Below are 57169 nucleotides of genomic sequence, written 5' to 3' on the forward strand. Positions count from 1 at the left end.
TTTTAATGATAGGATCCCTTTAAGAAAGGCTATTCTTCTCTTACCTTTTAGATGTCTTCTCTGCGCCGCCGATCGGTAGAAATCCCGTTTTTTTGTCCCCAATGCTGCACGAGAACTCTCCAGTGCCACCTCCATCTTCTTCAGGAACGGCCTCTTCACACGTCTTCTTCCGGCGCTGGCGGTCAAACTTCTAGGCCTCGGGCAGAACCGACTGCGCATGCCCGCCGGTCACAAAAAAATGGCCAGCAGGCCATTTTTCTTGTGGCTGCAGGCATGCGCAGTCGACTTGGAGAATACGTCTAAAGGCAGGAAAATTTACCAATCTGGGTGGACATTGTGGACCTTCCTTGCACCAAATGTACGCCCCAACCCCCGTTCTGTGCCTCACTTTCCACATTGTGTGCACATGGGCCTGGGTGGAGACATCTCGGCCTGACATTTCTTATCGCTTGTGCCAGTTTTCTGAGTTATAATGGAAATCTACTTCGGTTCCTTTACTGGTGCAGATCTGGATTTGAGCACTGGGACGTGCGGCTGACGTATGAGAAGGTCGGAGTCTTCATAAATCCCTCGTTCCCTGCACCAGGTGGGGCCTTTGTCAAGACTGGTGTATGACACGCTAGTCTCAATAAACCCGCCCCTGTGTGTTTACCTCCGGAGTACAATGACGTACCCTGCATAACGGGACATGAATGACTGGCAAAATGGATGTCACGGAGCAGCGAATGAGGCCTAGTCACATGACGTCCATTGGGCCTGTGCTGCATTAATCCGTATACAACAATGGTGTCTGTATGGTGAGACATTTACGGACCTATATAACGCTCACCACACTGTATACCGCTATATCCCGACCACCTCTATGGTAAGATAGACGTCTGAGGGCGCCATCCTTACCCTGAGAGAATAAAACCAGGCCTATAGGGCGACCAAAGCTTCAATAGTGAAGGAGTCTCAGGGCGACGCGGTCGCTGGTTAACCCTTTGTAATACAGCGAGGACCCTGCCATAAGGAACTGGAATATGGAGGTGTTTTGGGGATTATCAGACCACAGCAAGGATTAGAGGAGCAGAAACAAAAGTTACTAAAGGGACTCGTGCGGGCGCAGTCATGGCCGCCTCATGGGTTAGAACAGGGGAACTTGGAGACAAAAATAATCCAAAATAGATAATGGTGGGGTACAAGTAACACCCCTAAACCGTAATAACGCCCCGCAGATCTAGAACAGGAACACAACGGCCAGAGATAAGGAGCCGGGAATCTCTGGCACAGATATATTATATATATATGACATTCCCAGACTGACCAGACGTGACAACCCTGCTGGGAATAGTCACCTGGTTGTGCAAGTGGGAACCACATCAAGAGTGCGGGGGTTAATTAAAAGTGGGTGTGGCCTCTAAATCAACTCATTAAGTAAACGATCTCAGGCTAGAAATCTTGTCCTTCCACTGGGAAGAGAGGACGGTATAGCACTAAGGTGGAAGGTATGTGATGTGTATGGGCTACTACTACTACTAAGTACTACGACACAAATCCTCCGCGCCGACCACGAATACTACACCGCTTAGTACATGAGCTGAACCAATGGTGTCGTTTAAAGGGGGACTCTTACCGTCTGTGTAATGAAGATCATGTTATAGAACATTTTGCAGACCTATTGTTTTGCTGTTTGTCATGAAGGGTTGATCATCAGAGCGCGGTTTCCACCCGATCTAAAACTTTACCTCTTGCAGTACCACTTATGACCACTCTGTCTTTACCATAGACTTTAATACAACAGCGCCCCCCCACCTGTAGTGTATAGCTCCAAAGTATTTGCAGTACACAATGAGCGGGTTATTTTCTAAGATTTTGTAATGCAGTTGTTTGGAGCTCAGGTCCTTAAAGTCTGGGCATGCTGGGAGTTGTAGTTCTGCTGGTTAGATAGGAGTTGGGTTTAAACATTTCAATGGTGGATTTGCTTCAGTTTTGCTTTTATTTTTTTGGTTATAGATGGTTATTCCAGACCCAGAAGTGGAGGCCGGAGAGGACTCTGACAATGAGGTGAGGGGCTTATGTGTAGTAGTGTGTGTTTTTTTTTTTTTTTTTTTTTTTTTTTTTTTTTTTTTTGGTGGGGGGTGGGGTCACTATGAAGAAAAACTGTTAAGCAAAAAAAAAAGTCTGATACAATGTTAAAGTGGAACTCTCTGTGATTTGTGTCCTCTGGTCACGTGATGTAAATCTGATCTTTATCCATCCGGTTCTTTCCTCTTCTCTGGTCCTTGCCAGTGTCATGTGACCAGCGACCTCTTCACTGACTCCGCAGTTCCTCTCATCAAAGTTGGGCTACGCCCGGATTTGCTGTCCGTGTTTCCAAAAATTCAGGCCTGTTCTGGCAAATTTGGGCCAGCACATGTTCACTGGGGCCCAATTACAGACTTTTGCACCCAGGCGTATGCCTTATCTACATGGTGCAGATCTGTCCCCATAGGCTCCTGTTTAACCCCTTCCTGCTGCAGCCATTTTTGTTTTTGACTCTCCGCCTTCCAAACTCCATTTTTGTGGGACAAATTGTACTTTGTCATGTTACCATTTAATCTTGCATTTGACGTGCTGGGAAGCTGGAATATGGGGTGGAATTGAAGAAAAACTGCATTTATGACTTTCATAGGGTTTTGTTATGGTGTTAACATAATGCCGTCCCCTGGATTCTATGGCCCGCTCTGATTCCCGGGATACCAAACTTGTATAGTGTTAAACTTATGAGTGAGTCTTAAAAAAAAAAAATCCAAAACTTTGCAAAAATATTTCTTGGTGTTTCTGTATTCTGACATCATAACGTAATTTTTAGACCCCCTTTCCCCCCTTGCATTGTACAATTGCGGCACTTCTAATACGGGCTGCATAGTGCAGCTTGTAATAGAAATGAATTAAGGACAAGGCTGAGGCCCTTCAATTGGCTTCCAGCTGTCATGGCTATGGATCGACCGCCCCATTTTGGCGCCGCAGTCAGCTTTGTCCATGTGGGCACTGATCGCCGGCATTGCTGCAGGGTCTCTGCTGTATAATACAGTGGCCACCCGGCGGCTCTGACAGACATTCGGCTCCCATATTAAACACCCGACATCCGGTGTAATCTGGAATGCGTTAAGTGCATGTTCAGGTGGAGGGATTTTCCTCTGCCTCCATTTAGGGCTCCCCAAAAAAGGTGTGACCTTCCAGAAGTTATCAAGACTCCCGGGCCTGGAGACTGCTCCTGAATCTGCTCCTGTGTGGCCAGCAGATTTTGCAACGGCATCACATCCATAGTTGGTTTGTCTTCCACCAGAATTTCCGCCACGCTTCCCCTAAGGGCCATCCACGAATGTTGGTGCATGTTATGGGCCGTGCTATACACATACTCTGCATTGTAAACTGGTGATCGTGTCTATAGTCCTATGTATAGTAAGTCTTCCTTTCCACTCTTTCAGGTCTCTGTAGATAAAAGCCGCCATCATCGCCTGGGCCCTGATAACCTGGACGACACCCTAGAATATAACCCTGCACCCAGTGACCCTCCTGCACCTGTTGCTGAAGAAGATCAATCCCCAGCGGACTCCAAATAAATGGGGAGCTGTACTGACCCCTGAGCAAGGCCGGATCTGTAGACTCCAGGAGGCGATCGTGTTGGGGACGGCAATGACAAGAACCTATAATGTTTTATCTTAATATCTATCAATAAATTATTCCCTGATCACTTTCTGTCCGGGTCCTGCTTGTCCAATACTGGAGGGTCAGAGATGTTCTTATATATTCAATTTCAGGGGGTAATTGAGGGCAAAAAAAGTCCTCAAAAAGGATCTTACGAAGTAGAACTTGCATTTGCATATTCTATGGAGCTGCATCACACTGGACCTAATGGCGGGGACAACTGCAACTGGTTCATGTCTCGTAGGAGACGACATGTACGCCATAGGTGTGTTATGGAAAGATCTGGCTCGGTTTTGTTCAGGATGACGTCCCATCCGCAAGTGGGAATGTGCAGGGATATGCCAAGACCTCAAGGTGCCATTAGCTGGCTAGCAGTAGGGGGTGAGAATGTTGCCAATTATTTGTGTGCACTGCTGGGTGCAATGGTGCAAATCCAATGCTCTGGTCAGATAGGACGTGTCACGACATCAGCGTGTCCTACACGTGGGACTGCTCTGTGGAAACTGGGACAGATGGGGCTCCTTCTATGACATATGTATTGTGTAGGAAATGCAAAAAAAAAAAAAAACTGCCTAACAATGTACGAGAACATACATTTTCCTTATATGTATTGTGGTGCAGCTACAGTTTTATTTACAGTCCTGCACTACCACAACTTGCCACAAGGTGCTGATGGAGCAAAGAATACGGTAATGCAGAACCATCCATCCCGATCTTTCGTAGATCTCATCTGTCATGGTCTTTGATCTGGAAAGGGGAGACTTAAAATCAAACTCCTGGTTCAAATCTTTTTTTGTTTTGTTTTTTTCCAAAAAATAATTCCTGTAACTTTTCAAAAACTTCATATCAAACTAATGAAGGGTAAAAGTATCTTAAAGGGTGCATTCACAATAAGTATACGCTGAGCTGATTCTGAACGTAAAACACATTCAGAAACAGCGTGTACAAAGCAGGTCCCATTCATTTCAATGGGAGCCGGCATACGAGTGCTCCCCATTGAAGTGAATGGGCTGTTTTTTTTTTTTTTTTTTCTTCTTCTTCCCCCCTCTCCCCTGCGCGCGTATCACATTGAAACCAATAGGGAAAAAAGCAGCCCATTCATTTCAATGGGGAGTGCTTGTATGCCGGCTCCCATTGAAATGAATGTGATCTGCTTTGTACGCGCTGATTCTTAATGTGTTTTACGTTCAGAATCAGCTCAGCGTATACTTAGTGTGAATGCACCCAAAGGTTGTTTCATGACTATATCAATGACGGATCCATAGTACAGACCATCAATGTAACGCCAGGGTCACAGTAGGATCGCTCTCCGTTGTGGATCCAGAACACGTCCCCATCACACTGCTCCACCCCCTCCTGTACGGCTGATGAGGGTCTAGATTGGGACTGAGGACGACCTCCTGTCTGTTACAGATTAAACATTTACAAATGAGTCCCAGAGTTTATCTGATGCAAAGGCAGAAAACAGCGGTTACATGCAGAGTCTGGTGGACCCCAATGACTATAATGGGAAAGCTCACTCCATGTACCCTGCTACCATCTGGCCATGGCCTCTCTATACCCTGTTACCACCTGGCCACGCTCTCTATATGCCCTGCTACCATCTGGCCACGCTCTCTATATGCCCTGCTACCATCTGGCCACACTCTCTATATACCCTGCTACCATCTGGCCACGCTCTCTATATGCCCTGCTACCACCTGGCCACACACTCTATATACCCTGCTACCATCTGGCCACGCTCTCTATATACCCTGCTACCACCTGGCCACACACTCTATATACCCTGCTACCATCTGGCCACGCTCTCTATATGCCCTGCTACCACCTGGCCACACACTCTATATACCCTGCTACCATCTGGCCACACTCTCTATATACCCTGCTACCATCTGGCCACGTTCTCTATATGCCCTGCTACCATCTGGCCATGCTCTCTATATGCCCTGCTACCATCTGGCCATGGCCTCTCTATACCCTGTTACCTTCTGGCCACGCTCTCTATATGCCCTGCTACCACCTGGCCACGCTCTCTATATGCCCTGCTACCACCTGGCCACGCTCTCTATATGCCCTGCTACCACCTGGCCACACACTCTATATACCCTGCTACCATCTGGCCACGCTCACTATATGCCCTGCTACCACCTGGCCACACTCTCTATATACCCTGCTACCACCTGGCCACACTCTCTATATACCCTGCTACCATCTGGCCACACTCTCTATATGCCCTGCTACCATCTGGCCACGCTCACTATATGCCCTGCTACCACCTGGCCACACTCTCTATATACCCTGCTACCATCTGGCCACATTCTCTATATGCCCTGCTACCATCTGGCCACGTTCTCTATATGCCCTGCTACCACCTGGCCACGCTCTCTCTATGCCCTGTTACCTTCTGGCCACGTTCTCTATATGCCCTGCTACCATCTGGCCACGTTCTCTATATGCCCTGCTACCATCTGGCCACGCTCTCTATATGCCCTGCTACCATCTGGCCACGCTCTCTATATGCCCTGCTACCACCTGCCACGCTCTCTCTATACCCTGCTACCATCTGGCCACACTCTCTATATGCCCTGCTATCATCTGGCCACGCTCTCTATATACCCTGCTACCACCTGGCCACACTCTCTATATGCCCTGCTACCACCTGGCCACACTCTCTATATACCCTGCTACCACCTGGCCACACTCTCTATATGCCCTGCTACCACCTGGCCACACTCTCTATATTCCCTGCTACCATCTGGCCACGCTCTCTCTATGCCCTGTTACCTTCTGGCCACGCTCTCTCTATGCCCTGTTACCTTCTGGCCACGCTCTCTCTATATTCTCTTCCACCTTCTGGCCACGTTCAGTGTGTTTTAGAATACATATTTTTTCTATTATTTTTTTTTTTGCATGGGGCACATGTTAGATTCTCATGTTGACTTGTGTGAACTAGTTCTATGTACATTTCCAGAGGTGCAGGCTACACAGAGAACATGCTGTGCAGCCAGTATAGGATTTACCTCTCCGGAGCCTTTAGGCACTGAATGTTCTCTGGATCTCGTGGCCCCGGTAATATCCTGGCAGCGCTCCATGGATGCTTTATCTTGACATCTGCTCAGGTGTTCCAGGAACAAGCAGTCCTGGATTTACACTCCGCAACCCATGAGCAGAGACTACCTGGCCAAACTAGACCCCGTCCATCAGGCAGGTCACACCACGTGGCATAAATGCAGCATTTTACAGTCCCTGCCAAGTGGATTGGATTCTTGTGAGTCCCATCCACAGATGGAAGATAAAAATCTGCAGCAGAGAAGCTGTGTTTGCAAAAATGCCTGGGGTTTTTGAAAATCGCAGCATGTGAATTATACCTGCGGAAATACTGGCGGTTTCCATATAGGTATAGAGGCAAAAAATGCTGCAGAAAAAAACGTGACACTTCCGGCACAGGTTTTTCTGCAGCACTCTTTTGCTCTGGCATTGCATAATTGACATATACATACTATAACTGACTGTGAGACCGTCCGTGCTGTCCTGAGATGCTAAGACTGCTTGAAGCTGGTGAGCGAGTGACGACATCTTGTGATAAGTGTGAGCCGCGCCAGTGTAGTGAGCGGAGAGTCTGGTGTGAGCGGTCAGCCCGATGCCCAATGTGTGAGACTAGGAGAGAACTGGCCTGAGATGGGAGTGTGTCCAGGTCATAGCTTAAGGAGAAGTCATCAAAAATCCCCTCCATGGGACGATGACATAGGGCAGGACTCGTGTCTGGGTTACTCTTTGCAATTTTATTGCAACTGTATATTTTCGATGAGATACTGAATAGATTCTGACCATCCTCCAGAGAAGAGACCCCCCCCCCCTACCAGTGTAATAATAGGGCTGGGGTCCTTATCATGAACTGAACATACCATAAGATAGACACGCCGAAGAGGCAAACCCCCACCCCAATGTGATTCCAGTCTAAGATCGTCCCGGGATTGTCTCTGCCGATTTCACCGTTACACAGACGTTACTGCTGGGAATGACTACAAATGTGGCAGATCTGATCTGACCATATATGATGGGATATGGGGGGAAGCTGTATTTGGTTTCTTCTTGTTTTTGTTGCTTATTATAAATGTTTGATATGTTGCCATATAATTCTTATTTTATTGCTTCCCTGAATACATTTTCCAGATGACTCAGACCTAAATTTGCAGAATTTCTGACGTGACTTCGATGCTTGGTGTGTCATCGTACCCTGGTGTGGGATGCGGGATGGTGCAGAAGAGGCCTCGGCAGGGCTGCCGAAAATCAGCCTATGCACTAAGTACTCCAGTCATGTCGTCTACCAGTGCCCCGACTGATATCTATGGATATCTCTAGGGGCATCCCATCTGAGACCTTATACGGTGCAGGAACCATATACTGCATGCCATAGGATGGATAGATAAAGTTGCATATCTGGGACTCTTGTAGTGAAGTGAAGGCAACCTCAGGTGGGTGATTGTTCGTGGCCATATACTGTGTCCCTGCTCGAGGTACATTGAGTGTTATATACCTTTTACTGACCTCTGTATTATCGCTATAGAAGTTATGTAATTCAGTGTTGTGGCCAATGTGTTGGTTGCCATCTTTTCTTGACTGGTACAAGTGGCCCCCGGGAACTGTGTTTGTGTCGAGGTGTTGGACCACCGAAAACAATTCCAAACCCGAGCCACCTGAACCCCGAACACAACGATTCTTGAGAGATTCGCCATCAGAACATTCCAATGGACAGACCCACATGTACGTGCCAAGGCCTCTTCACCTTCTATCCCCTCCCTATAGTTGACGGTTTAGTATGTTTGAAAGTCCCATTTTTCAATTTCTACCCCTAAATCTGTGTGTAATCCACCGTCTATCATCATAGTTTGCATATAAATGGAGTTTCCGGCACTCTGTTCACACGCATAGACAGATATGACGGTGCCTCTTATCTTAATGGTGGTCCAACATTGGTCAAGCTTGTGTCACAACTGGCGTTTCCTGGTTGTGTTGCCTTTTGATAATGCACTGGCACTATGTTGGAGGATTCCCTATAGACATGCCCGTGTGACTTTATTTGGTGCCGGTCATTGGCTGGTCCGTGTTCTGGAACTCTTGGGAATTAGGTTGCACAATGATTCCAGACGAGTTGTGAGAGGAATGGACACCGATCCCAGGACATCGGCCAAGTTGTAAAGCAACTGGTGAGCAAGAGCCTGGGCACTACCTTGGTGGTTGGTGCAGAAACACATGGTTACCCCTGCAGTTCAGAGCCCTGCACAAGTTACTGACCTACAGCTCTGTGATAGTTGACTTTATACCAGACCTGCAGGACCATCTACAGAACCAAATGTGTGGCCATTCCTTGGTGACTTCGGGCTGGTGAAGGGGCAGTGTCTTCATGGTGGGTCCACAAGGGCCACGTTGAATTGGCACATGTTCTACAGTGGAAAGTAGAGATGGCATTGGCCATGTGAACTCCATAGTTGACGTCCCATCTTGCGCACCACTGACGCATGGATTACAGGCCAACCAATGCTCTGCGGCTGGGCCGCTCTTACGATCGAGAAAGTAAATTTGTCAGGATACCTGGGATGACTCTACCTGGTAATTGTATGTAAATCCCTGCAGGATAACACAGGTCTCTTCACAATGAGTAATACATCTGCTGGATATTGGGGTGGGGCTGTTTTGGGTGTTACCCTTATAATCCAATACATGTTCTCTCGGGCTGTGAAGATCCTCAGCATACAATGATCCGGTTTAGGTTAATGTCGCCTCCCAATTTTTTTTGCATTGTGACTCTTCCCTACTTAACTGGGATGTTTGAAAAACAAAAAAAAAAGACCTCCCAGACCTACGAAGATTGGTCAAGTCTCCTGATGTTTGGAAATCTCCCAGTATATACATCAGCAGAGTTGGTCCAGGCATGAGGACGTAGTCTAGGATATATACACCCTATATTAGTTGTAGGATATACGGTATATTCTAGTGGGGCTCGTTGTGTGCTCTATAGTGCGTTATGATCTGAGTGTGTTTGGGGTCTGAGCTGAGGACTTGAAAGTGCCATCAAATACAAGTGTCAGTGAATTCACGGATCTATTTCTGTTGTGCTATTATAGGTGCGGGGCTATTTATGAGCCTGTAGTTCAGTATTACTGACTGTCTCTCTATCGAGGGGGCTTTGTTGGGGGTAAAGAATGGAAAATTTGCAGTTCAAGGATCAGACAACTGTTATATAATATTGAATAGAATTCGTCATTTCCCTTCTTGTTTCCTCCTCTGTATTATGACAGTAGTTTTTATATCATGTTATGTTGGTATTCTCCCTATTATTACTATAGGCCCCATTGTGTGATATTAACCTTTCGTAGGACCAAACAAGGGAGGGACTGCACAATAGGCAATGGTCCTCCCTAGAATACAGTCCGAATCCACTGCTTTATATATGTCAGAACTATACAGCTATATAAGAGTATTATTTGGATACGTGGCTGGTATATATTGACTCCTCTAGATGAACACTGTACGGGATTGTAGGGTTATAGGTTGTACTGAATAGACTGATGTCGTCATCCAACCTCATCTACTATGCAACTATATGTTATACTATGTGGACAATGTATGGGAGTATTATTTAGACATTATATGGCGGTATTGTTCAGGAATTACATTGCAGAGCTATATGGTGGCATTACAGTCGGCGTAGTGTTTAGAAGAGTATTCCTTGGGAGTACGTAGACATGGGTGGCACTACTTACACAGAGGTATACATCTGCACGGGAGACAAAAAAACGCTAAATGTGGTGGTGCTCTAAGTCCAGAACAAAGTAGCATATGAAAAAATAAATAGAAGAATTTGCTTGGCACTCACCAACAGTAGCGTAAAAAGTTGAAACTTTATTGAAGAATGTCCATACAAAGTTTAAAAGCGGGAGGAGGCACGCTCAGCAACCGGGCGACAGCTGTTTCGTATACAAAATATACTTTTTCAAGCTCGTTGGTTTCTAAGAGCGTGCTACCTTCTATTTATACTAGTGAAATCACATACACGTCAATCACATTTGTCTTTTAACTCTTACATGTCTGTAACAGTTTTAAATACATAGAAGAACACCTCCATAATAAAAACATTTCTATGTGTGAACAAGACCCAAATTTTCAAAATTTAAACATTGAATAAAGTTGTTTACACTTTTAATAAACTTTTGAAAAACTTTGAATGTTCAGAAAAAGAGCTAAGGATCCATGGAAAAATATCCATAGAACCCTATAGTATCATATCAACCAATGAGGAGCCTGCCGACGATAGGCTCCTCCCCTTGGGGGTGTGTTTAACTAGTCGGACTTGATGGAGAACTGAAGCTTTTTTTTATTATAAACGAATGCCCATAGAATCCTGTGGGATTAAATCAACCAATAAGGAGCCGACGGCAGGCTCCACCCCTTAAGGGTGTATCTATATGGCCGGACCTGAAGGGAAACCAAAGCTTCTCTTACTATGGTCTTAATTCAACCAATGGGAGAGCTGCCGACAGATGGCCCCTCCTTTAGGGGTGTGTTCAAAAAGCCGGACCTGAAGGAAAACTTCACTTCTTTATTCTTATAGCTCTATGATGGAGACTCTATGCTTCATCTAACAACAACTGGCCAATAGGATTCCTGCCTACACTTCAAAGAAAAGCCGCCGACCAATAGGAATAAGAGCTACACCGTATATGAGTTCAAGAAGAATTTGTTTAAAGTCATGACCCTGAAGCTCCTCCTCTTTTCGAAAGGCACGGACCTGAATGAAGACTACTTTTTACATATGATCCAAAAAGAGACGCTGACACTAGGAAAAAATGATAACCAATCAAAAACGAGCCTACACATCAAAGTGAAGCCGCTGTCCAATCAGCGGTTCGCCTACTTTTTCTAACAGACTATATTCATACCTCCCAACCGTCCCGATTTCCGCGGGACAGTCACGATTTGGATGACATGTCCCGCGGTCCCGGTTGGAGGGAGGTATGTCCCGATTTCAACTCAGATCTGCGTCCAGAGGACGCAGATCTGAGTTGAACACATATGTGGCTGAAGCAAGGAGCTGACACAAGTCAGCTCCTCGCTTCGCCGCTGCCCACCTCTCTCCCTGACACATGCCGCTGAAGGAAGGAGCTGACACATGCGGCTGAAGCGAGGAGCAGACCTGTGTCAGCTCCTCGCTTCGCTGCTGCTGCCGGCTCCTGGCTTGTAGACGCGATGTGACACATGTGATGTGACACATCGCGTCTACAAGCCAGGAGCCGGCGGCAGCAGCGAAGCGAGGAGCTGACCTGTGTCAGCTCCTTCCTTCAGCCGCATGTGTCAGCGAGAGAGGCGCGCAGAGAGCGGCGAGGGAGCGGAGGAGAAGGTAAGTTTAATGTGGAGGTGGAACGTGAATCTGGGGGCAGATGAAGGAGAGGACGGCATGACAATGGGGGCAGAGATGTGGGGACATGAATCTGGGGGCAGAGATGGGGGACATGAATCTGGGGGCAGAGATGGGGGACATGAATCTGGGGGCAGAGATGGAGGGACATGAATCTGGGGCAAAGATGGAGGGGACATGAATCTGGGAGCAGAGATGGGGGGACATGAATCTGGGGGCAGAGATGTGGAGACATGAATCTGGGGGCAGAGATGGGGGACATGAATCTGGGGGCAGAGATGGAGGGACATGAAACTGGGGGCAGAGATGGGGGACATGAATCTGGGGGCAGAGATGGAGGGACATGAATCTGGGGGCAGAGATGGGGGACATGAATCTGGGGGCAGAGATGGAGGGACATGAATCTGGGGGCAAAGATGGAGGGACATGAATCTGGGGGCAGAGATGGAGGGACATGAATCTGGGGCAAAGATGGAGGGACATGAATCTGGGGGCAGAGATGGAGGGACATGAATCTGGGGCAAAGATGGAGGGGACATGAATCTGGGAGCAGAGATGGGGGGACATGAATCTGGGGGCAGAGATGGGGGACATGAATCTGGGGGCAGAGATGGAGGGGACATGAATCTGGGGGCAGAGATGGAGGGGACATGAATCTGGGGGCAGAGATGGAGGACATGAATCTGGGGGCAGAGATGGAAGGGGGACATGAAACTGGGGGCAGATGAAGGGTGTATATGAAACTGGGGGCGAGATAGAGGGGGGACATATAATGTACGGGTGACTGTAGGAGGATTATACTGTGTGCGGGCACATGAAAAATTAACGAGTGGGCGGAGCCAGCACAAAAGTGGGCGGGGCTAAATTTGCCGCGACGCGCTACGCACGCCGCACATTTTATCCCTCTTTCAGTTCTTCAAAAGTTGGGAGGTATGCTATAGTACCTATGTAAAAAAACTTTGAATGAATAATACTATAAACAAGGAAAACAGCAAAATTAATATGGAGTATAATAAAAGGTGCTAAAAAAACCAAAATATGTATTAATAAAGATTAGAGATGAGCGAACAGTGTTCTATCGAACACATGTTCGATCGGATATCAGGGTGTTCGCCATGTTCGAATCGAATCGAACACCGCGTGGTAAAGTGCGCCAAAATTCGATTCCCCTCCCACCTTCCCTGGCGCCTTTTTTGCACCAATAACAGCGCAGGGGAGGTGGGACAGGAACTACGACACTGGGGGCATTGAAAAAAATTGGAAAAAGTCATTGGCTGCCGAAATCAGGTGACCTCCATTTTAGACGAATAGTGGATTTCAAATCCGGGTCATATGAGAATGTGAACTTTGTGACTATGAGACAGGGATAGCTGTACAGGCAGGGATAGCTAGGGAGAACCTTTATTTAGGGGGGAATGTTATTAAAAATAACTTTTTGGGGCTCTATCAGGTGTGTAATTGTGATTTTTGTGAGATAAACTTTTTCCCATAGGGATGCATTGGCCAGCGCTGATTGGCCGAATTCCGTACTCTGGCCAATCAGTGCTGGCCAATGCATTCTATTAGCTTGATGAAGCAGAGTGTGCACAAGGGTTCAAGCGCACCCTCGGCTCTGATGTAGGAGAGCCGAGGGTGCACTTGAACCCTTGTGCACCCTCGGCTCTGCTACATCAGAGCCGAGGGTGCGCTTGAACCCTTGTGCACACTCTGCTTCATCAAGCTAATAGAATGCATTGGCCAGCGCTGATTGGCCAATGCATTCTATTAGCCCGATGAAGTAGAGCTGAATGTGTGTGCTAAGCACACACATTCAGCTCTACTTCATCGGGCTAATAGAATGCATTGGCCAGCGCTGATTGGCCAGAGTACGGAATTCGGCCAATCAGCGCTGGCTCTGCTGGAGGAGGCGGAGTCTAAGATCGCTCCACACCAGTCTCCATTCAGGTCCGACCTTAGACTCCGCCTCCTCCAGCAGAGCCAGCGCTGATTGGCCGAATTCCGTACTCTGGCCAATCAGCACTGGCTAATGCATTGTATTGGCTTGATGAAGCAGTGCTGAATGTGTGTGCTTAGCACACACATTCAGCTCTACTTCATCGGGCTAATAGAATGCATTGGCCAATCAGCGCTGGCCAATGCATTCTATTAGCGTGAACTGAGTTTGCACAGGGGTTCTAGTGCACCCTCGGCTCTGCTACATCAGATTGCTACATCTGATGTAGCAGTGCCGAGTGTGCATCAGATGTGTAGTTGAGCAAAACTGACTCAGCACTGCTAAGTCTGCATTCGCATAGGAATGCATTGGCCAGCCTTCGGCCAATCAGCGCTGGCTCTGCCGGAGGAGGCGGAGTCTAAGGTCGGACCTGAATGGAGACTGGTGTGGAGCGATCTTAGACTCCGCCTCCTCCAGCAGAGCCAGCGCTGATTGGTCGAGTTCTGTACTCTGGCCAATCAGCACTGGCCAATGCATTTCTATGGGGAAAAGTTAGCTTGCGAAAATCGCAAACTGACAGGGATTTCCATGAAATAAAGTGACTTTTATGCCCCCAGACATGCTTCCCCTGCTGTCCCAGTGTCATTCCAGGGTGTTGGTATCATTTCCTGGGGTGTCATAGTGGACTTGGTGACCCTCCAGACACGAATTTGGGTTTCCCCCTTAACGAGTTTATGTTCCCCATAGACTATAATGGGGTTCGAAACCCATTCGAACACTCGAACAGTGAGCGGCTGTTCGAATCGAATTTCGAACCTCGAACATTTTAGTGTTCGCTCATCTCTAATAAAGATAAGTTAACCACAAAAATAACTGCTATTGGAGAAATATAACGCAACCAATGTAAATACTTTTCTACAAAAAGATACTCATGTCTAGTTTATCATTCAAGCCTAACGGGCCCATAGCATTGGTGGCTATAATGATTCTCGCTTCTTGTTGCAATAAATATTTGCCTAAGTCACCTCCCTTGGGTGAAGGGTTTAATTTTAACAGACCCATAAATTTTAAACAACTAATATCACCTCCATGTATTAAATTTATATGTTCTATAAATCTTTGCGATCCCTTTTTCGTCTGTACTGATCTGAAATGTTCTCTAATCCTAACAAATAAATTTCTGATAGTTTTTCCAATATAAAAGAAGCCACAAGGGCAAATAATAGTGTAAACCACAAACTTGCTACGGCAATTAATAAACTGGATATACCATATCACGAGGTGCACGTATAGGTTATAGAGATGAGCAAATGACTCGGAAGGAGGAAGGTTTATTACAAATTTTCCAAAAATCTTTGGTTCGCCCAATATTTTTGGGATTCATCAGCCACAAATCATTTTTCCTGGTCTCCCTTGTGGTATCCACCACTCCCTTGTTGGTCCTCTTCTGGCCTCCTGGGTGTATACGGTATATACCTAGGACTAGTATACAGATATTCCCTCCATACGTCAGATCAGCTGTGGAATCCAATAACTTTTATGTGTAAGCTCCGCCAACCACTGCCTTGGGTCATACCATAGTGTTTACTGGGCGAGGCTGGTGAGGAGAAGACATCTGGGTGAGATGAGTCATCTGTCTGGAAGATTTATCTGAAATAGCAGACTCTGCCTTAGATTTCACAAATAGTCAATGACCCTTAAATCACTCCAAAAATGTGAATGTGTAAGATAGAATATGTAACGTTTGGCCTAGGATATATATGGCCGCACCCGGCTTAGGTATACGGCTACATCTTAGGGTCATGTGCTGGTCTTAAAATGTATCAAAGCTTTTGATTTTAGATACTTACTAACAAATTGTCTCCTTTCTGTGACATCCACTTCTGTCCTTGTTCGTTTCACTGGGGTATGAGTGCAAAGGGGAACTGGGAAAGGGGGGGGGGGCTTTATCCCCTTCCCAATATTATTGCTGCAGTTTGGTGTCATAGCAAGGTCCTTGCAGGCGGTCTATGGTATGATCCATCCCAATCTCCTCTGAGTAATCCACAAGCTTCAACGTGCCCGGCAGACAAAGGCAATGACGTGTCTTAAGATCTCCTCCGATGTTACTGCTCCGAGAGCCACGAAAATCGCGGCCTAGACTCTCCTGCTGGGTAATAAGGGATAAGTCACTACAATTACAGCATATGACTAGTCAGGACTCTGCCGTACCCCAGGGGACGCCGGATTAGCACGGTGAATGGATTTGCTATAACAAGCAGATTTAGGCATGAAATGACACGTCTCTGAGCCTATCCCACATGTCTATGGTCATTATTGCATGATGTGCTATGTAAAAGGGAGATGAACACTATTGTGCAAAAGTTTTAGGCAGATGCAGAAAAATGCCACAAAGTAAGAAAGCTTTCAGAAATAGAAGGGATGAAAATTTGTTTCCTAAATTCCATCAATATTTGGTGTGACTTTTGATAGGAGGGTCGGGGGCCGCTCTGGTTGTGCCATCCCTATGTTACTGGGGTGATGATAACCTTTACAGGACTCCTGTTCCCAAAGTAACTGCATTGTTGGCAAAACATGGGGCAGAGGATTGAGTCATAAATCATAGAAAGGGCGTGGAGGCGTCAAAATCCATCAGAGCCTTCTATCCTGGATGTTTTATCAACGTGCCCCCTTAACTGTATGTTTGCCGCTGAGGTCACTCCTCTACCCCAAGCTTATAGACCTGGCTGCCCGGACATATCTGACAACCCGTAGACTATACATAGGCGTATACATAGCGTATACTCAGCAGGGGTCATGTACTGACACCATACTCACTATACATAGGCTCACATTGGTGCAGTATCTCACATTTTGTTGATTTTGGATCCTATCAGCAAACAATCCGACGTCTTTTTTCCATCTTCCTTATGTTACGCTCCTTGTTTCCATGTTTATTTTGCTTTTCCTGACCTTCCATTGTGGGCACAACACCCGCAGAATACAAAACAGGGGTGTTGCTAGGATTACACGGGTACAGAAGCCAAAAAATAGAAAGAAATTCAGTCTGTGCATGTCGTAGAACCGCAGAGTAAATATAAATCTAATCTACACAAGAAGTAACGTAAGACGCCACATACCGTCTATTATCCTCCAATAATCCAGAGATGAAGCGTTACCAAACTTTAGAACAACTTCTGATTTTCTATCAGGATCTGTCACATTAATACGTCTTGTAACATCCTTTATAAATAGAGTTTGGCTCCTTTGTGTGAAATCCACTATATATATATATATATATATATATATATATATATATATATATACATACTAGCAGGAGGACGCGGCTTCGCACAGGTATATTTCATTTTTTGTTTGTGTAGTGGCCCCATAAGAATCGCCCAGTTTTGCACTGGTGTATGTTGTATGTGCATAAGCGTCATGTGATCATGTGAATCTCAGTTTGTATATCAGTGAAAAACCTGTGATTGGTTGTTATGGATACCTGGAGTAAAGCTGTGTGACTGTGACCATGTGATCAAATCAAATCAAATAAAAAAAAGCTTTATTGGCACGTCCAAATAGATATTTGGCATTGCCAAATAACAGTCTGTGGAGTCTCATCTTCCTCTTAGTTGGTGACCGCTATATGGGGGGGGGGGGTGTATTGGGATAAATATAACAGTCCGTGGAGTCTCATGTGTAACAGTGTCATCCACAGCGCCCTGCCCGTTTAAAGCTGATCTACAGCAGTGAAGAAAAATGGCTGGTTTGTTATGGCAACTTGGAGTAAAACTCTGATATGTGATAGTGTGTGCTGAGCTGTGTATCTAATCCCCTGATGTGTGATAGTGTGTGCTGAGCTGTGTATCTAATCTCCTGGTGTGATAGTGTGTGCTGAGCTGTGTAGCTAATCCTCTGATGTGTGATCATGTGTGCTGAGCTGTGTAGCTAATCCTCTGATGTGTGCTGGGCTGTGTATCTAATCCCCTGATGTGTGATAGTGTGTGCTGAGCTGTGTAGCTAATCCCCTGATGTGTGATAGTGTGTGCTGGGCTGTGTATCTAATCCCCTGGTGTGTGATAGTGTGTGCTGAGCTGTGTAGCTAATCCTCTGATATGTGACCATATGTGCTGAGCTGTGTAGCTAATCCCCTGATGTGTGCTGGGCTGTGTATCTAATCCCCTGATGTGTGATACTGTCTTCTGAGCTGTGTATCTAATCATCTGGTATGATGTACAAAGCCGGGTCCTCATATATATATATATATATATATATATATATATATATATATGAGTATTCATGTCACAAACGCTGCCAGAAAATCAAAAATTCTCTGAAAGTTTAGGTCTGCCTTATTTTATAGAAAATAATTCAGTTATTGTAATGAAAATTATTACATTAATGACAAACTAAAACACACGATTTCCCTGGTTCAGGACCGCGTATATTTTCGTGTAATTGTATATGCGGTTTTGAGGGTTAAAACCATTTTTTTCATTTGGGTTAGTCAAATAATTTTAGTTTTTTTCTTTCAGTGACTCAGAGGCATTTCCTTTTATATTTGTGGTTTATATCCATGGATTATGTATTTCATGATTTGCTTCTTTTAAAAAACCACTGTTGGATTTACAGTGCCTTGCAAAAGTATTCACACCCTTTGACCTTTTTCACATTTTGGCACCTTACAACTAAAGATGAGCGAATAGTATTCAATTGAATACCTCGCTCCTATAGGAATGTGTGTAAGTGGCCGAACACCGAGGGGTTAAGAGCAGTGAATATTTGATGTGCTTAACCCCTTGGTGTTCGGCCACTTACACGCATCCCTATGGGAGCGAGGTATTCGATTGGATACTACTCGCTCATCTCCACTTACAACCACAAATTTAAATGTATTTTATTGAGATTTTAAGTGATAACTAACGCAATGGAGCTGACAATTGTGAAGTGGAAGGAAAATGATAGAAGGTTTAATCAAATAAAAATCTGAAAAGTGTGATGGGCAAAAGTCTTCAGCCCCTTGTACTCTGATACCCCTACATACAATCCATTGCGCACAATTATCTTCAGGAGTCACTTAATGAGTTAATAGAGTCTGGCGGTGTGTAATGTAGTCTCAGTATAAATACACCTGTCCTGTTAAGGCCTCAGTGGTTTGTTAGAGAACACTAGTGAACAAACAGTATCATGAAGACCAAGGAACACACCAGACAGATCAGAGATAAAGTTGTGGAGAAGTGCAAAGTAGGATTAGATTATAAAAACATATGTATCCAAAAAGAGAAAAAGACATGACCTGCACATCCCAGTCTTATACATTGATCTAGTCCTTCTCAGCAGAGTCTACAATACTGAACATGAGGTTCTTAGTATACAGATTGACCAAGGTGTATAAGCCAAATAGCCCCTTCAAGGCGACCTCCTTATAGTGGATCCCTGTAAGATGAGCGGAGATGTGGAAGTCGCCCATCATGGTATGTGATATGTACCGATCGCTGAAACAATCCTGTGACAGGGTGTGGAAGAAGATTCGTGTAAAGACTAGTAGTTATTTAGTTGTTACAGTCAAGATGGAATTTCTCCTGTTTTCTTTTAACACACCCAATCCCCTCTGCGAAAGTTAAGACGTTTGGGGCAAGTTTCCATTTGTCTCAGTAACCTGCTCAGTAATGTTTTGGGGCATTTCTCTCCTCTCCATTAGCTCCTTCCTCCATCTTCTCTACCATAAGAAGGATCATGTTAAAGGACATTTTATTAAGAATTTACTTTCAGATTTGGTAAAGAAGTCAAAGTTTTCAGGTTTCAGAAGAACAACCTGGGAATTGTATCTGAGCAGAAGTATTAAGATGGAGAGAGAGCCTGAAATACCAGAGAGGTGTCACTTTATTCAGTTTTTGTAGTTTCTTAAAATTATAGCTATTACATGACATAGATAGGAATTCACACATAACCTATCTATCTGCAGGGCTGGGGTGATATGCTGGTGACAGTAACCTATCTATCTGCAGGGCTGGGGTGATATGCTGGTTGTGGTGACAGTAACCTATCTATCTGAAGGGCTGGGGTGATATGCTGGTTCTGGTGACAGTAACCTATCTATCTGCAGGGCTGGGGTGATATGCTGGTGACAGTAACCTATCTATCTGCAGGGCTGGGGTGATATGCTGGTTCTGGTGACAGTAACCTATCTATCTGCAGGGCTGGGGTGATATGCTGGATCTGGTGACAGTAACCTATCTATCTGCAGGGCTGGGGTGATATGCTGGTTGTGGTGACAGTAACCTATCTATCTGCAGGGCTGGGGTGATATGCTGGTTGTGGTGACAGTAACCTATCTATCTGCAGGGCTGGGGTGATATGCTGGTTCTGGTGACAGTAACCTATATATCTGCAGGACTGGGGTGATATGCTGGTTCTGGTGACAGTAACCTATCTATCTGCAGGGCTGGGGTGATATGCTGGTTCTGGTGACAGTAACCTATCTATCTGCAGTGCTGGGGTGATATGCTGGTTCTGGTGACAGTAACCTATATATCTGCAGGACTGGGGTGATATGCTGGTTCTGGTGACAGTAACCTATCTATCTGCAGGACTGGGGTGATATGCTGGTTCTGGTGACAGTAACCTATCTATCTGCAGGGCTGGGGTGATATGCTGGTTCTGGTGACAGTAACCTATCTATCTGCAGGGCTGGGGTGATATGCTGGTTCTGGTGACAGTAACCTATCTATCTGCAGGGCTGGGGTGATATGCTGGTTCTGGTGACAGTAACCTATCTATCTGCAGGACTGGGATGATATGCTGGTTCTGGTGACAGTAACCTATCTATCTGCAGGACTGGGGTGATATGCTGGTTCTGGTGACAGTAACCTATCTATCTGCAGGGCTGGGGTGATATGCTGGTACTGGTGACAGTAACCTATCTATCTGCAGGACTGGGGTGATATGCTGGGTATGGTGACAGTAACCTATCTATCTGCAGGGCTGGGGTGATATACTGGTTCCGGTTACAGTAACCTATCTATCTGCAGGACTGGGGTGATATGCTGGTTCTGGTGACAGTAACCTATCTATCTGCAGGGCTCGGGTGATATACTGGTTCTGGTGACAGTAACCTATCTATTTGCAGGGCTGGGGTGATAAGCTGGTTCTGGTGACAGTAACCTATCTATCTGCAGGGCTGGGGTGATATGCTGGTTCTGGTGACAGTAACCTATCTATCTGCAGGGCTCGGGTGATATACTGGTTCCGGTTACAGTAACCTATCTATCTGCAGGGCTCGGGTGATATACTGGTTCTGGTGACAGTAACCTATCTATCTGCAGGGCTGGGGTGATATACTGGTTCTGGTGACAGTAACCTATCTATCTGCAGGGCTGGGGTGGCCCCTGATTGGCCTCATGGATATGTGTGGCGAGGACGGCTGCTGGAACAAGCCCTAGGGCACCATTGGACCAGGTGTAAGGACCAGGGACAGGTGAGTGTGTGTGTGTGTGGGGGGGGGGGGGGGCGTCTTTTGATCGTCCACCTCAGGCAGCAGAAAGGCTAGGTTCACTGCTGCCTCTGTCACCAAGACAGGAAAAAGTTATGGAAGACAAATCCTTTATGTTTATAAATTGGCCTTTATTTAGCAAAAATGACGTTATAAAAATCTAAATATTACATGTACCCCAACTGGTCTAAATACAACGTCATATAAAGAATCAGCCCTCAAAGGGTTACACGGAGAGGAATATAAAAAGTTACAAGTTTTGGAAGGTGGAGATGGAAAATATGAAAAAGGTAGCTGAGCCTTAACAACGCCCAAACTACCCAGCGTCCTTATAGAGGTAACACCTGGAAAATCCCTTTAATTTGCACCAGCTCCATAACACTGAATACAGACCCCTCTAGTGCTCCGTCACCTCCTGTAAGGCTGTAATAATAAGAGGAATTCCCCTGTATCATAAGTGCTAGAAGACGTCGTGTTCAGATCTGCAGTAGGTTTCCAAATGTGGAAAATGTTATGTAAATTTTTATAATTACAAAAGGGCGGAGCTGTTATCTGGGACGTCCCTTCTCCTAAAACTGGGAGGCAGAGAAGTGGGGACCACAGAGAGAAGAGACAGACCCAGCAGCACAAGAGACTACCAGACAGCGCAGACATGAACAAGTGGATAGCTGTCACCTTCTTTACTATTCTGACCTGCCATTTGGGTAAATAGAAAGAAATATATGTGTGTGTACTGTGCTGTGTATACATGACATGGTGTAGTAGTATATATGAAGGAGATGACACTGCTGTGTACTGTGCTGTGTATACATGACATGGTGTAGTAGTATATATGAAGGAGATGACACTGCTGTGTACTGTGCTGTGTATACATGACATGGTGTAGTAGTGTATATGGAGGAGATGACACTGCTGTGTGTACTGTGCTGTGTATACATGACATGGTGTAGTAGTGTATATGGAGGAGATGACACTGCTGTGTACTGTGCTGTGTATACATGACATGGTGCAGTAGTGTATATGGAGGAGATGACACTGCTGTGTACTGTGCTGTGTATACATGACATGGTGCAGTAGTGTATATGGAGGAGATGACACTGCTGTGTACTGTGCTGTGTATACATGACATGGTGTAGTAGTGTATATGGAGGAGATGACACTGCTGTGTACTGTGCTGTGTATACATGACATGGCATAGTAGTGTATATGGAGGAGATGACACTGCTGTGTACTGTGCTGTGTATACATGACATGGTGTAGTAGTGTATATGGAAGAGATGACACTGCTGTGTACTGTGCTGTGTATACATGACATGGTGTAGTAGTGTATATGGAGGAGATGACACTGCTGTGCCTACTGTGCTGTGTATACATGACGTGGTGTAGTAGTGTATATGGAGGAGATGACACTGCTGTGTACTGTGCTGTGTATACATGACATGGTGCAGTAGTGTATATGGAGGAGATGACACTGCTGTGTACTGTGCTGTGTATACATGACATGGTGTAGTAGTATATATGGAGGAGATGACACTGCTGAGTACTGTGCTGTGTATACATGACATGGCGTAGTAGTGTATATGGAGGAGATGACACTGCTGTGTACTGTGCTGTGTATACATGACATGGTGTAGTAGTGTATATGGAAGAGATGACACTGCTGTGTACTGTGCTGTGTATACATGACATGGTGTAGTAGTGTATATGGAGGAGATGACACTGCTGTGTACTGTGCTGTGTATACATGACATGGTGTAGTAGTGTATATGGAAGAGATGACACTGCTGTGTACTGTGCTGTGTATACATGACATGGTGTAGTAGTGTATATGGAGGAGATGACACTGCTGTGTGTACTGTGCTGTGTATACATGACATGGTGTAGTAGTGTATATGGAGGAGATGACACTGCTGTGTGTACTGTGCTGTGTATACATGACATGGTGTAGTAGTGTATATGGAGGAGATGACACTGCTGTGTACTGTGCTGTGTATACATGACATGGTGTAGTAGTGTATATGGAGGAGATGACACTGCTGTGTACTGTGCTGTGTATACATGACATGGTGCAGTAGTGTATATGGAGGAGATGACACTGCTGTGTACTGTGCTGTGTATACATGACATGGTGTAGTAGTATATATGGAGGAGATGACACTGCTGTGTACTGTGCTGTGTATACATGACATGGTGTAGTAGTGTATATGGAGGAGATGACACTGCTGTGTACTGTGCTGTGTATACATGACATGGTGTAGTAGTGTATATGGAGGAGATGACACTGCTGTGTGTACTGTGCTGTGTATACATGACGTGGTGTAGTAGTATATATGGAGGAGATGACACTGCTGTGTACTGTGCTGTGTATACATGACATGGTGCAGTAGTGTATATGGAGGATATGACACTGCTGTGTACTGTGCTGTGTATACATGACATGGTGTAGTAGTGTATATGGAGGAGATGACACTGCTGTGTACTGTGCTGTGTATACATGACATGGCATAGTAGTGTATATGGAGGAGATGACACTGCTGTGTACTGTGCTGTGTATGCATGACATGGCATAGTAGTGTATATGGAAGAGATGACACTGCTGTGTACTGTGCTGTGTATACATGACATGGTGTAGTAGTGTATATGGAGGAGATGACACTGCTGTGTGTACTGTGCTGTGTATACATGACGTGGTGTAGTAGTGTATATGGAGGAGATGACACTGCTGTGTACTGTGCTGTGTATACATGACATGGTGCAGTAGTGTATATGGAGGAGATGACACTGCTGTGTACTGTGCTGTGTATACATGACATGGTGTAGTAGTATATATGGAGGAGATGACACTGCTGAGGACTGTGCTGTGTATACATGACATGGCGTAGTAGTGTATATGGAGGAGATGACACTGCTGTGTACTGTGCTGTGTATACATGACATGGTGTAGTAGTGTATATGGAAGAGATGACACTGCTGTGTACTGTGCTGTGTATACATGACATGGTGTAGTAGTGTATATGGAGGAGATGACACTGCTGTGTACTGTGCTGTGTATACATGACATGGTGTAGTAGTGTATATGGAGGAGATGACACTGCTGTGTACTGTGCTGTGTATACATGACATGGTGCAGTAGTGTATATGGAGGAGATGACACTGCTGTGTACTGTGCTGTGTATACATGACATGGTGCAGTAGTGTATATGGAGGAGATGACACTGCTGTGTACTGTGCTGTGTATACATGACATGGTGTAGTAGTGTATATGGAGGAGATGACACTGCTGTGTACTGTGCTGTGTATACATGACATGGCATAGTAGTGTATATGGAGGAGATGACACTGCTGTGTACTGTGCTGTGTATACATGACATGGTGTAGTAGTGTATATGGAAGAGATGACACTGCTGTGTACTGTGCTGTGTATACATGACATGGTGTAGTAGTGTATATGGAGGAGATGACACTGCTGTGCGTACTGTGCTGTGTATACATGACGTGGTGTAGTAGTGTATATGGAGGAGATGACACTGCTGTGTACTGTGCTGTGTATACATGACATGGTGCAGTAGTGTATATGGAGGAGATGACACTGCTGTGTACTGTGCTGTGTATACATGACATGGTGTAGTAGTATATATGGAGGAGATGACACTGCTGAGTACTGTGCTGTGTATACATGACATGGCGTAGTAGTGTATATGGAGGAGATGACACTGCTGTGTACTGTGCTGTGTATACATGACATGGTGTAGTAGTGTATATGGAAGAGATGACACTGCTGTGTACTGTGCTGTGTATACATGACATGGTGTAGTAGTGTATATGGAGGAGATGACACTGCTGTGTACTGTGCTGTGTATACATGACATGGTGTAGTAGTGTATATGGAAGAGATGACACTGCTGTGTACTGTGCTGTGTATACATGACATGGTGTAGTAGTGTATATGGAGGAGATGACACTGCTGTGTGTACTGTGCTGTGTATACATGACATGGTGTAGTAGTGTATATGGAGGAGATGACACTGCTGTGTGTACTGTGCTGTGTATACATGACATGGTGTAGTAGTGTATATGGAGGAGATGACACTGCTGTGTACTGTGCTGTGTATACATGACATGGTGCAGTAGTGTATATGGAGGAGATGACACTGCTGTGTACTGTGCTGTGTATACATGACATGGTGTAGTAGTATATATGGAGGAGATGACACTGCTGTGTACTGTGCTGTGTATACATGACATGGTGTAGTAGTGTATATGGAGGAGATGACACTGCTGTGTACTGTGCTGTGTATACATGACATGGTGTAGTAGTGTATATGGAGGAGATGACACTGCTGTGTGTACTGTGCTGTGTATACATGACGTGGTGTAGTAGTATATATGGAGGAGATGACACTGCTGTGTACTGTGCTGTGTATACATGACATGGTGCAGTAGTGTATATGGAGGATATGACACTGCTGTGTACTGTGCTGTGTATACATGACATGGTGTAGTAGTGTATATGGAGGAGATGACACTGCTGTGTACTGTGCTGTGTATACATGACATGGCATAGTAGTGTATATGGAGGAGATGACACTGCTGTGTACTGTGCTGTGTATGCATGACATGGCATAGTAGTGTATATGGAAGAGATGACACTGCTGTGTACTGTGCTGTGTATACATGACATGGTGTAGTAGTGTATATGGAGGAGATGACACTGCTGTGTGTACTGTGCTGTGTATACATGACGTGGTGTAGTAGTGTATATGGAGGAGATGACACTGCTGTGTACTGTGCTGTGTATACATGACATGGTGCAGTAGTGTATATGGAGGAGATGACACTGCTGTGTACTGTGCTGTGTATACATGACATGGTGTAGTAGTATATATGGAGGAGATGACACTGCTGAGGACTGTGCTGTGTATACATGACATGGCGTAGTAGTGTATATGGAGGAGATGACACTGCTGTGTACTGTGCTGTGTATACATGACATGGTGTAGTAGTGTATATGGAAGAGATGACACTGCTGTGTACTGTGCTGTGTATACATGACATGGTGTAGTAGTGTATATGGAGGAGATGACACTGCTGTGTACTGTGCTGTGTATACATGACATGGTGTAGTAGTGTATATGGAGGAGATGACACTGCTGTGTGTACTGTGCTGTGTATACATGACATGGTGTAGTAGTGTATATGGAGGAGATGACACTGCTGTGTGTACTGTGCTGTGTATACATGACATGGTGTAGTAGTGTATATGGAGGAGATGACACTGCTGTGTACTGTGCTGTGTATACATGACATGGTGCAGTAGTGTATATGGAGGAGATGACACTGCTGTGTACTGTGCTGTGTATACATGACATGGTGTAGTAGTATATATGGAGGAGATGACACTGCTGTGTACTGTGCTGTGTATACATGACATGGTGTAGTAGTGTATATGGAGGAGATGACACTGCTGTGTACTGTGCTGTGTATACATGACATGGTGTAGTAGTGTATATGGAGGAGATGACACTGCTGTGTGTACTGTGCTGTGTATACATGACGTGGTGTAGTAGTATATATGGAGGAGATGACACTGCTGTGTACTGTGCTGTGTATACATGACATGGTGTAGTAGTATATATGGAGGAGATGACACTGCTGTGTACTGTGCTGTGTATACATGACATGGTGTAGTAGTGTATATGGAGGAGATGACACTGCTGTGTACTGTGCTGTGTATACATGACATGGTGTAGTAGTTTATATGGAGGAGATGACACTGCTGTGTACTGTGCTGTGTATACATGACATGGTGTAGTAGTGTATATGGAGGAGATGACACTGCTGTGTACTGTGCTGTGTATACATGACATGGTGTAGTAGTGTATATGGAGGAGATGACACTGCTGTGTACTGTACTGTGTATACATGACATGGTGTAGTAGTGTATATGGAGGAGATGACACTGCTGTGTACTGTGCTGTGTATACATGACATGGTGTAGTAGTGTATATGGAGGAGATGACACTGCTGTGTACTGTGCTGTGTATACGGTTTGGTGTAGTAGTGTATATGGAGGGGATGACACTGCTGTGTACTGTGCTGTGTATACATGACATGGTGTAGTAGTGTATATGGAGGAGATGACACTGCTGTGTATTGTGCTGTGTATACATGACATGGTGTAGTAGTGTATATGGAGGAGATGACACTGCTGTGTACTGTGCTGTGTATACATGACATGGTGTAGTAGTGTATATGGAGGGGATGACACTGCTGTGTACTGTGCTGTGTATACATGACATGGTGTAGTAGTATATATGGAGGAGATGACACTGCTGTGTACTGTGCTGTGTATACATGACATGGTGTAGTAGTATATATGGAGGAGATGGCACTGCTGTGTACTGTGCTGTGTATACATGACATGGTGTAGTAGTATATATGGAGGAGATGACACTGCTGTGCACTGTGCTGTGTATACATGATATGGTGTAGTAGTGTATATGGAGGAGATGATACTGTTGTGCACTGTGCTGTGTGTACATGATATGGTGTAGTAGTGTATATGGAGGAGATGACACTGCTGTGTACTGTGCTGTGTATACATGACATGGTGTAGTAGTGTATATAGAGGAGATGACACTGCTGTGTACTGTGCTGTGTATACTGTGTGGTGTAGTAGTGTATATGGAGGGGATGACACTGCTGTGTACTGTGCTGTGTATACATGACATGGTGTAGTAGTGTATATGGAGGAGATGACACTGCTGTGTACTGTGCTGTGTATACATGACATGGTGTAGTAGTGTATATGGAGGAGATGACACTGCTGTGTACTGTGCTGTGTATACATGACATGGTGTAGTAGTGTATATGGAGGGGATGACACTGCTGTGTACTGTGCTGTGTATACATGACATGGTGTAGTAGTGTATATGGAGGAGATGACACTGCTGTGTACTGTGCTGTGTATACATGACATGGCGTAGTAGTATATATGGAGGAGATGACACTGCTGTTTACTGTGCTGTGTATACATGATATGGTGTAGTAGTGTATATGGAGGAGATGACACTGCTGTGTACTGTGCTGTGTATACATGACATGGTGTAGTAGTGTATATGGAGGAGATGACACTGCTGTGTACTGTGCTGTGTATACAAAACATGGTGTAGTAGTGTATATGGAGGAGATACCACTGCTGTGTGTACTGTGCTGTGTATACATGACATGGTGTAGTAGTGTATATGGAGGAGATGACACTGCTGTGTACTGTGCTGTGTATACATGACATGGTGTAGTAGTGTATATGGAGGAGATGACACTGCTGTGCACTGTGCTGTGTGTACATGATATGGTGTAGTAGTGTATATGGAGGAGATGACACTGCTGTGTACTGTGCTGTGTATACATGACATGGTGTAGTAGTGTATATGGAGGAGATGACACTGCTGTGTACTGTGCTGTGTATACATGACATGTTGTAGTAGTGTATATGGAGGAGATGACACTGCTGTGTACTGTGCTGTGTATACATGACATGGTGTAGTAGTGTATATGGAGGAGATGACACTGCTGTGTACTGTGCCATGTATACATGACATCGTGTAGTAGTGGATATGGAGGAGATGACACTGCTGTGTACTGTGCTGTGTATACATGACATGGTGTAGTAGTGTATATGGAGGAGATGACACTGCTGTGTACTGTGCTGTATATACATGACATGGTGTAGTAGTGTATATGGAGGAGATGACACTGCTGTGTACTGTGCTGTGTATACATGACATGGTGTAGTAGTGTATATGGAGGAGATGACACTGCTGTGTACTGTGCTGTATATACATGACATGGTGTAGTAGTGTATATGGAGGAGATGACACTGCTGTGTACTGTGCTGTGTATACATGACATGGTGTAGTAGTATATATGGAGGAGATGACACTGCTGTGTACTGTGCTGTGTATACATGACATGGTGTAGTAGTATATATGGAGGAGATGATACTGCTATGTACTGTGCTGTGTATACAAGACATGGTGTAGTAGTGTATATGGAGGGGATGACACTGCTGTGTACTGTGCTGTGTATACATGACATGGTGTAGTAGTGTATATGGAGGAGATGACACTTCTGTGTACTGTGCTGTGTATACATGACATGGCATAGTAGTGTATATGGAGGAGATGACACTGCTGTGTACTGTGCTGTGTATACATGACATGGTGTAGTAGTATATATGGAGGAGATGACACTGCTGTGTACTGTGCTGTGTATACATGACATGGTGTAGTAGTGTATATGGAGGAGATGACACTGCTGTGTACTGTGCTGTGTATACATGACATGGTGTAGTAGTTTATATGGAGGAGATGACACTGCTGTGTACTGTGCTGTGTATACATGACATGGTGTAGTAGTGTATATGGAGGAGATGACACTGCTGTGTACTGTGCTGTGTATACATGACATGGTGTAGTAGTGTATATGGAGGAGATGACACTGCTGTGTACTGTACTGTGTATACATGACATGGTGTAGTAGTGTATATGGAGGAGATGACACTGCTGTGTACTGTGCTGTGTATACATGACATGGTGTAGTAGTGTATATGGAGGAGATGACACTGCTGTGTACTGTGCTGTGTATACTGTTTGGTGTAGTAGTGTATATGGAGGGGATGACACTGCTGTGTACTGTGCTGTGTATACATGACATGTTGTAGTAGTGTATATGGAGGAGATGACACTGCTGTGTATTGTGCTGTGTATACATGACATGGTGTAGTAGTGTATATGGAGGAGATGACACTGCTGTGTACTGTGCTGTGTATACATGACATGGTGTAGTAGTGTATATGGAGGGGATGACACTGCTGTGTACTGTGCTGTGTATGCATGACATGGTGTAGTAGTATATATGGAGGAGATGACACTGCTGTGTACTGTGCTGTGTATACATGACATGGTGTAGTAGTATATATGGAGGAGATGGCACTGCTGTGTACTGTGCTGTGTATACATGACATGGTGTAGTAGTATATATGGAGGAGATGACACTGCTGTGCACTGTGCTGTGTATACATGATATGGTGTAGTAGTGTATATGGAGGAGATGATACTGTTGTGCACTGTGCTGTGTGTACATGATATGGTGTAGTAGTGTATATGGAGGAGATGACACTGCTGTGTACTGTGCTGTGTATACATGACATGGTGTAGTAGTTTATATAGAGGAGATGACACTGCTGTGTACTGTGCTGTGTATACTGTGTGGTGTAGTAGTGTATATGGAGGGGATGACACTGCTGTGTACTGTGCTGTGTATACATGACATGGTGTAGTAGTGTATATGGAGGAGATGACACTGCTGTGTACTGTGCTGTGTATACATGACATGGTGTAGTAGTGTATATGGAGGAGATGACACTGCTGTGTACTGTGCTGTGTATACATGACATGGTGTAGTAGTGTATATGGAGGGGATGACACTGCTGTGTACTGTGCTGTGTATACATGACATGGTGTAGTAGTGTATATGGAGGAGATGACACTGCTGTGTACTGTGCTGTGTATACATGACATGGCGTAGTAGTATATATGGAGGAGATGACACTGCTGTTTACTGTGCTGTGTATACATGATATGGTGTAGTAGTGTATATGGAGGAGATGACACTGCTGTGTACTGTGCTGTGTATACATGACATGGTGTAGTAGTGTATATGGAGGAGATGACACTGCTGTGTACTGTGCTGTGTATACAAAACATGGTGTAGTAGTGTATATGGAGGAGATACCACTGCTGTGTGTACTGTGCTGTGTATACATGACATGGTGTAGTAGTGTATATGGAGGAGATGACACTGCTGTGTACTGTGCTGTGTATACATGACATGGTGTAGTAGTGTATATGGAGGAGATGACACTGCTGTGCACTGTGCTGTGTGTACATGATATGGTGTAGTAGTGTATATGGAGGAGATGACACTGCTGTGTACTGTGCTGTGTATACATGACATGGTGTAGTAGTGTATATGGAGGAGATGACACTGCTGTGTACTGTGCTGTGTATACATGACATGTTGTAGTAGTGTATATGGAGGAGATGACACTGCTGTGTACTGTGCTGTGTATACATGACATGGTGTAGTAGTGTATATGGAGGAGATGACACTGCTGTGTACTGTGCCGTGTATACATGACATCGTGTAGTAGTGTATATGGAGGAGATGACACTGCTGTGTACTGTGCTGTGTATACATGACATGGTGTAGTAGTGTATATGGAGGAGATGACACTGCTGTGTACTGTGCTGTATATACATGACATGGTGTAGTAGTGTATATGGAGGAGATGACACTGCTGTGTACTGTGCTGTGTATACATGACATGGTGTAGTAGTGTATATGGAGGAGATGACACTGCTGTGTACTGTGCTGTATATACATGACATGGTGTAGTAGTATATATGGAGGAGATGACACTGCTGTGTACTGTGCTGTGTATACATGACATGGTGTAGTAGTATATGGAGGAGATGACACTGCTATGTACTGTGCTGTGTATACATGACATGGTGTAGTAGTGTATATGGAGGGGATGACACTGCTGTGTACTGTGCTGTGTATACATGACATGGTGTAGTAGTGTATATGGAGGAGATGACACTTCTGTGTACTGTGCTGTGTATACATGACATGGCATAGTAGTGTATATGGAGGAGATGACACTGCTGTGTACTGTGCTGTGTATACATGACATGGTGTAGTAGTATATATGGAGGAGATGACACTGCTGTGTACTGTGCTGTGTATACATGACATGGTGTAGTAGTGTATATGGAGGAGATGACACTGCTGTGTACTGTGCTGTGTATACATGACATGGTGTAGTAGTGTATATGGAGGAGATGACACTGCTGTGTACTGTGCTGTGTATACATGACATGGTGTAGTAGTGTATATGGAGGAGATGACACTGCTGTGTACTGTGCTGTGTATACATGACATGGTGCAGTAGTGTATATGGAGGAGATGACACTGCTGTGTACTGTGCTGTGTATACATGACATGGTGTAGTAGTATATATGGAGGAGATGACACTGCTGTGTACTGTGCTGTGTATACATGACATGGTGTAGTAGTGTATATGGAGGAGATGACACTGCTGTGTACTGTGCTGTGTATACATGACATGGTGTAGTAGTGTATATGGAGGAGATGACACTGCTGTGTGTACTGTGCTGTGTATACATGACGTGGTGTAGTAGTATATATGGAGGAGATGACACTGCTGTGTACTGTGCTGTGTATACATGACATGGTGTAGTAGTATATATGGAGGAGATGACACTGCTGTGTACTGTGCTGTGTATACATGACATGGTGTAGTAGTGTATATGGAGGAGATGACACTGCTGTGTACTGTGCTGTGTATACATGACATGGTGTAGTAGTTTATATGGAGGAGATGACACTGCTGTGTACTGTGCTGTGTATACATGACATGGTGTAGTAGTGTATATGGAGGAGATGACACTGCTGTGTACTGTGCTGTGTATACATGACATGGTGTAGTAGTGTATATGGAGGAGATGACACTGCTGTGTACTGTACTGTGTATACATGACATGGTGTAGTAGTGTATATGGAGGAGATGACACTGCTGTGTACTGTGCTGTGTATACATGACATGGTGTAGTAGTGTATATGGAGGAGATGACACTGCTGTGTACTGTGCTGTGTATACTGTTTGGTGTAGTAGTGTATATGGAGGGGATGACACTGCTGTGTACTGTGCTGTGTATACATGACATGGTGTAGTAGTGTATATGGAGGAGATGACACTGCTGTGTATTGTGCTGTGTATACATGACATGGTGTAGTAGTGTATATGGAGGAGATGACACTGCTGTGTACTGTGCTGTGTATACATGACATGGTGTAGTAGTGTATATGGAGGGGATGACACTGCTGTGTACTGTGCTGTGTATACATGACATGGTGTAGTAGTATATATGGAGGAGATGACACTGCTGTGTACTGTGCTGTGTATACATGACATGGTGTAGTAGTATATATGGAGGAGATGGCACTGCTGTGTACTGTGCTGTGTATACATGACATGGTGTAGTAGTATATATGGAGGAGATGACACTGCTGTGCACTGTGCTGTGTATACATGATATGGTGTAGTAGTGTATATGGAGGAGATGATACTGTTGTGCACTGTGCTGTGTGTACATGATATGGTGTAGTAGTGTATATGGAGGAGATGACACTGCTGTGTACTGTGCTGTGTATACATGACATGGTGTAGTAGTGTATATAGAGGAGATGACACTGCTGTGTACTGTGCTGTGTATACTGTGTGGTGTAGTAGTGTATATGGAGGGGATGACACTGCTGTGTACTGTGCTGTGTATACATGACATGGTGTAGTAGTGTATATGGAGGAGATGACACTGCTGTGTACTGTGCTGTGTATACATGACATGGTGTAGTAGTGTATATGGAGGAGATGACACTGCTGTGTACTGTGCTGTGTATACATGACATGGTGTAGTAGTGTATATGGAGGGGATGACACTGCTGTGTACTGTGCTGTGTATACATGACATGGTGTAGTAGTATATATGGAGGAGATGACACTGCTGTGTACTGTGCTGTGTATACATGACATGGTGTAGTAGTGTATATGGAGGAGATGACACTGCTGTGTACTGTGCTGTGTATACATGACATGGTGTAGTAGTGTATATGGAGGAGATGACACTGCTGTGTGTACTGTGCTGTGTATACATGACGTGGTGTAGTAGTATATATGGAGGAGATGACACTGCTGTGTACTGTGCTGTGTATACATGACATGGTGTAGTAGTATATATGGAGGAGATGACACTGCTGTGTACTGTGCTGTGTATACATGACATGGTGTAGTAGTGTATATGGAGGAGATGACACTGCTGTGTACTGTGCTGTGTATACATGACATGGTGTAGTAGTTTAAATGGAGGAGATGACACTGCTGTGTACTGTGCTGTGTATACATGACATGGTGTAGTAGTGTATATGGAGGAGATGACACTGCTGTGTACTGTGCTGTGTATACATGACATGGTGTAGTAGTGTATATGGAGGAGATGACACTGCTGTGTACTGTACTGTGTATACATGACATGGTGTAGTAGTGTATATGGAGGAGATGACACTGCTGTGTACTGTGCTGTGTATACATGACATGGTGTAGTAGTGTATATGGAGGAGATGACACTGCTGTGTATTGTGCTGTGTATACATGACATGGTGTAGTAGTGTATATGGAGGAGATGACACTGCTGTGTACTGTGCTGTGTATACATGACATGGTGTAGTAGTGTATATGGAGGGGATGACACTGCTGTGTACTGTGCTGTGTATACATGACATGGTGTAGTAGTATATATGGAGGAGATGACACTGCTGTGTACTGTGCTGTGTATACATGACATGGTGTAGTAGTATATATGGAGGAGATGGCACTGCTGTGTACTGTGCTGTGTATACATGACATGGTGTAGTAGTATATATGGAGGAGATGACACTGCTGTGCACTGTGCTGTGTATACATGATATGGTGTAGTAGTGTATATGGAGGAGATGATACTGTTGTGCACTGTGCTGTGTGTACATGATATGGTGTAGTAGTGTATATGGAGGAGATGACACTGCTGTGTACTGTGCTGTGTATACATGACATGGTGTAGTAGTGTATATAGAGGAGATGACACTGCTGTGTACTGTGCTGTGTATACTGTGTGGTGTAGTAGTGTATATGGAGGGGATGACACTGCTGTGTACTGTGCTGTGTATACATGACATGGTGTAGTAGTGTATATGGAGGAGATGACACTGCTGTGTACTGTGCTGTGTATACATGACATGGTGTAGTAGTGTATATGGAGGAGATGACACTGCTGTGTACTGTGCTGTGTATACATGACATGGTGTAGTAGTGTATATGGAGGGGATGACACTGCTGTGTACTGTGCTGTGTATACATGACATGGTGTAGTAGTATATATGGAGGAGATGACACTGCTGTGTACTGTGCTGTGTATACATGACATGGTGTAGTAGTGTATATGGAGGAGATGACACTGCTGTGTACTGTGCTGTGTATACATGACATGGTGTAGTAGTGTATATGGAGGAGATGACACTGCTGTGTGTACTGTGCTGTGTATACATGACGTGGTGTAGTAGTATATATGGAGGAGATGACACTGCTGTGTACTGTGCTGTGTATACATGACATGGTGTAGTAGTATATATGGAGGAGATGACACTGCTGTGTACTGTGCTGTGTATACATGACATGGTGTAGTAGTGTATATGGAGGAGATGACACTGCTGTGTACTGTGCTGTGTATACATGACATGGTGTAGTAGTTTAAATGGAGGAGATGACACTGCTGTGTACTGTGCTGTGTATACATGACATGGTGTAGTAGTGTATATGGAGGAGATGACACTGCTGTGTACTGTGCTGTGTATACATGACATGGTGTAGTAGTGTATATGGAGGAGATGACACTGCTGTGTACTGTACTGTGTATACATGACATGGTGTAGTAGTGTATATGGAGGAGATGACACTGCTGTGTACTGTGCTGTGTATACATGACATGGTGTAGTAGTGTATATGGAGGAGATGACACTGCTGTGTATTGTGCTGTGTATACATGACATGGTGTAGTAGTGTATATGGAGGAGATGACACTGCTGTGTACTGTGCTGTGTATACATGACATGGTGTAGTAGTGTATATGGAGGAGATGACACTGCTGTGTACTGTGCTGTGTATACATGACATGGTGTAGTAGTGTATATGGAGGAGATGACACTGCTGTGTACTGTACTGTGTATACATGACATGGTGTAGTAGTGTATATGGAGGAGATGACACTGCTGTGTACTGTGCTGTGTATACATGACATGTTGTAGTAGTGTATATGGAGGAGATGACACTGCTGTGTACTGTGCTGTGTATACATGACATGGTGTAGTAGTGTATATGGAGGAGATGACACTGCTGTGTACTGTGCCGTGTATACATGACATCGTGTAGTAGTGTATATGGAGGAGATGACACTGCTGTGTACTGTGCTGTGTATACATGACATGGTGTAGTAGTATATATGGAGGAGATGACACTGCTGTGTACTGTGCTGTGTATACATGACATGGTGTAGTAGTGTATATGGAGGGGATGACACTGCTGTGTACTGTGCTGTGTATACATGACATGGTGTAGTAGTATATATGGAGGAGATGACACTGCTGTGTACTGTGCTGTGTATACATGACATGGTGTAGTAGTGTATATGGAGGAGATGACACTGCTGTGTACTGTGCTGTGTATACATGACATGGTGTAGTAGTGTATATGGAGGAGATGACACTGCTGTGTGTACTGTGCTGTGTATACATGACGTGGTGTAGTAGTATATATGGAGGAGATGACACTGCTGTGTACTGTGCTGTGTATACATGACATGGTGTAGTAGTATATATGGAGGAGATGACACTGCTGTGTACTGTGCTGTGTATACATGACATGGTGTAGTAGTGTATATGGAGGAGATGACACTGCTGTGTACTGTGCTGTGTATACATGACATGGTGTAGTAGTTTAAATGGAGGAGATGACACTGCTGTGTACTGTGCTGTGTATACATGACATGGTGTAGTAGTGTATATGGAGGAGATGACACTGCTGTGTACTGTGCTGTGTATACATGACATGGTGTAGTAGTGTATATGGAGGAGATGACACTGCTGTGTACTGTACTGTGTATACATGACATGGTGTAGTAGTGTATATGGAGGAGATGACACTGCTGTGTACTGTGCTGTGTATACATGACATGGTGTAGTAGTGTATATGGAGGAGATGACACTGCTGTGTATTGTGCTGTGTATACATGACATGGTGTAGTAGTGTATATGGAGGAGATGACACTGCTGTGTACTGTGCTGTGTATACATGACATGGTGTAGTAGTGTATATGGAGGAGATGACACTGCTGTGTACTGTGCTGTGTATACATGACATGGTGTAGTAGTGTATATGGAGGAGATGACACTGCTGTGTACTGTACTGTGTATACATGACATGGTGTAGTAGTGTATATGGAGGAGATGACACTGCTGTGTACTGTGCTGTGTATACATGACATGTTGTAGTAGTGTATATGGAGGAGATGACACTGCTGTGTACTGTGCTGTGTATACATGACATGGTGTAGTAGTGTATATGGAGGAGATGACACTGCTGTGTACTGTGCCGTGTATACATGACATCGTGTAGTAGTGTATATGGAGGAGATGACACTGCTGTGTACTGTGCTGTGTATACATGACATGGTGTAGTAGTATATATGGAGGAGATGACACTGCTGTGTACTGTGCTGTGTATACATGACATGGTGTAGTAGTGTATATGGAGGAGATGACACTGCTGTGTACTGTGCTGTGTATACATGACATGGTGTAGTAGTGTATATGGAGGAGATGACACTGCTGTGTGTACTGTGCTGTGTATACATGACGTGGTGTAGTAGTATATATGGAGGAGATGACACTGCTGTGTACTGTGCTGTGTATACATGACATGGTGTAGTAGTATATATGGAGGAGATGACACTGCTGTGTACTGTGCTGTGTATACATGACATGGTGTAGTAGTGTATATGGAGGAGATGACACTGCTGTGTACTGTGCTGTGTATACATGACATGGTGTAGTAGTTTAAATGGAGGAGATGACACTGCTGTGTACTGTGCTGTGTATACATGACATGGTGTAGTAGTGTATATGGAGGAGATGACACTGCTGTGTACTGTGCTGTGTATACATGACATGGTGTAGTAGTGTATATGGAGGAGATGACACTGCTGTGTACTGTACTGTGTATACATGACATGGTGTAGTAGTGTATATGGAGGAGATGACACTGCTGTGTACTGTGCTGTGTATACATGACATGGTGTAGTAGTGTATATGGAGGAGATGACACTGCTGTGTATTGTGCTGTGTATACATGACATGGTGTAGTAGTGTATATGGAGGAGATGACACTGCTGTGTACTGTGCTGTGTATACATGACATGGTGTAGTAGTGTATATGGAGGGGATGACACTGCTGTGTACTGTGCTGTGTATACATGACATGGTGTAGTAGTATATATGGAGGAGATGACACTGCTGTGTACTGTGCTGTGTATACATGACATGGTGTAGTAGTATATATGGAGGAGATGGCACAGCTGTGTACTGTGCTGTGTATACATGACATGGTGTAGTAGTATATATGGAGGAGATGACACTGCTGTGCACTGTGCTGTGTATACATGATATGGTGTAGTAGTGTATATGGAGGAGATGATACTGTTGTGCACTGTGCTGTGTGTACATGATATGGTGTAGTAGTGTATATGGAGGAGATGACACTGCTGTGTACTGTGCTGTGTATACATGACATGGTGTAGTAGTGTATATAGAGGAGATGACACTGCTGTGTACTGTGCTGTGTATACTGTGTGGTGTAGTAGTGTATATGGAGGGGATGACACTGCTGTGTACTGTGCTGTGTATACATGACATGGTGTAGTAGTGTATATGGAGGAGATGACACTGCTGTGTACTGTGCTGTGTATACATGACATGGTGTAGTAGTGTATATGGAGGAGATGACACTGCTGTGTACTGTGCTGTGTATACATGACATGGTGTAGTAGTGTATATGGAGGAGATGACACTGCTGTGTACTGTGCTGTGTATACATGACATGGTGTAGTAGTATATATGGAGGAGATGACACTGCTGTTTACTGTGCTGTGTATACATGATATGGTGTAGTAGTGTATATGGAGGAGATGACACTGCTGTGTACTGTGCTGTGTATACATGACATGGTGTAGTAGTGTATATGGAGGAGATGACACTGCTGTGTACTGTGCTGTGTATACAAAACATGGTGTAGTAGTGTATATGGAGGAGATACCACTGCTGTGTGTACTGTGCTGTGTATACATGACATGGTGTAGTAGTGTATATGGAGGAGATGACACTGCTGTGTACTGTGCTGTGTATACATGACATGGTGTAGTAGTGTATATGGAGGAGATGACACTGCTGTGCACTGTGCTGTGTGTACATGATATGGTGTAGTAGTGTATATGGAGGAGATGACACTGCTGTGTACTGTGCTGTGTATACATGACATGGTGTAGTAGTGTATATGGAGGAGATGACACTGCTGTGTACTGTGCTGTGTATACATGACATGGTGTAGTAGTGTATATGGAGGAGATGACACTGCTGTGTACTGTGCTGTGTATACATGACATGGTGTAGTAGTGTATATGGAGGAGATGACACTGCTGTGTACTGTGCCGTGTATACATGACATCGTGTAGTAGTGTATATGGAGGAGATGACACTGCTGTGTACTGTGCTGTGTATACATGACATGGTGTAGTAGTGTATATGGAGGAGATGACACTGCTGTTTACTGTGCTGTATATACATGACATGGTGTAGTAGTGTATATGGAGGAGATGACACTGCTGTGTACTGTGCTGTGTATACATGACATGGTGTAGTAGTGTATATGGAGGAGATGACACTGCTGTGTACTGTGCTGTATATACATGACATGGTGTAGTAGTGTATATGGAGGAGATGACACTGCTGTGTACTGTGCTGTGTATACATGACTTGGTGTAGTAGTATATATGGAGGAGATGACACTGCTGTGTACTGTGCTGTGTATACATGACATGGTGTAGTAGTATATATGGAGGAGATGACACTGCTATGTACTGTGCGGTGTATACATGACATGGTGTAGTAGTGTATATGGAGGGGATGACACTGCTGTGTACTGTGCTGTGTATACATGACATGGTGTAGTAGTGTATATGGAGGAGATGACACTGCTGTGTACTGTGCTGTGTATACATGACATGGTGTAGTAGTGTATATGGAGGAGATGACACTTCTGTGTACTGTGCTGTGTATACATGACATGGCATAGTAGTGTATATGGAGGAGATGACACTGCTGTGTACTGTGCTGTGTATACATGACATGGTGTAGTAGTATATATGGAGGAGATGACACTGCTGTGTACTGTGCTGTGTATACATGACATGGTGTAGTAGTATATATGGAGGAGATGACAGTGCTGTGTACTGTGCTGTGTATACATGACATGGTGTAGTAGTGTATATGGAGGAGATGACACTGCTGTGTACTGTGCTGTGTATACATGACATGGTGTAGTAGTGTATATGGAGGAGATGACACTGCTGTGTACTGTGCTGTGTATACATGACATGGTGTAGTAGTGTATATGGAGGAGATGACACTTCTGTGTACTGTGCTGTGTATACATGACATGGCATAGTAGTGTATATGGAGGAGATGACACTGCTGTGTACTGTGCTGTGTATACATGACATGGTGTAGTAGTATATATGGAGGAGATGACACTGCCGTGTACTGTGCTGTGTATACATGACATGGTGTAGTAGTATATATGGAGGAGATGACACTGCTGTGTACTGTGCTGTATATACATGACATGGTGTAGTAGTGTATATGGAGGAGATGACACTGCTGTGTACTGTGCTGTGTATACATGACATGGTGTAGTAGTGTATATGGAGGAGATGACACTGCTGTGTACTGTGCTGTGTATACATGACATGGTGTAGTAGTGTATATGGAGGAGATGACACTTCTGTGTACTGTGCTGTGTATACATGACATGGCATAGTAGTGTATATGGAGGAGATGACACTGCTGTGTACTGTGCTGTGTATACATGACATGGTGTAGTAGTATATATGGAGGAGATGACACTGCTGTGTACTGTGCTGTGTATACATGACATGGTGTAGTAGTATATATGGAGGAGATGGCACTGCTGTGTACTGTGCTGTGTATACATGACATGGTGCAGTAGTATATATGGAGGAGATGACACTGCTGTGCACTGTGCTGTGTATACATGATATGGTGTAGTAGTGTATATGGAGGAGATGATACTGTTGTGCACTGTGCTGTGTGTACATGATATGGTGTAGTAGTGTATATGGAGGAGATGACACTGCTGTGTACTGTGCTGTGTATACATGACATGGTGTAGTAGTGTATATAGAGGAGATGACACTGCTGTGTACTGTGCTGTGTATACTGTGTGGTGTAGTAGTGTATATGGAGGAGATGACACTGCTGTGTACTGTGCTGTGTATACATGACATGGTGTAGTAGTGTATATGGAGGAGATGACACTGCTGTGTACTGTGCTGTGTATACATGACATGGTGTAGTAGTGTATATGGAGGGGATGACACTGCTGTGTACTGTGCTGTGTATACATGACATGGTGTAGTAGTGTATATGGAGGAGATGACACTGCTGTGTACTGTGCTGTGTATACATGACATGGTGTAGTAGTGTATATGGAGGAGATGACACTGCTGTGTGTACTGTGCTGTGTATACATGACGTGGTGTAGTAGTATATATGGAGGAGATGACACTGCTGTGTACTGTGCTGTGTATACATGACATGGTGTAGTAGTATATATGGAGGAGATGACACTGCTGTGTACTGTGCTGTGTATACATGACATGGTGTAGTAGTGTATATGGAGGAGATGACACTGCTGTGTACTGTGCTGTGCATACATGACATGGTGTAGTAGTTTATATGGAGGAGATTACACTGCTGTGTACTGTGCTGTGTATACATGACATGGTGTAGTAGTGTATATGGAGGAGATGACACTGCTGTGTACTGTGCTGTGTATACATGACATGGTGTAGTAGTGTATATGGAGGAGATGACACTGCTGTGTACTGTACTGTGTATACATGACATGGTGTAGTAGTGTATATGGAGGAGATGACACTGCTGTGTACTGTGCTGTGTATACATGATATGGTGTAGTAGTGTATATGGAGGAGATGACACTGCTGTGTACTGTGCTGTGTATACTGTTTGGTGTAGTAGTGTATATGGAGGGGATGACACTGCTGTGTACTGTGCTGTGTATACATGACATGGTGTAGTAGTGTATATGGAGGAGATGACACTGCTGTGTATTGTGCTGTGTATACATGACATGGTGTAGTAGTGTATATGGAGGAGATGACACTGCTGTGTACTGTGCTGTGTATACATGACATGGTGTAGTAGTGTATATGGAGGGGATGACACTGCTGTGTACTGTGCTGTGTATACATGACATGGTGTAGTAGTATATATGGAGGAGATGACACTGCTGTGTACTGTGCTGTGTATACATGACATGGTGTAGTAGTATATATGGAGGAGATGGCACTGCTGTGTACTGTGCTGTGTATACATGACATGGTGTAGTAGTATATATGGAGGAGATGACACTGCTGTGCACTGTGCTGTGTATACATGATATGGTGTAGTAGTGTATATGGAGGAGATGATACTGTTGTGCACTGTGCTGTGTGTACATGATATGGTGTAGTAGTGTATATGGAGGAGATGACACTGCTGTGTACTGTGCTGTGTATACTGTGTGGTGTAGTAGTGTATATGGAGGGGATGACACTGCTGTGTACTGTGCTGTGTATACATGACATGGTGTAGTAGTGTATATGGAGGAGATGACACTGCTGTGTACTGTGCTGTGTATACATGACATGGTGTAGTAGTGTATATGGAGGAGATGACACTGCTGTGTACTGTGCTGTGTATACATGACATGGTGTAGTAGTGTATATGGAGGGGATGACACTGCTTTGTACTGTGCTGTGTATACATGACATGGTGTAGTAGTGTATATGGAGGAGATGACACTGCTGTGTACTGTGCTGTGTATACATGACATGGTGTAGTAGTATATATGGAGGAGATGACACTGCTGTTTACTGTGCTGTGTATACATGATATGGTGTAGTAGTGTATATGGAGGAGATGACACTGCTGTGTACTGTGCTGTGTATACATGACATGGTGTAGTAGTGTATATGGAGGAGATGAAACTGCTGTGTACTGTGCTGTGTATACTGTTTGGTGTAGTAGTGTATATGGAGGGGATGACACTGCTGTGTACTGTGCTGTGTATACATGACATGGTGTAGTAGTGTATATGGAGGAGATGACACTGCTGTGTATTGTGCTGTGTATACATGACATGGTGTAGTAGTGTATATGGAGGAGATGACACTGCTGTGTACTGTGCTGTGTATACATGACATGGTGTAGTAGTGTATATGGAGGGGATGACACTGCTGTGTACTGTGCTGTGTATACATGACATGGTGTAGTAGTATATATGGAGGAGATGACACTGCTGTGTACTGTGCTGTGTATACATGACATGGTGTAGTAGTATATATGGAGGAGATGGCACTGCTGTGTACTGTGCTGTGTATACATGACATGGTGTAGTAGTATATATGGAGGAGATGACACTGCTGTGCACTGTGCTGTGTATACATGATATGGTGTAGTAGTGTATATGGAGGAGATGATACTGTTGTGCACTGTGCTGTGTGTACATGATATGGTGTAGTAGTGTATATGGAGGAGATGACACTGCTGTGTACTGTGCTGTGTATACATGACATGGTGTAGTAGTGTATATAGAGGAGATGACACTGCTGTGTACTGTGCTGTGTATACTGTGTGGTGTAGTAGTGTATATGGAGGGGATGACACTGCTGTGTACTGTGCTGTGTATACATGACATGGTGTAGTAGTGTATATGGAGGAGATGACACTGCTGTGTACTGTGCTGTGTATACATGACATGGTGTAGTAGTGTATATGGAGGAGATGACACTGCTGTGTACTGTGCTGTGTATACATGACATGGTGTAGTAGTGTATATGGAGGGGATGACACTGCTGTGTACTGTGCTGTGTATACATGACATGGTGTAGTAGTGTATATGGAGGAGATGACACTGCTGTGTACTGTGCTGTGTATACATGACATGGTGTAGTAGTATATATGGAGGAGATGACACTGCTGTTTACTGTGCTGTGTATACATGATATGGTGTAGTAGTGTATATGGAGGAGATGACACTGCTGTGTACTGTGCTGTGTATACATGACATGGTGTAGTAGTGTATATGGAGGAGATGACACTGCTGTGTACTGTGCTGTGTATACAAAACATGGTGTAGTAGTGTATATGGAGGAGATACCACTGCTGTGTGTACTGTGCTGTGTATACATGACATGGTGTAGTAGTGTATATGGAGGAGATGACACTGCTGTGTACTGTGCTGTGTATACATGACATGGTGTAGTAGTGTATATGGAGGAGATGACACTGCTGTGCACTGTGCTGTGTGTACATGATATGGTGTAGTAGTGTATATGGAGGAGATGACACTGCTGTGTACTGTGCTGTGTATACATGACATGGTGTAGTAGTGTATATGGAGGAGATGACACTGCTGTGTACTGTGCTGTATATACATGACATGGTGTAGTAGTGTATATGGAGGAGATGACACTGCTGTGTACTGTGCTGTGTATACATGACATGGTGTAGTAGTGTATATGGAGGAGATGACACTGCTGTGTACTGTGCTGTATATACATGACATGGTGTAGTAGTGTATATGGAGGAGATGACACTGCTGTGTACTGTGCTGTGTATACATGACATGGTGTAGTAGTATATATGGAGGAGATGACACTGCTGTGTACTGTGCTGTGTATACATGACATGGTGTAGTAGTATATATGGAGGAGATGACACTGCTATGTACTGTGCTGTGTATACATGACATGGTGTAGTAGTGTATATGGAGGGGATGACACTGCTGTGTACTGTGCTGTGTATACATGACATGGTGTAGTAGTGTATATGGAGGAGATGACACTGCTGTGTACTGTGCTGTATATACATGACATGGTGTAGTAGTGTATATGGAGGGGATGACACTGCTGTGTACTGTGCTGTGTATACATGACATGGTGTAGTAGTGTATATGGAGGAGATGACACTTCTGTGTACTGTGCTGTGTATACATGACATGGCATAGTAGTGTATATGGAGGAGATGACACTGCTGTGTACTGTGCTGTGTATACATGACATGGTGTAGTAGTATATATGGAGGAGATGACACTGCTGTGTACTGTGCTGTGTATACATGACATGGTGTAGTAGTATATATGGAGGAGATGACAGTGCTGTGTACTGTGCTGTGTATACATGACATGGTGTAGTAGTGTATATGGAGGAGATGACACTGCTGTGTACTGTGCTGTGTATACATGACATGGTGTAGTAGTGTATATGGAGGAGATGACACTGCTGTGTACTGTGCTGTGTATACATGACATGGTGTAGTAGTGTATATGGAGGAGATGACACTTCTGTGTACTGTGCTGTGTATACATGACATGGCATAGTAGTGTATATGGAGGAGATGACACTGCTGTGTACTGTGCTGTGTATACATGACATGGTGTAGTAGTATATATGGAGGAGATGACACTGCCGTTTACTGTGCTGTGTATACATGACATGGTGTAGTAGTATATATGGAGGAGATGACACTGCTGTGTACTGTGCTGTATATACATGACATGGTGTAGTAGTGTATATGGAGGAGATGACACTGCTGTGTACTGTGCTGTGTATACATGACATGGTGTAGTAGTGTATATGGAGGAGATGACACTGCTGTGTACTGTGCTGTGTATACATGACATGGTGTAGTAGTGTATATGGAGGAGATGACACTTCTGTGTACTGTGCTGTGTATACATGACATGGCATAGTAGTGTATATGGAGGAGATGACACTGCTGTGTACTGTGCTGTGTATACATGACATGGTGTAGTAGTATATATGGAGGAGATGACACTGCTGTGTACTGTGCTGTGTATACATGACATGGTGTAGTAGTGTATATGGAGGAGATGACACTGCTGTGTACTGTGCTGTGTATACATGACATGGTGTAGTAGTGTATATGGAGGAGATGACACTGCTGTGTACTGTGCTGTGTATACATGACATGGTGTAGTAGTATATATGGAGGAGATGACAGTGCTGTGTACTGTGCTGTGTATACATGACATGGTGTAGTAGTGTATATGGAGGAGATGACACTGCTGTGTACTGTGCTGTGTATACATGACATGGTGTAGTAGTGTATATGGAGGAGATGACACTTCTGTGTACTGTGCTGTGTATACATGACATGGCATAGTAGTGTATATGGAGGAGATGACACTGCTGTGTACTGTGCTGTGTATACATGACATGGTGTAGTAGTATATATGGAGGAGATGACACTGCCGTGTACTGTGCTGTGTATACATGACATGGTGTAGTAGTATATATGGAGGAGATGACACTGCTGTGTACTGTGCTGTATATACATGACATGGTGTAGTAGTGTATATGGAGGAGATGACACTGCTGTGTACTGTGCTGTGTATACATGACATGGTGTAGTAGTGTATATGGAGGAGATGACACTGCTGTGTACTGTGCTGTGTATACATGACATGGTGTAGTAGTGTATATGGAGGAGATGACACTTCTGTGTACTGTGCTGTGTATACATGACATGGCATAGTAGTGTATATGGAGGAGATGACACTGCTGTGTACTGTGCTGTGTATACATGACATGGTGTAGTAGTATATATGGAGGAGATGACACTGCTGTGTACTGTGCTGTGTATACATGACATGGTGTAGTAGTGTATATGGAGGAGATGACACTGCTGTGTACTGTGCTGTGTATACATGACATGGTGTAGTAGTGTATATGGAGGAGATGACACTGCTGTGTACTGTGCTGTGTATACATGACATGGTGTAGTAGTGTATATGGAGGAGATGACACTGCTGTGTACTGTGCTGTGTATACATGACATGGTGTAGTAGTGTATATGGAGGAGATGACACTGCTGTGTACTGTGCTGTGTATACATGACATGGTGTAGTAGTGTATATGGAGGAGATGACACTTCTGTGTACTGTGCTGTGTATACATGACATGGTGTAGTAGTGTATATGGAGGAGATGACACTGCTGTGTACTGTGCTGTGTATACATGACATGGTGTAGTAGTGTATATGGAGGAGATGACACTGCTGTGTACTGTGCTGTGTATACATGACATGGTGTAGTAGTGTATATGGAGGAGATGACACTGCTGTGTACTGTGCTGTGTATACATGACATGGAGTAGTAGTGTATATGGAGGAGATGACACTGCTGTGTACTGTGCTGTGTATACATGACATGGTGTAGTAGTGTATATGGAGGAGATGACACTTCTGTGTACTGTGCTGTGTATACATGACATGGCATAGTAGTGTATATGGAGGAGATGACACTGCTGTGTACTGTGCTGTGTATACATGACATGGTGTAGTAGTATATATGGAGGAGATGACACTGCCGTGTACTGTGCTGTGTATACATGACATGGTGTAGTAGTATATATGGAGGAGATGACACTGCTGTGTACTGTGCTGTATATACATGACATGGTGTAGTAGTGTATATGGAGGAGATGACACTGCTGTGTACTGTGCTGTGTATACATGACATGGTGTAGTAGTGTATATGGAGGAGATGACACTGCTGTGTACTGTGCTGTGTATACATGACATGGTGTAGTAGTGTATATGGAGGAGATGACACTTCTGTGTACTGTGCTGTGTATACATGACATGGCATAGTAGTGTATATGGAGGAGATGACACTGCTGTGTACTGTGCTGTGTATACATGACATGGTGTAGTAGTATATATGGAGGAGATGACACTGCTGTGTACTGTGCTGTGTATACATGACATGGTGTAGTAGTGTATATGGAGGAGATGACACTGCTGTGTACTGTGCTGTGTATACATGACATGGTGTAGTAGTGTATATGGAGGAGATGACACTGCTGTGTACTGTGCTGTGTATACATGACATGGTGTAGTAGTGTATATGGAGGAGATGACACTGCTGTGTACTGTGCTGTGTATACATGACATGGTGTAGTAGTGTATATGGAGGAGATGACACTGCTGTGTACTGTGCTGTGTATACATGACATGGTGTAGTAGTGTATATGGAGGAGATGACACTTCTGTGTACTGTGCTGTGTTGCAATGACATGGTGTAGTAGTGTATATGGAGGAGATGACACTGCTGTGTACTGTGCTGTGTATACATGACATGGTGTAGTAGTGTATACGGAGGAGATGACACTGCTGTGTGTACTGTGCTGTGTATACATGACATGGGGTAGTAGTGTATATGGAGGAGATGACACTGCTGTGTACTGTGCTGTGTATACATGACATGGTGTAGTAGTGTATATGGAGGAGATGACACTGCTGTGTGTATTGTGTTCTGTATATGAATAGATTAGTGTTTGTTGGTGTTTTCTGTTACTCATGGCGTCTTTCCTCCACTAGGTGGCGCTCTAAGATGCTACGTCTGTGATTATGGAACTTGTACTTTTCCTCCTAAAAATGTAACTTGTAAAGAAAATGAAGTTTGTATGACAGAGAAAGCGAATACAGGTAAAGGACTATTCTTCTCTTCATATCTAGTAGTGTTGGAGGACATATACAGCGGCTTGCAGAAGTATTCATACCCATTGAACTTTTTCACATTTTGTCACTTTACAACCACAAACTTCGATTGGATGGAGCGTCTTTGAACTGCAGTTTTTATGTTTTGCCTCAGATGCTCAATGGGATTTAGGTCTGGACTGTGACTGGGCCATTGTAGCACATGAATATTCTTTTATATAGTCCGTTGCACTGGAGCTCGGGCTGTAGGTTTAGGGTCCTTGTCTTGCTGGGAATTGAACCTTGCTTGGTAGGTTTGCAGTTGTAGGATACTTTTTCCATTTTTGCATGCTAGATTGAACAGGGCTCCATGGGATGCTGAAAGCGTGGGATATGTTTTTATAACCTGACCCTGCTTTAAACTTCTCCATATCTTTATCTCTGACCTGTCTGGTGAGTTCCTTGGTCTTCATGATGCTGTTTGGTCACTACTATTCTCTAACAAACCACTGAGGCCTTCACAGCACCGATGTGTTAATACTGAGACTACATTACACACCGCCGGACTCTATTAACTCATTAAGTGACTTCTGAAGGCAATTGTGCGCACTGTATTTTATTTAGGGGTATCGGAGTACAGGGGGCTGAAGACTTCTGCACATCACACTTTTCAGATTTTTTTTTAATGCAACCCCATATAATTTTTTTTTTCCATTTCACAATTATCAGCTCCTTTGTGTTGGTTATTATTGAAAATCTCCATACAATATGTTTAAGTTGGGGTGTCTTCCCTGGCGGTCTTATACACACAAGGGGTGTTTGTCACTTTTGATTCCCTGGTCTCCTCCCATGAGCTTCCGAGGCACCAATTCTTTAGATTCCTTGAGATTCGGCACGCCCTTTCCTCATTGCCATATCAGAGTACCCGCTTATTGGTGTGCTACGATCCCAGGGCCCAGGGGGCCTTATTTCAGTTCTTTATGATCCTTTGATTCATGTGACGGTATCTCTCTCCGAAGCCCTGACATTGATGAGATGGCGTGCTAATATTCCAGAACGGACAGAGGAGACGTTTCAAGAAGTTTTAGAATCTCCTCTCTACGTCTCAGATTTTTATTCTACACCAATGCTATGTGACTCCAGTTTGGTTACACCGGAAGGGTCGGCTACCTGGCCCTAATGGTCTTCGGTGTTCGGGCCCCCGTGCGGACTTTTGGCACCTGCTGCCCGGTTATTCCGGCCTTTTGGAAGGGGGTGGTAGACCTCCTGATGGATGTCCTGCACCGTCCTGTCCCGTTTTCTCCTGAAGTGTGCCTGTTTGGTGTGTTGGAGGAGGAATTGTGGCAGCACCACGTCCACATCTTCCTTCGGGAATGCTTGTTTTATGCGAGGGAAGCCATGGCTTTGCGGTGGATGGCCCCTCCATCCCCATCCGTTCCCCAATGGCGAAAACTGGTTAACGCGGTTCTCCTGTTTAATCAGATTATATATAAAGGCAGAGGCTGTCCCCAGAAATTTTATAAAGTTTGGGGTGCCTGGTGTGACTCCCTCATAACACAATACTCTGCCCCTTCAATGCGTTCGGCTATTGATGCCTTCAATCCGTAAGGGGTGGTCCGTGCCGGTGGGTTCACGGCTTCCCTCCCGTCATGATAATGTTTCCTTTTCTCTGTATAATATGTCACGGAACGTACGGAGAGGGTGCAGGGACGGGAGGAGAGGATGATGTGGCTTATCTTTCTTCGTTTGTGTTTTCTTTACGTCTGACTTGTCCTTCCATTCTGTTCTCGTCATATGTATTATTTGCTTTGTTCTACACTCTTCAATAAAACGAGTTTAAAAAAAAAATAATTATATTTAAGTTTGTGGTTGTAAAGTGACAAAAAGTGATAAAGTCTAAGGGGTGTGAATACTTTTGCAAGGCACTGTATGTAATGATGAGTCCTCCAGTAACGGCCGGATTTATTGGGTTGCTGTGAGTCCTTCAGTCCTCTGGATCGCTGTGTTAGGTTGTGAGTGGCTGAATATGGCGATGGTCATGATCTAACACAGGGGGAGGGGAAACTTCCAGTGTGTATTAGGGTGTAATAAGTCACTATGGGGTTACAGGGCACATCGGTAAAGAGCCGCCCGATACTGCGACCAACATCAGCAGAAAGATCAGGATGGGGAAAGCGGAAAATTATTTAGGTTTCCCTAATACACAGGGATAATAATAGTGATGTTCCAATAGTGAGATAATGCACATCGTGATGTCACCACAGTGAGATAATAAAGATAGTGATGTCACTAAAGTGGGACAATAAACAAACTATCCTATTACAACAGTGGGATAATACACAGAGTGATGTCACCATTGTGGGATATTGCAGTTTTATGGCAGAAAAGTGAGACGATGCATTATCCTACTACTATGACATCATTATCCCACTGCTATGACATCACTGTGTGCACTTTACTCTGTAAAGTAGTCTCTGATATCCTAAGATATAGTATAAAGTGAAGATGGGCAAACCTCACAAGATTCGTTTCACCGAATTTTCGCAGGTTCGTCCATCTGTTTTGTTTCAGACCGAACTTGCTCTGCACAATCCAGGAGTGATATTATTATACTCGACGATCTCTTCAGACCCCAGAATATAATAAGTGGAGGCCCAGGGAGGTGCGGACACATAATAGAAACTAGTACTCCTCTTCTCTTGACCCTTCAGAGGTCTGAAAAGGACCCAAGGGAGCGAATGATGGCCCAAACGGGCCCAAGAGAGGTGATGGAGAAGAGTATTAGAGGGGTTTGTGAACCAAAAACGTTGAGAAAATTTTGATTGAATCCAACTCGTCTATAGTATCTAGTGTGGCCTAAGAAAAGGAAGGTGTAGACCTTCGTGTCAGGGAGGAGGTCACCTACGTATGGCCCTTGTTCAGTAGTGACGCCATTACTCCGGGCTGCAGAGTAGACTTATAAGACTATAACTAGACTACACGACCATAGCTGGGCCTTCTCTCTATCGGCCCCATGTCAAACACTGAACTATAGTATAAGCCATTGGTGGAAGGTTGTCCATGGGTTGGTGGAAGACTTGGCCATGTCTGGTCAACTTTCTCTTACGTCCTCTTTAATTGTTTGGGTTTTCTCTTTGCCTCCTCAGGTAAATTATACTTGAAGAAGAAGTCTTGTTCACTACTCACAAACTGTGATCAAGATTCGGAGATCACATACATTGGCATAAAAGTGACAACAACTCCTTCATGCTGTTTTACCGACCTCTGCAATTCAGCCGGCGTTCCCTCGGTGTCCATTCTAACCGCCATTGCTATCGTCATCTCGTTGTGGATGGCCACACTCTGAGGGATTCCCCATATGTCATGGCTGCCTGGGGCCTACTGTATATGCCTGGTTTCTTTTGCACATTACTATAATCTGTTCGCTAGTATTTGAGGTGCGCTTGTTACCTGCTCACGGTAGAGTTGACGTTGGTCCTTTGTTGGCCCTTCAATGTCACCATTGATCAGTGGATTAGTAGATCTGTTTGTAAAGTGACTTTCCTCGCTGTGAGCAGGTCGTTTCTAAGCTAGAATTTGATTTGTGTGTGATATATATACATATACTATTTTTTACACTATTGACGTGTACCTCCAGAAAAAAGCTATATCTTCACAGTGCTCTCAGTTCCTCGTGGGCGGGGCCTTTCCCTTCAATGCTTAGTTCTTTGTGCCGCAAATCTTTTCTTCTTTGTAACTTCCTGAAAGTAACTTCCCATATTCCACCATGTTATTGATAATGTGATGCTACAGCCCGGTCCTAGCTCAATCCCTCCTCCTCTCTGCCCTATTGTCTATTAGACTCAGTGCCGATGCTGCTGTAATCCCAGGATTTAGGTAACAAATCCCATCTCCAGGATTACAGCTTGTCACTCCCTGGGTGGGAATAATGTTCAGGTTATGTCGGCCATACTTCTATATCTCGATCTCCTTCTGTGACTTTCTTGGCAAGGAGGAAGTAAAGTTCTGCAGTAACTGAAGCCGACTCCTCCACCGCCCCCGAATGACCCGCACGGAGTCCCCCACTATAATTCCAGATTCATACACTGACGATACTAAGAGGCTTCTATGTACATGACTCGGATTTAAGGATTATGTTTTTTGCTCCATTTTTTTTTAATCATTTTTTATGTAAAATCTTGCTTTCCTGTAAAATAAAGAACAATTGTAATATTTGGTAATTTGTGATTTTCTGGTGGAATTTTTTGGTATCATCTGTAGAGGTGAGTGAGTAGTAGATGATCGAATATCGAATAACATTATAGTCTATGGAAAAAAATAGGAATGTTGTTCCGGTTTCCATTGAAACCAAAGTTCGACACATTGTATCCTCCAAGTTCCGGAAGTAGCAGGACGAGGAGCACGAGGAGGTTTTTGCATTGAATTCAATGGAATTTTCCCGCGTGGTATTCGACTGATTCGAGTATCCGATCGAATACTACTCGCCCATCTCTAATCATCTGTATTTTATGGTTAAGAAACAATATACTGTATTTCTACTTTTCTCCCAAGGTTTATTATACAATTAGGAATCCAACTAGATTAGACGTGAAGAACATGAGTCCCGAAACTCTCTTCTGGGTGATACATAATAGGCCAAGATTGGTAAAGGTAACTTGGGCTTTCTGCAGGATTATAACTTATTGCAGCATGATATCGCAACAAAGTCAAAGGGACCAAGGTCAGGACCGCGCTTCACCAGGTTGGGTTATAGGACTTCTTTATTCATAGTTCAGCACGACGCGTTTCGGGCACAATTTGCCTTTTCTCAAGTGCAATGAAACTGTAACAAAGCAGTACATACATACAGAGACACATCTCCGTCTTCTATAGAACAATGTTCATTTACAATAGATACTGTGTGTCCATTAGTAGAAGGTGGAAGGTGGTGAAAACCATTCGTTACATGCTATGTGGTCAATATAAGTTACTTCTAGAAAGGTTGCCCAGAAGAGATACAGATAATGCCAGAATATCAATGGGGTGTTTGCACCTAAATCAAAATCCCTTGGCGTATTGGTAATTAGTTCCATATGACAAAACTCTTTCTCAAGTGCAATGAAGAGGTAATAAAACAAAAACACATCCCAATCATTTATACAGCAATATCCATTCACAAAAGGTACTAGGAGTCCAGTGTCGGACTGGGGTGTCTAGGGCCCACCAGTGGAATTGATTCTAGGGACCCTGCAGACCAGTGATACCAACACAGAGTGGCTGCAGGTAATACTATCTCGGGAGCCATACTGCTCACCCGCCATACGATTTGCAACAACACACTACCTAAACCTACTGCTACACTCTGTATAGGTGTTACCATTACCTGTAGCCACACTGTCCTGGAAGAGCTGATCTGCAGAGGTCCTGGCTGTTGTATCATCACAGATGTAATATTGACGGCCTATCCTAAGGACAGACCATCAATATTACAAAGATGGATCAATCCTTTAAAGATTTGTCCAGGAATTGGAGCAACTTATCTGCCTGGCGGGAGGTGTAAAATAAAAAATAAATAAATAGCGCCTTCACCTGTCCCCATTGCTCCATTGTCCGCCGCCAGTGTCCGTTTAGTCTCGTGCCGGCACCTTCTTGCTGGGAGTCCTGCACCTCATGGGACCGCTGAGACCAATTAGATACAGGATTTCCAGAAATGAGGCCATGAGACCGAACAGACACAGGCGGGGACAATGGGGGGCTGGGGACAAAAACTCAAAGACAAAAACTGTGGAAAAAATACAATGAGATTCACTGCAATTTTTTTCCCACAACGTTTTTTAGCTGTTGCTCCTAATTCTTAAAGAAGGCCTATCACCATCTGGGGCACATGAGGTTTAATACACCGCTAGAAAGGCAACAGTGCACTGAATTCGGCGCACTATCAGCTTTCTCGTTCTGTGCTCCCAGTGAAGAGGAGGGGGGCCGAGTGAGAGGGAACAAGTGTGGAAGGTACAAAGTAAGATGCACAGCAGGAAGCTAAAACCTGGAAACAAATGCAGAGAATGCAGCAGCAACCAGAGAAACCCAGAAATCACACTAAACATGGCTAAAGGGGTATGGGTGCACCTATTAACCCATCACTAGCACTAACACACCTTTCTAAAAAAAAAAAACAACAAACAAACAAAGATTTTCAGCCCGGAGAACCCCTTTAATGCTGTAATAGTTTGGTGCATTGATATGGCAGGGACTAAATACCAGCGGCAGAAGTTACTAGCCCATATCAACCCCTCATATGCTGTGATCAATATCAATAACAGCATGTGGGTGGTTGGGGTGGGGATATATCTTATTAGTTAACCCCCCCTCCTCTTTGCTACAGTTCACACAGGTTTCCGAGGGATAGCCATGTCAGCCAGGAGGGCAAATCCACGATCTCCGAGCTGCCATTCCCAGATGTGTAATACACCTTAGACTAATACACATAGACAATAATATACCGTATACTGTATTACAGAAGAGTTACAGAATATTATACAGGGGATCGAGTGATCGCAGAATTCATTAAATGTAAAAAATTTGTAAAAAAAAATTAAAATTAAAAACATTCCAAGTTCAAAAAGAATGTAAGAAAATGAATAAACATATTAGATATCTCCATGTGTCTGAGTGTATATAGATCTGATCTATCCAAACATGTCATTTATCCCATATATATACAGTCCTATGAAAAAGTTTGGGCACCCCTATTAATCTTAATCATTTTTAGTTCTAAATATTTTGGTGTTTGCAGCAGCCATTTCAGTTTGATATATCTAATAACTGATGGACACAGTAATATTTCAGGATTGAAATGAGGTTTATTGTACTAACAGAAAATGTGCAATATGCATTAAACCAAAATTTGACCGGTGCAAAAGTATGGGCACCCTTATCATTTTATTGATTTGAATTCCCCTAACTACTTTTTACTGACTTACTGAAGCACAAAATTGGTTTTGTAACCTCACTGAGCTTTGAACTTCATAGCCAGGTGTATCCAATCATGAGAAAAGGTATTTAAGGTGGCCAATTGCAAGTTGATCTCCTATTTGAATCTCCTCTGAAGAGTGGCATCATGGGCTACTCAAAACAACTCTCAAATGATCTGAAAACAAAGATTGTTCAACATAGTTGTTCAGGGGAAGGATACAAAAAGCTGTCTCAGAGATTTAACCTGTCAGTTTCCACTGTGAGGAACATAGTAAGGAAATGGAAGAGCACAGGGACAGTTCTTGTTAAGCCCAGAAGTGGCAGGCCAAGAAAAATATCAGAAAGGCAGAGAAGAAGAATGGTGAGAAGAGTCAAGGACAATCCACAGACCACCTCCAAAGAGCTGCAGCATCATCTTGCTGCAGATGGTGTCACTGTGCATCGGTCAACTATACAGCGCACTTTGCACAAATAGAAGCTGTATGGGAGAGTGATGAGAAAGAAGCCGTTTCTGCACGTACGCCACAAATAGAGTTGCCTGAGGTATGAAAAAGCACATTTGGACAAGGCAGCTTCATTTTGGAAACAACAATTGAGTTGTTTGGTTGTAAAAAAAGGCGTTATGCATGGCGTCCAAAAAGAAACAGCATTCCAAGAAAAACACATGCTACCCACTGTAACATTTGGTGGAGGTTCCATCATGCTTTGGGGCTGTGTGGCCAATGCCGGCATCGGGAATCTTGTTAAAGTTGAGGGTCGCATGGATTCCACTCAGTATCAGCAGATTCTTGAGAATAATGTTCAAGAATCAGTGACGAAGTTGAAGTTACGCCGGGGATGGATATTTCAGCAAGACAATGATCCAAAACACCGCTCCAAATCCTCAGGCATTCATGCAGAGGAACAATGACAATGTTCTGGAATGGCCATCCCAGTCCCCAGACCTGAATATCATTGAACATCTGTGGGATGATTGGAAGCGGGCTGTCCATGCTCGGCGACCATCTAACTTAACTGAACTTGAATTGTTTGTCCAAAATACCTTCATCCAGGATCCAGAAACTGATTAAAAGCTACAGGAAGCGACTAGAGGCTGTTATCTTTGCAAAAGGAGGATCTACTAAATATTAATGTCACT

General features: G+C 44.2%; 1 protein-coding gene across 1 annotated transcript; it reads left to right on the forward strand.

Annotated features, from left to right (window-relative positions):
• Positions 1-22111: 22111 nt before the first annotated feature.
• Positions 22112-53204, forward strand: LOC142184510 (prostate stem cell antigen-like). Its single transcript, XM_075259407.1, has 3 exons — positions 22112-22199; positions 48985-49092; positions 52230-53204. The coding sequence occupies exons 1-3, from the start codon at positions 22148-22150 to the stop codon at positions 52427-52429; spliced, it is 360 nt and encodes a 119-aa protein (XP_075115508.1). The 5' UTR covers positions 22112-22147; the 3' UTR covers positions 52430-53204.
• Positions 53205-57169: the final 3965 nt, after the last annotated feature.

This window comes from Leptodactylus fuscus, chromosome 11 (genome assembly GCF_031893055.1).
Source record: "Leptodactylus fuscus isolate aLepFus1 chromosome 11, aLepFus1.hap2, whole genome shotgun sequence".
NCBI classification, from domain to species: Eukaryota; Metazoa; Chordata; class Amphibia; order Anura; family Leptodactylidae; genus Leptodactylus; species Leptodactylus fuscus.

Excerpts from the sequence above, each read along its gene's own strand:
- LOC142184510 (XM_075259407.1), top strand. The coding sequence starts at position 22,148 with ATGAACAAGTGGATAGCTGTCACCTTCTTTACTATTCTGACCTGCCAT. Across the intron at positions 22,200-48,984 it reads TATTCTGACCTGCCATTTGG|GTGGCGCTCTAAGATGCTAC; the intron begins GTAAATAGAAAG and ends TTCCTCCACTAG. Across the intron at positions 49,093-52,229 it reads GACAGAGAAAGCGAATACAG|GTAAATTATACTTGAAGAAG; the intron begins GTAAAGGACTAT and ends TTGCCTCCTCAG.